The sequence below is a fragment of the Amia ocellicauda genome, chromosome 8, assembly GCF_036373705.1.
Source record: "Amia ocellicauda isolate fAmiCal2 chromosome 8, fAmiCal2.hap1, whole genome shotgun sequence".
NCBI classification, from domain to species: Eukaryota; Metazoa; Chordata; class Actinopteri; order Amiiformes; family Amiidae; genus Amia; species Amia ocellicauda.
The window spans coordinates 32,128,009-32,199,769 of NC_089857.1; the positions used below are offsets into that span (position 1 = coordinate 32,128,009).

The 71,761-nt window shown below is 37.4% G+C and overlaps 5 protein-coding genes across 5 annotated transcripts; 3 read left to right on the forward strand and 2 right to left on the reverse strand.

Moving 5' to 3' along the window:
- Positions 1–8,733: 8,733 nt before the first annotated feature.
- On the reverse strand, positions 8,734–13,652 carry mcidas (multiciliate differentiation and DNA synthesis associated cell cycle protein). Its single transcript, XM_066711725.1, has 7 exons — positions 13,453–13,652; positions 13,272–13,347; positions 13,061–13,140; positions 11,181–11,241; positions 10,666–10,922; positions 10,226–10,336; positions 8,734–9,895 (listed from the first exon to the last, which is right to left on the reverse strand). The coding sequence occupies exons 1-7, from the start codon at positions 13,555–13,557 to the stop codon at positions 9,446–9,448; spliced, it is 1,140 nt and encodes a 379-aa protein (XP_066567822.1). The 5' UTR covers positions 13,558–13,652; the 3' UTR covers positions 8,734–9,445.
- Positions 13,653–15,766: 2,114 nt separating this feature from the next.
- Positions 15,767–17,859, reverse strand: ccno (cyclin O). Its single transcript, XM_066711061.1, has 3 exons — positions 17,368–17,859; positions 17,036–17,221; positions 15,767–16,585 (listed from the first exon to the last, which is right to left on the reverse strand). The coding sequence occupies exons 1-3, from the start codon at positions 17,794–17,796 to the stop codon at positions 16,130–16,132; spliced, it is 1,071 nt and encodes a 356-aa protein (XP_066567158.1). The 5' UTR covers positions 17,797–17,859; the 3' UTR covers positions 15,767–16,129.
- A 1,924-nt stretch (positions 17,860–19,783) lies between these two features.
- tut7 (terminal uridylyl transferase 7) lies at positions 19,784–35,312 on the forward strand. Its single transcript, XM_066711060.1, has 29 exons — positions 19,784–19,893; positions 20,961–21,486; positions 21,925–22,088; positions 22,262–22,378; positions 22,977–23,154; positions 23,394–23,482; positions 23,784–23,835; positions 23,929–23,998; positions 24,314–24,440; positions 24,545–24,664; positions 25,271–25,402; positions 25,759–25,939; positions 26,495–27,588; positions 27,762–27,912; positions 28,298–28,384; positions 28,508–28,608; positions 28,981–29,038; positions 29,243–29,346; positions 29,452–29,541; positions 29,933–30,046; positions 30,658–30,735; positions 30,826–31,003; positions 31,459–31,506; positions 31,592–31,683; positions 32,274–32,389; positions 32,622–32,887; positions 33,146–33,225; positions 34,384–34,450; positions 34,579–35,312. Exons 2-29 carry the CDS (start codon positions 20,979–20,981, stop codon positions 34,626–34,628), a joined length of 4,512 nt encoding a protein of 1,503 aa, XP_066567157.1. The 5' UTR covers positions 19,784–19,893; positions 20,961–20,978; the 3' UTR covers positions 34,629–35,312.
- A 2,273-nt stretch (positions 35,313–37,585) lies between these two features.
- Positions 37,586–42,882, forward strand: isca1 (iron-sulfur cluster assembly 1). Its single transcript, XM_066711062.1, has 4 exons — positions 37,586–37,754; positions 39,890–39,943; positions 40,640–40,745; positions 40,887–42,882. Exons 1-4 carry the CDS (start codon positions 37,641–37,643, stop codon positions 41,033–41,035), a joined length of 423 nt encoding a protein of 140 aa, XP_066567159.1. The 5' UTR covers positions 37,586–37,640; the 3' UTR covers positions 41,036–42,882.
- Positions 42,883–61,606: 18,724 nt separating this feature from the next.
- Positions 61,607–69,441, forward strand: kiss1rb (KISS1 receptor b). Its single transcript, XM_066711063.1, has 5 exons — positions 61,607–62,588; positions 63,878–64,002; positions 65,151–65,286; positions 67,351–67,589; positions 67,897–69,441. Exons 1-5 carry the CDS (start codon positions 62,282–62,284, stop codon positions 68,245–68,247), a joined length of 1,158 nt encoding a protein of 385 aa, XP_066567160.1. The 5' UTR covers positions 61,607–62,281; the 3' UTR covers positions 68,248–69,441.
- Positions 69,442–71,761: the final 2,320 nt, after the last annotated feature.

A 71,761-nucleotide genomic window follows, 5' to 3' on the forward strand; every position in this document is an offset into this window, starting at 1 on the left:
AAGGCCATTGAAAGCTACTTCTTGCTAGGCACAGAGTCAGCTTATTGTGCAGCGTGGACCATCCTAGAAGAGAGATACGGCAATCCATTCCTTATCGCCAAGGCCTTCAGAGATAAGCTTGATACGTGGCCCAAAATAAACTCTAAGGGGAGTGTGGAACTTCAAGAACTCGCTGACTTCCTTCGCAGCTGTGAGGCGGCCATGTCTCAGATCAGAGGTCTTGAAGTACTCAACGACTGCAACGAAAATCAGAAAATACTCTCTAAACTTCCAGACTGGCTGACCTCAAGATGGAATAGGAAGGTGATAGAAGTGGAAGAACAAAGTCACACGTTCCCAAGCTTTAGCCAGTTCGTCAAGTTTCTCACACGTGAAGCCAAAATCGCCTGTAACCCAATAACGTCCCTCCACGCTCTAAAACCAAGTGAAAATGAGAAGATCAAGGTTTCAAAGACAAGAGGTCATGGAGCAAAGGTATTGGCAACCAACTCAGACGAGAAAGCTGTTACCACAAGCTGTGTCTTCTGTGAGAAGGCAGGTCACAGTCTACACAAGTGTCGCAAATTTATGGATGAGACTATTTCAGAGCGAGTCAAGTTTGTTCAAGAGAAGAAATTGTGTTTCGGCTGTCTGAAGTTTGGCCATCGCTCGAAGGACTGTGAAAACAGAGAGATCTGCGATATGTGTGAAAAAAGACATCCAGCTTGCCTCCATGATAATCGCACCAAAGAAGAAAGGATGTCAACACGGCTTAGTGGAGCAGGGAACAGTGGCAAGTCAAGGGAAAGGAAAATAGAGCGGCCACAAGATAGGGCAGCAAGATCATCACGTGAGTCAACATCCAACAGAGTTTTACAGAATGTTAAAGACACTCATACATCCACAGTCATTCCAGTGTGGTTGTCAGTCACAAGTGAGCCAGATCGTGAAGTTCTTGTGTATGCACTCCTCGATACACAGAGCGACACGACATTCATCCTGGAAGAAACGGCAAAGACTCTTCACACAAAGAAGGAACCAGTTCAGCTAAAGCTCTCCACAATGGCTTCAAGAAACACAGTTGTGTCCTGTCGGAAACTGACTGGACTACAAGTGAGAGGATTCTACTCAGACAAGATAATTCCTCTGCCAGTGACCTACTCAAGAGAATTCATCCCTGCAAACAGAGATCATATTCCCACACCAGAGACTGCAAAGGCATGGCCTCATCTGGAACACGTCGCAGACGAGATTGCTCCTCAACAAAGCTGCGACGTGGGCCTGCTAATCGGCTACAACTGTCCTCAAGCTCTTGTCCCAAGGCAAGTGGTGCCTGGTAAAGAAAATCAGCCCTTTGCTCAGAGAACAGACCTGGGCTGGAGCGTAGTTGGCTATGGCAACCCATGTCTTGACTATGGAGATGAAATTGGAATAAGTCACCAGGTCATCGTGAGGCAAGTGATGCCTGGTCTTCAGTCCTCTTCAAACCTCACAAGCGAAGTTCACTATGTCTGTAGAACTCAAGTCAAAGAGGTAGTCTCACCTGCAGATGTCATCAAGGTGCTGGAATCGGACTTTGTCGAAAGGTCTTTGGAGGACAGTCACATCTCTCAAGAGGATCTCCGATTCCTGTCAAAGATGGAAAGAGGCATCAGGCTCAAGGACAATGGTCATTATGAGATGCCACTGCCATTCAAGAATGAAATTCCCAACTTACCAGATAACATGGTGTGCGCCATCCACCGTCTCAGATGCCTAGAACGGAAGCTGAAAAGAAACAAACAGTACTACAAAGACTACAAGACCTTCATGGATGAGATCATAACACGTGGAGATGCAGAAAGGGTCCCAGAAGTAGACCTCAATAAAGCTCCAGCATGGTACATCCCACACCATGGGGTGTATCATCCCCAAAAGCCTGGGAAGATACGTGTTGTCTTCGATTGTTCGGCGAGATTTCAAGAGACATCCTTAAACGACCATCTCCTGACCGGTCCAGAGCTGACAAACACCTTGGTGGGAGTTCTGTGTCGTTTCCGGAAAGGTCCAGTGGCAATCATGTGTGACATTGAACGCATGTTCCACCAGTTCCACGTTAAAGCAGAAGACCAAGATTACCTAAGATTCCTGTGGTGGGAGAATGGAAATCTTGAAGCCAAACCATCCATCTACCGGATGAAGGTCCACTTGTTTGGCGCTGCTTCATCACCTGGCTGCGCTAACTATAGACTCAAGCACCTCGCAGCCGAAGGACACGGACACTTCAGTGAAGCCACCATCAAGTTCATTCAGAAGAACTTTTACGTTGATGACGGCTTGTCAAGCTTAGCGTCTGAAAGCCAAGCTATTCAGTTAGTGAAGGAGGCAAGAGAGCTCTGCAACAAAGGCAAACTCAGGCTGCACAAGTTCATTTCCAACAGCAAGAAAGTCCTAGCCTCAATCCCCAAAGAAGAATGTGCAAAAGCTGCCCAAGACCTGGACATGGCCCTGGGAGAGCTACACGTGGAAAGAGCACTTGGCATACAGTGGTGCGTGGCTTCTGACGAGTTCCAGTTCAGAGTGATTGTGAAAGAAAATCCACTTACCCGAAGAGGAGTTTTATCCACTGTCGCTTCAGTATACGATCCACTCGGATTTGTGGCACCGTTCATCCTGGTGGGAAAACAGATTCTGCAGCAGATGTGTCATAACAAGCTCAGTTGGGATGACATCTTACCTGATGATCTTCGACCCCTGTGGGAGTTTTGGCTCCAAGACCTGCAAAACCTGGCTGGTGTAAAGATTCAGAGATGCTACATTCCATTAAACTTTAAGGTTCAGAGCTACGAGCTCCATCATTTCTCTGATGCCAGCGTGTCAGGTTATGGCGAGTGTTCGTACCTCAGAGCAGTCAGTGCATCAGGTGAAGTCCACTGCTCTTTGGTAATGGGGAAGTCAAGAGTAGCCCCTGCTAAGGTTACCACCATACCAAGACTTGAGCTGTCAGCAGCAGTCGTAGCCGTCCGCACCAGTGACATGCTCAAAAGGGAACTGGAGATAGATTGCCTACAGGAATTCTTCTGGACCGATTCAAAGGTTGTCCTCGGATACATCAGTAACGAGGCCAGGAGATTTCATGTGTTCGTGGCAAACCGTGTGGAACGCATCAAGCAAAGTACGGAGTCTGCGCAATGGAGGTATGTGGCTTCCGAAGAGAATCCAGCAGATCATGCCTCAAGAGGTCTTGCAGCAAAACAACTTGTAGCTTCCAACTGGTTCACGGGTCCAAGCTTTCTTTGGCAGAAAGAGCTGACCAGCGAAGTAGTCAAGGTGGGAGAGATTGCAAGTAGTGATCCAGAGATCAAGAAGGCCCAGGCTCATGACACCCTGGCAAAGGAAATAAGGTCACTGTTAGATTGTCTACGAAAGTTCTCTGACTGGTCAAGAATGGTGAAAGCTATAGCCAGACTAAAGCGGCGTGCAAGGGAAGCGAAAGGCCTCAGGCCAAGGTCCTGGGAAAGCACCAGTTTAGAGGAAAGGAGAGATGCAGAGCTCAGCATAATCAAGATGGTCCAACAAGCAACCCTCTCTCAAGAAATACAGGGCATCCAGTGTCATAAGAACTCACAAATCAAAGACAAGGCCAACAAGTTACACAAGTTGGGTCCATTCCTGGATGACCAAGGTATCCTCAGAGTCGGAGGCCGCTTAACTCATGCTGCTCTTCATCCACATGTGAAGCATCCAGCTGTTCTCCCTAGAGACAGTCACGTGTCGGCATTACTCGTCAAGCACTATCACGAGAGAGTGCACCATCAGGGACGGGGAATGACCATAAATGAGATCCGATCCAATGGTATATGGATCCTGGGATGCAGCAGGGCAGTGTCATCCCATATTTACAAATGCACAACGTGCAGGAAGTTCAGAAGATGCACAGAACAACAAAGGATGGCAAATCTCCCGGAAGATCGAATGGAAACAACCCCTCCATTTACTTACTGCGGGATGGACTGCTTCGGGCCATTCCACATCAAGGAAGGAAGAAAAGAGTTAAAGCGTTATGGACTCTTACTTACCTGCATGTGTTCCAGAGCAGTGCATATTGAAATGCTCGACGACTTGACCACAGATGCCTTCATTAACGCTCTGCGTTCATGCATCGCTATTCGTGGAACAGTACGGCAAATAAGGTGTGATCAAGGGACAAACTTTGTTGGTGCCAGGCGTGAGTTCATTCAAGCATTAAAGGAGATGGATCAAGAGGAACTCAAAGAACTGAGATGTGAGTTCATCATGAACACCCCAGCTTCAAGTCATATGGGTGGCGTCTGGGAAAGACAAATTCGCACTATCAGAAGTGTCTTGACGTCCATTCTAGAACAGTCAGCCAGACAACTTGACTGCTCCTCACTACGAACGTTCCTATATGAAGTTATGGCGGTTGTAAATAGCAGACCTCTGACCACTGATCATCTGAACGATCCATCCTGTCCAGAGCCCTTGACACCAAATCACATCCTGACCATGAAATCCACGATCATCTCTCCACCTCCTGGAAAGTTCGTCAGGGAAGATCTGTACCTCCGTAAAAGATGGCGCAGAGTTCAACTCTTAGCCAACAACTTTTGGACACGGTGGAAAAAGGAATACCTCCTCAATCTCCAACAGAGACAGAAGTGGACCAAAGACCGCAGAAACGCTAAGGTCAATGATATTGTCATTTTGCAAGATGATGCTACACCACGAAACCAGTGGAAGTTAGCAAAGGTTATTGAAGTGTACCCAGGAAAGGACGGAAGAGTGAGAAGGCTCAAGTTGCTTATCGGCGATTCAACTCTGGATGGAAGAGGAAAGCGCATCTCTAAACCTGTTCATTTGGAGAGGCCCATCCATAAGACAGTTACATTGTTGGAAGCAGACTGAAGACTCCAGCATCCTCTAGTCACTCTTTCAACTAGTTCTTAAGTTAAGATAATAAGTAAATAGTTAGTACTTTGAAATTAATATTATGTGCAGTTTATATGCAGTATGTGTGTCTCCAAGCTGTTCTGAGAAATCACTTGTGATTTGGTGGGAGTGTAACTGCCTCTCAGCTTTAGTTAAGTTTGTGACTATTTTTTTGGTTCCTACCTAAAATTAATAGGATATCGTAGAGGCGGAACTAATTAGCGCCATCCTTGTGTTCCGCACGTAATTAAAGGGGGCACAACATCTAAAGTGTAGAGCTAAAACATAGCATCGCAAGAGCTCTCCGAGCTAAGTAAATATTAAGAATATAAAGATATCTAAATGTATATTATCCGAGTAAAGAAGACAAGGAAGAAGGCTTTTGAGATTTAGCCCCTCCTAAGTAGGAAGCAGCCTACGAGGTATGTTTCTTTTGTATCCAGTTGTCTGTGATATATTTCATGTGCATAGCTTGTGTTAACTAGTGTGTAACTATAACGGCACAAACTGTATTCAAGACATACATACATGCATTGTATTTATAATTTCCTTTTATTTTTTTTCTCTCTTTCAACCCAGTTCTCACGGGTTGACATGATATGTTGTTGAAATAAAACCCCGTTTTTTAACCAAGACCTCGTGCTTCGTGTTGACTACTGGAGGGAGCTACATCTACACACATTAAAACAGGGCTTTCTAATGTATAAATAGCTTTTACACATTGATGACCATTATGATATTGTAATTTTTGTTGTTATTATTATTATTGATATTATTATCAATAATAATCATCATTATCATAATAATGAAAGCAGGGGCTCTTAACTAGTTATTAGCTAGAAATTCTGTCTACAGAGAACTCACAGATGCAGAAAATATATAATTTCATAAAATGTAAACTAGAAGAAGACAATGTTAAACATTAAACTACTTTCATAGATATAGTGAAAGAAACTGCAGACGTGTTGTTTTTTAACTTTAAAAAAATGTCTGGCAAAGTAGTAGAAATCTATAAGACGGAATCCTCAGAGCTGCAGTTTTTCCATATTTCAATTTGAATTATTGAATGTAGAGCTAATAAACTCTAAAAGACCCTAGTACTTGTACTTTTCACATTCACCTTTCTTGCATCTGGTTACATTCTATCACTGTGTGTCACTGACAATTTGATATTACTACGAGAATTAAGATAAATATATTTGTTATGTAATGTTTAACAGAGAGCACATTTACCCAGATAATCCATAGCTGGCATGCACACTTCAGGTGTGGCCTTCTTTGTCTGTATTATTTTAGAAGTGAAGCATTCTGTCGATTTGAACACACAGGCCATACATATATACATAACATATATATTAACATATGTATGCAGATGGTTACATACCAGACTTGTTTCAAGAAATGTTAGGAAAATGTCATTCATGATTTTAGAAAACTCTGCTTGGAGGCCCAGTGAGGCATTGAGATTCAATGGCTTGCAGAAAAGTACTTTTATAGTTACCCTGGCTATAAAAATACATCAATATAGAACTGGCACTCTGATCCATAAACATGCTGAAATCAGTAGATGAAAGAAAAGAACATGGGAAATGTTATCATCTTGACTTTGGCTCAGGTTTTGTAGCTATTCTTTGTCTTGAAATGACATAATTGAATGCTTTTAAGTAAAAATAAAATTAATATTAGACACATCCAAACCCATTCCAGTCTCCTCAGTGAACTCATTATTCTAGGGGAAACAATCCCCTTTTAAAATTGTTGTAATGCACTCTATGTAGGAGGCATATGCAATGAGAACGGTCATCTGCCAAATGGCAGATCAAACCAAGATCAATGGATGTCACAAAAGTCACAGTCATGAAATGAAAAGGGTCCCAACAACTCCACAGAACAATCACAACAAACACAGAACACAATTAATAGGTTTTTGACCAAAGTCATAATGTGATTTTGCTTTTTCCAAATATCACTTTTAATTTAACTCTTTCCAACACAGCAGTAAAGTGTTTTTTGCTAGGGCGTCTATAACTGGGCACAGTAATCTAATGGAGTTATAAAACCGTGGTAGGTTTCACACTGTGTCAGACTTTGCTTTCTTCATTACATTTTTTAAATCAGAATTGATGAATTAACATGAAAACTGTCTTTTTGTTCACAGTGGCTTTCAAGTTCAAAATCACTGATTTAAAAATATGTTGCTACCTTTCAACTTTACATTTCACCACACCTTTTTTTTAATGTTAGCCCAGTATATTCTACAATTCCTAGAAGCATAACACAGCTGAGAATGAGGATAATGAAATGTGAAGTCCACTTACAGTACTGGTTTGATATCTGTGTTTACATCTTTAAACATATTTGGAATTCTGTCACGTTGACAAAGCAGGAAAATTGATGTTGGGTGCCACTGTGTCACTGATCTGTTTCTAGCTTCTTGTTTAGTACATTTTTTTCATGATTTGTCCTCCTTTTCGCCCTAGTCTGACATGTTAAATCCTTAGTCTTGCTATTTCCAGCACTAATGTGATTGAAAGGACATGATTGATCGTGGGTGCTTCAAGAGTGTGGTGTGACTCAGGCGTTCAGTAACATTCATGTGATATTAAACTGTATGCCATATCAAGAAGATTAACTTGTTTTTTATTATGACCTTATCTCTTCCCTATGCTAAAGCCTCAGCAAACAGCCCTTGTTAATTAAATGCTTCAAATTGAATGAATAAACGCTGACATTTATGAATTCTAATTTCACTGGTTACTTGTTTTCAACTGAAAAAGGCAAACAGTGAAAAATAAACAGGGCTTAGTATAGAGAGTTTGAACAGGTGTAGGGGAGAAGTCTATACTGTAGTTTCTGCATGCCTCTGGAACTGTTGACCTCAAACAAACTGTTGTCATTTTTCCTGCCCGCTCAAGCTATTGTTTTAGGGCAGTGGTGGGCAACCTGCGGCCCACGGGCTGCATGCGGCCCATAGTGCATCCACTTGCGGTCCACAACCACACCCCCAACCCCCCAAAATTAACAAACTTAAGAACAAAGTAGTATATTTATGACAAATGCTTATTTTGTATCAATGTGTTACTCCCTTAAGACATTGTTGACATGTATGTATTGCATTATATTGCTGTTTTTTAATTAAAATGTAGCATTTGTGGCTTGTTATTGTGTTGAACGGGGACGTGCGACCCAGGCAGTTTTTTGACACCTGGACTTGTGAACCACTGATCAATTTAGGCTGCCCACCACTGTTTTAGGGTGACATGAAATGTGCTACAGGTGATTTATTTACACTTTAAACCTGAGAGCCAGACCACTAAATCTAACATATCCACTTTGTACGTGTCTGCCAACATAACCGTTAACAACACTGGGTAAATGCTTAATTGCTCCATGTACAAGGATGTGTTCATTAAAAGAAATGCAAGACCTGTGCAAATTACAATTTAGGATTTTTATAGTAGTCTAATTTGTCTGATGAAACAAAGCAAATATCTGATCCAATGTGTATTATAACATGATGACATGTCACAAGGAGATTTAGGCATTCATTTTAAAAGGCATAGTGGTAGAAGGATTAGGTTTTGTGTTGACATGTTCAGTGTACTTCTGGTATGTAATAAATTGTGGATTCACATCAAACAAGAATTGTGACACTAAAAGGTACAATATTCACAAATAAGTGACCACTAACATTATTCATTCAGTATCTAATAGTGTTAAAGCAGTGAAGAAAATTAATAGAAGCCACTTGTTGATCATTCTTAAGATTAAATGTAATTTGTTCAAGTGTTTTATTGCAATGGTTGTTTTTTTCCAGAACGAACACAAACAATAATTTGGGAATCTGGAGAAAACATTGTAGCGTCTCCGATCAAATCAGTAATGTAGCCTCCATGTGTAATTATGGATTGTTGTCTTCCCTGCACTTATCATGAAAAAGTACTGCCCCACCAAGACATGGTCTCTCAGGTTGACACCATAGGCAAACCCCAAAACACAACTATAAAATTGCATATCTGTAAATACAATATAAAGATATTTTTTATTTTTTATTTATTTATTATAAAATCAAATTGATGTCTAATTATTCATTTCACAAAACATAATTCTTAAAAAAATAAAAATAAAATAAAATAAGTACAAATAATCAAATACATGATATAACATTATTTAACAGCATGTAAAAAACATTGAGGTCAATGCCTATCCAGCAGCATTCATTTCAATTCAATAAATATTCTACAAATAATTGTGGAGTGGGCCATGGTCATTAAAAATCACAGTAGGCAGAAATATTAATACATTGTGTAGATTTGAGGGAAATGTGTGTGTATGTGCAGCACTTAGTTTCCATGTATATTTACAGTAAAAAAAAAAAAAAAATCTTCTGGGTAGCATCTAAAGTAGTTGCATACATAAGGTACAAACTGTTGTTTAAAAACAGGCTTTAAGTGCGGCAGTGCAAAAGATATGCATAGAATACATTTTTAGGTCTGCAATGAAGACTGTGGCCAGTGTAGTTAGCTGAGAGGCTGGTCTAACTTGGAACCCATCGGAACTTATAGTCCCCGCTTGGACTCCTTGTGGTGAATGCGTTTCCTTGGGGAAAAGCCACAGTTCTGATTGTACAATGGTCTCTAATGGATGTTTTGAAGCACATCCCTTCATCCATGTCGCTGCTCTCTACAGCGATGGAGTTCCGTGTTGTACAGGTCTGTAATCCATTGAAGGCACCATACATGTTTATCTTTTCGGTTTCCTGACTGTAGTTGACATGTCCAGTCTCTTGCTGCAATTTAGGGTGCTTTGAGTCCCTGTGCAAAACGGCATTGCATTTGTCCGTGATGTCTTTCAGGATGTTATCCACCTCAGTACAGTCTGGAATAGGCTCGTATAAATCCTCTAGCCGTCGTCTTTTAATGCCACTCTTCAGCTGGAATGGTTCTGCAGTGGGTTGATCTGTGCGATTAGTCTGTGTCATCAGCTTCTACAGTAACAAGAAAGAGACCAGATTTAGCCACACAGTGTAACGTGCAGTTTCATTTTTGCAGATGCTCTATTGGAAGAACATTACCCCCTACTGTACACTGTTGAAAATGCACATACAATCAAATCTCCCAGGGGTCAGTACTTTCAGACAACAACGAAGTGAATCATCTGGGGATGTCAGAAAACTGATTTAGGTTGCAATAAAAGTTAAGCAAGGTTTTGAAAGGTTCTATTGATCTTATTGTTGGCAGGCTCTAACTCTGAATTAATTCAATGTTTGCCAGGATAAAGGTGCATGTAACCAAGAGCTCAAATTGAATGTACATACATCAAGTACTGAGGCCAAATGTTTTGCTTGGTTTGCAAGTTCCTTCAGTTGGACGTTTCTTTCTTGCAGGGTTGCTATCTCCTCTTGCTTTCTGTTCAATGTGACATGGAGCTATAGAACATGAACATAAAAATCAAAAATATTACTCATCACATACAATTGCACAGTCATATAGTTATGGGTGTATTATTAGAATAACAGATGAGCTAACTGTATAACAATAGTAATAATAATTTAAAAAGTGGCAAAAAGCAAACATAAACTGAACCCAGATGACATCAGCTAAATAAAATATTACAAACTAGAAACACACACTGGGCATCTTCTATAGCCAGTGAATTTAGTGCCTTTATTTATGACAACTTCAATTTATCTACAAAATATATTGGAATAATCAGTTTGAGTGGCAAGCATTACACAGTGGGATCTGTGCCTCTAACCTGATTGTTAGCTTCCAGGGCATCCCCTAGAGCCTTTTGATTGTGATCAGCCATGTCCTTCCAGTATTGCTCAGCCTGGGGAGACTGCTGTTCGTGGAGAGGGTGGAGAGGGGGGCTGTAAGACATACTCCTGAGCAGGCTGTGGTCCTGCAGTATGGGGATGGGTGACATGATACATGTCTCAAAGTCAGAAACCTCACAGTTGGACAGTTGCAGGCTAACTGCATCGAGGCAGGGCTGCATTAATGCTGGGTGATCTGTGGAGAAATAGAGCTGTCAGGAATGCATGCATAATCGTATCAATAATATAGTGCTTTTCTCCCCTGTAACTTAAAGAGTTGTGCAGTGGTGCAATTTGCAAGTATAAGGGATTTTTCCCAGGATGATTATTGTACATCATGGAAGTAAAAATAATCTCACGCAATAAAATCTGAAGATATAAGCAGCGATTATATATGATATATAGATATAAGCAAGAAGAAGAAAACAATACGTAATGTTTTTAATTTACTCACCGGCATTAAAATTTCCAACAGCATCCCCAAAATCTTGAAGGTCATAATCTCCATTTGATATCTGTATATTATTATTTTTTAAGAGAGAAGGAACACATTTAGATATGTATGTAGTATGGTAGGCTATAGTGTATGCAAACATGTATAACTTCATATCCTATTTTGAAGTTTTAGTTACTAATTCATACCTGGAATTCATATGCCCAAGATGGAAATTGTGCGTAATTGCAAGTCTGGATTGCCATGTTAATTGCTTCACCGTGCCTGGTTCACAAATAGTCGATATCCTATTTGAATGTGAGTGCGACTTGAAGCTGAAGTCTGTGATAGTCGACTGTTTAGATTTGCATTTAAATACAGACACCTGAGGTCCGGTGCGCAGTTGACACGCGTTGTTCAAACTGGCACTCGCCAGACTGCATTGCCTCTATACATCAGCACTCCTGTTATCCTATAGGCTCCCCACACACACCAACCACAGCGCCAGTCGTGCGCATTCCGATACAGGACAATGCAAACATGGACAGATTAACCTGAGCACCTCTACTGTTGATTCTTGGGCACCGGCGAGCACCACACCCTGCGTTACTGAATCAGGCAAACTGTTTTATTGTATTTCCTTTCCACATTGACAGTAACGTATGTTTTCGTGCAGGATCATTTATCTGACTATGCAACCATAACCAAAACTAGTGCTCAAACATTGCGCCCTGATATCTTACTTTAGGGGTAGGAATACAGTCTACGTGTGGGTTTAGGGTTTATGTGACCCACATCAGAAATCAGTGGAAGTGCATGAGGCTTTCAGATGTTATTCCTGTGGGGTGCATGCATTCATTCGTTAAGAATTGGTGTGCATTGTGGTAAAGCGTTACTGCATAAAAACAATATTCATTCATTCATTCATTCAATCGTCTGCATATGCTTTGTATATGCAAATGTCATATGAATATCTGTTTTCTGGTCCAAATCTGAAAATGTGCTAACACTTAAAATGGGTAATCTCGCGTAAAGAACTTTGTAAAACATGCATACCTCAAAACTGCTACAATGTATCTGTATTTACCTTGCACAGTGATAGTAATTATCGCAAGCACCTATAGCCTAAAAATACAAATAAATCTTTCATGTATTCTCCCTCAAACAAATGGTCTGAGAAGAAGATTCAATTCGTGGATGCGCAGACTGTCCACGCATGCTCTCGGTGTTGCGTTACGCACCGCTGAGCGCCGCTTGCAGTGCAGCTCCAGCTCTGGTTAGTAACAGGTTGTCCGTTTCCAAAACACGTGGAGATAAGGCGATTTAAAGGGCCTTTGCTGCAACTGTAGCCGCTATTGTTTGCTGAACCTCCTCCTTCTCCCTCCCATGCTATGTGTTCTTTAGTCAGCTGTATGTTGGTTGCTGTTTATTTAACTTAATTTCTGCTGCTAATTCGTTAACTTCACGCTTTGTTGTAAAATGTCAGATTTGTATGCATATGTGAAATAACTGTGTGTGTGTGTGTGTGTATATATATATATATATATCGTATTTGACAAAAGTGTTATATTCATTTAGGTTATAGGCTGCTTCCATGTGCAAATGACAGTTGTATTTTTATACAGGTGTATTTAAACTTCTTAAAACAGTGGTTCCCAAAGCGGTCCTGGAGCCCCCCGCCTGCTGGTTTTCGTTTAAACGGAGCTCTTAATTACTTAATTGAATTCCCAATTGCTCTGTTAGTCCAATTAATGGTTCAATTAAGGAATTCAAAATAAGATAAACGGGGTGTGAAATGGTTTTCCAAAATCGCTTAAACAAGCTTCTGATTTCTCTTTTTAAGTGTATGAGTTTCATACTAATTATCTGTAGTCTGATATTCGACGTGAGGTTATAAATACCTGCTGCTGGATAGAATTGCTCTCCCGCTGCAAAACAGATGCGCATTCTTCCAGGTCTTGCCATGCAATCGTTGCAAATGCTACAAGAACAAACAAGCCACACGATTAAAATAATGAATGATCAATCACACATATGTGTGTCAAACTTAACTTGTTTAAATTAAACGTGTAGAGGCGATTAAAATTAATGGACAGAAAGAATAACGGATACCTTCATCTACGATATTTGATGGCTCCTCAGTGTAAATGGAAAGTGCAGGATTGGTGGTCGAGTTTTTTGCATGTTCCTGTAAATGCAAGAAATTTGGATTAGGGTTATATATATATATATATATATATATATATATATATATATATATCGAAAGTATACCCGTAGAAATAGCCTACTGTACCTTTCTATGGTCATCTTTGGGTTGTTTTCGGTCTCGAAAACGAGAAGACAAATCCACCAACCTGTTTGGGCAAAGTCTCCCAAATGCTTTCCTCTCATTTTGCATTTTAGTATAAGAGGTATTTCAGCAGTCTTTGAAATACTCTTCAGAATTGAAATGCATCAACATACACATGGCACTTTGGCATATATATTGCCCTTATACTTCGTAGTAAAAATGCCGTTATGTGTTCATTTTCTTTATCCAATCCCTGTGCTTGGTGACAAGTCTCCAAGGTAGACAGGCGTCCCTGGAGATGCTGCAGGTTGTGGAAAGTAAAAGTTTTTTTTTTTTTTCCCTCTCTCAATACAATAGACTGAGCGCCAGAGGTGGCGCCTTCAGTGAAGCAGACTGTGCGCAGCAGAGGCGCTAAATGTCCAATAAGCCTCACTGTCCGCTGGGGACCACAGGACACAGCTCTGAGGTTTAGCCCCAGTGCAACCATATTTGCGCTCTTTTGATGAATGTGGCGCCAGTTAACGGCTTGATTCATTATAACTGAAATGTATATGTATAGTCTACTACCAATAACTATTATGGATTATTATGTTGTTATTGTTGTTAATGATGATGATGATGATTATTATTTCAATGAATATCGTATAATGCCTATATTAGCATATGTACTGTATGGACAAAGCATTGGGGTCATCTGGAAATCTGACTTAAGTGTTTTACTGCACACAGCGCAATCAACCGGTGTTACACATCTTGCAGAGTATTGTCTTTTCATCTGATATATGGTTCAAATTGTTCCCAGCACACTCATATCCTTACATGGTGTTTATCTCATATAGACTTGAGATCCGCAGCCATGTGAGTGCTGGCTATTTCTTAATTACATTTTTATTCATTTATTTGACCGATACCTTTATCCACAGAAATCACAAAAACTGAAGAATATTAGAAACGTACAAGGAACTGTAAAATGTTACACAGTGTTCAGAGGTTTAATAACAAACAACCAATAAAATAGTTGCATTGTGAAGCCAAATACAGGATACAGCTAAAATAACAATTGTGATGCAGTACTGAAATGTGCTTGTATAGTGTAGGTGTAGAGTTCAGAATGCATCAGGCGTTCTTCAGAAATTATCTTCCCACAGTGGGTAGTGTGAAGTCAGACATTACTGGTGATGAGAGATTATAGGTTCCAAAGCAGAGAGACAGACCATGGGATCTGCAGGAGGGGTTGGAAGGTGTCAGAGATAGTACAGTACAGATGGGTCTAAGCAACCAGTATGAAGAATTAAGTATGGGAATTAAATGGCAAGCAGAAAACAAGTGGGGAGGATGAGGAGGAGGAAAGGGCAGATTGATGAGACAGTGGTAGGCAATGCATTGAATGATACAAAGTTACTTTGGGTAGAACTACTTGTCTGAGGGGTTTTGAAGACTGTGCATGTCATAAGTCTATATGACCAGCAGGGGACTCTATTACAGCTTAATTGTGCAATTCAAGTTGTGTGTGTGTGTGCGTGTGTTTGTGTGCACTTTCTTTATAGAGTGTTTGAAGGGTAATGCTGGAGTTAGGTTCCTTATATGTTGTGTCCTTCCTCACTTGTCATTCATTCCTGCCCTACACTTCTTGATGTGTCACGTATACAAATAAGAACAAATAGAGTATATTGTTTTCCTTTCAATCATGTCTGTAGCGCACTGTCTTAGAGGGGAATACACAGTCCATTTAAAAATGTTATAGTTTCATAGTTTTGGGTTTACATTCTGTTTAGAAATGAATGGAAGTCAATGTGAATCAAGAGGAATCCAGAAACACTATGTCAATGTATAGATAACTTTAAATTAGAAATATAGAAACCTGTAAATAGCTGCTGACTTGATTAAGCATCAACTAAACATTAAGAGTCAACTAACATAATTCAGCAGTCAACTGGGAAGAAAACCAGATGACACATTGACTCTCCAGGACCAAGGTTGGCGATGCATTGTGCAGAGACGTATTCCTTAGGAAAAATATTTTCCTTTACTTTTAAAATAAGTGTGAATGTTTTGATGTGGGAATGTGATTCTAAATGTGTGTCAGTGTGACTCAACTCTGTCATCATCTCCTTTTGTCTACACAGTGTAAGTTTGTATACCAAGTACTGTCAACTAATAGATTTAATTATAAGTTTGGGCTAGGTAGCAAATTGAATGGAAGCAGATAAACACACACAGATGTCTTCATTCCAATGGCAAGACTGGTACCTATCTGCAAACATGAGCCATAATAATAATACAAAAGCAAGAATGAGGATATGCAATTGTCTGTTTATTGAAGAGCACTATAAATATATAAAGTGTAAATTCTTTACTATTAGTGTACAACAGTGCATAATTATGAATGAAATATTATAAATAAATACAAATGTTGACACATAAGCACACATATTGCAAATATCTGAAGTGTGTATATGCTCAACACTGATTGACAGTTGTTCTCCTTCATTCAAAAGATATCTGACCTACCAAAAAGACAACATCATAAATTACATTTATTTACATAAATAAAACAAAAACAACAACAATAATAAAAAAAATCGATTGAAATGAAAAGAGGGGACTTTAATGTTTCTGTAACATTTTTGAAAATGTGCATAATTCTATGATATGAATATAACTTTAAAGTGCAGCTGCTTTACAGTTCAGCCATGGACAGTAACACTTCTTCATTCAGGGAGACCAGAAGCCTCAGGTTTTCAATGCAGTCCATGGTGAGGCTGAGGGGATAACCATCTTGTTCCAAGTCTATTGTGCATTGCAGACCCAGCATGTGGTCGGCCAGAGTAATTGAGCAGATTGCCACAAGGGAAGGAGGGTACCTGTTGAATGCATAATCTGCCAGACTGAGTTCTGCAATTTTTCTGGCCAGATTTTTACATTTTCCAGTGCCTGATGTGCATTGGCTAAACACGTCTCCTCTTTCTAATCTCTGATTGGTGAAATGTTCGAGGAAGAAGGCAGTAGTGGGAGCTGCCAAGCTGAAGTTCAGTCTGATCAGGATAATGCACTCCAGATTGCACATCTGATCTTTTGTAAAGGCATCACAGCACAAGGCAAGAAGCTGCTTTATACGTGGTGGGCACACCTCCACCTGCAAAGCAATAAAAAAGTACAGTTAAAACAACTGGCTTCCCACTGGATATTATTATAATAACTAGCAGTAACAGTCACTGTGTATTATTGTGTATTACTATAAAATCTACAAATTCTCTAGAATCTCAAGAAGAAGTGTAGGAGATTATCTTATTAAATGCTTTGTTAATTTCATATGATTTTCTTAATAATGATTTGTAGTGCCTGTTTCACCATAGCTAACTATCAATATGTATTATTTGATTGATTGATTTGTCTATCCATCTTTATTCATTATATATTGGGTCATATGCCACAACTTCCCTTTTTTAATGTGTATATTGGTTAATGTAACATTAATATTATGAATACATCAACTTTTAAATATAAAATCCACAAATGAGCCTCTCAGGCTACATCCAACCCATTTTGTTTTGTTTTCAAGTTTCCCTCACTTATGGACACTTACATGTTTGCAAGCGAGCAGAAGGGAGGTGACTCCGACCAGCTGGAAGCAGTCTGAGGCCACAGGTGTGGTGGCGAGAAAGCGGTCCATGATGTTGACTGCAAGACAGCAGGACTCAAAAGACAGATTGAAATGTCTGTGGACAGGGATCAGCCAGCTGACCAGCTTGCATCGAGCTTCTGCAGTTACCTGGAAGGAACAATTAGGGAATCAGTTTGTTTGTTTGTTTATAATAATAATAATAATAATAATAATAATAATAATAATAATAATAATAATAATAATAATAATAAGTAGCACTCTGTGTGTTTTCTATTTGAAACAAATGCACTTACTTGGGATTGTAATGATAAGCAGTTGACTGGGTGGAACCTCTGCTCGTTGTTTTTTTGGATACAGTAACAGGTCTCTCCGTATTCCTTGAAAGTCTGCCAGTCCAATATCCACTGATGGGAAGTCTGTGCTTCTGCAAGCCCATGGCTGTGACAGGCCGAGTCTGAAGAGGGGCTCGGCCCAGGGGTTAACAGCCCCTCCTGAAACCCAGAGTCGTTAAGCACGGACTCGATCCTCTGCTTTCTGAGCCGCGCGTATCTGTGCCTCTTCACCGGCGCTCGGATGATGGCAGGACTGACCACCGCAGCTTCACTCCTGTCCTCGGGTGTGATGTCCTCTTTTCCAGGAGACACATCCCGTCTTCTGCTTCTTTTACACGGACTCAACTTCTTCGTTACCGCATCACCGTCCAAGAAACTGAACGCGACCATTGTGCTTTTGCGAGAGAGCCAGGACTAACAGTGATGCGCTCAGCTGTGATACCGAAAGCAAGCAGCACATGCGTTTATTTAGCACCGCAGGCGCACTTCTCATTGGTGGCTGGCGGTGGAGATTTCCCAGTGTGACGTAGGTGGGGGGGCTTTTCCCGGGTTAGCCAGCGCTCCTTGCCTCTCTTTTCAGATCACGCCTCTGGAGGTTGCCAGAGCTACACAAAAGGGGGTCCTTCTGCTGGTATACCCAATCCTCTGCGAAATACTGGTTGTAAATAGTAAAAGTCTCCACGCTTTTGTGTAAACCCATTTGAATTTGGAGTTTTGAACTGACATTCAAAAGATTACACACCCAATATCTTATTTTAGTTATTTAAATGAATATTTTATTTGTTTTGCGATGGTCAACAAAGTCTGAAATATATTTTATAAATAATTGTAGTTTAAGAAATGTGTATCAACCTAATCACATAATAACATGTTCTGGCACTACTGCAGGGTAGATATCGTCCTTACAACCATAGTTTACACAGATTATATGTTATAGCTCAATATTAATACTAGCCTTTATAAGCATACAAAGAGGTGAATAGTGCTGATGCTACTACAACCGAAAAAAGTGTTCCTTTATTATTATTATTTGGCGTAGTAGGTTTGGTAGTCTATTATTGATTGAACGCATTAAAGTAAAATAGTTCCGTGAGTTCAGAGAAACGTCAGTTTCATTGCAGGCCGCTTATCTAGCCTGTGTTTGAGTGCGGGACAGTGGCGCGCAGTGCAGAGGGAAGCAGGGCTCCCCCGGGGGGTGACGTCACACTCCGGCTGCAGATAGCCTTGCAAACGGCACCTTTCAAACAAGAGCATAATTACAATGGCCTTAGCAGTTGACAGTTAGCAAGCCTGGGGGGTTTTACCTCAATAACATTTACAAAAAGTGTAATTGGTGGCTATGTGAACAATACCTGGGTTACAGCTGTCAGGAGGAGGACAGAGTTAAAGATGAACTGCCATATACTTTAGCATCCTACTGGCTAAAGCTCCTTTTATGTTTCATGATTGGAAAATGTCTTGTGTTGCCTCTCTCTCTCTCTCTCTCTCTCTCTCTCAATTCACTGCTAATCTTCAAAGACTCCTATCTAAATGTATCAGTTTTAATAAAACGTGTTATATATTTTCTTTATTGGTCTCTGTCTGATGCAGTACATTAAATAATTATAAACGCAAACAGGTTGTGTGTGGTTTTATTATTATTGTGCACATTGGTAATTGCAGTAATAAAATAACAATTTAACTGAAACAACCGTTTAACTTTGTGTACTGGTTTTGAGTTAATAATGTTTGATCCGTATCATATAAATGAAATATAAATTACTTCATCAAAGAAACTTGTGCATCGCCTCAGAAATACTTTTGGGGGAAAGTATGATGATTCATTTTCATTACATTTTGAAACATACTTTATGAAAAGCATGAGATATGCACTGCAAGCGATACTCTGTCCAACGTGATAACACATGCACTGCACTACACTGATAGTGCTGACTCTCCAAGAACGGGCCCTCCACACAGGGCAGATATACCACAATGGCCGCTCCCAAGTAGCAATCAAGGGAAGTGACGTCTACTGCAAACCAACTATCCCTGGAAACAATCCGGAGGAATTGGTTCAACACAGTCTTGGTTATGTGGAGGAAATCGCATATCTGCTGCAAGTCCACACAATTAACAGTAGGCACAAGATGCAAACTATAATTACAGCCAATTATTCTAGCCAAAATATGCTTTTCCCAAGAATAGAACATTGATACCATGTGCACATTGTTGTACTTTGTCCTTCCTAAATGCGAAGCGTAGTTTTTGTAAATGAAGAAAGAAAAACGCCCATTCCCTTTGTGTGTTTTGGTATTCAGTCCTCATTTCTCCGCGCTCGACTAATGATGTCTAGGGTTAGCACGGCTCGTCTCGGAAACGCACATAGACGCCGAAGTCAGGGACGCCATTTTGGATTTTTATGCGTGTTTGGTCCGGAAACCCACACTATCCTCTGCCTCGGCGGAAACGAGAAACAACAGTATGCAGCGTTTACCGAGAGTGCGGGTTAGTTATTGTTTGTTTCTCTTAACATTTACGGATCTTGTGGTGATTATGCATTTTAGTGCAATTCATTTTGTTTACGTAATTATCGATAAAGCATTGATGTATCCAGCAGTATTAGAGATCACGTAAAAAGACAAAAACAAACCAGCAGTATAAATAGAATTCTGGCTGCGAGCGATTAACATGAGTTATTTGACGACGTACTTTAATTCCCAAACAATAGGTGCTTGATTCATATTAGCCGTTTATTTTAGAAATCCAGCACTACACAAGTGGCCAGGGAGTTACAGAGTTACTGTTATTATTTTTTTAACACTGAAGACTCGTTAGTATAGTCTTAGTAGTTGAGGTGCAGGGGATTTTAAATCATCACACCGTGATCACACTACATCCTGTACACCACAATGAAAAAGAATAGCTAGATTTTGTGTTGTTGTTGTAGTACATGTTTTGTTAGCCACAAAATATATAAATAAATAAACATACAAAAAACTACAAAAGAATGTTATGTTGCCTAAGGAAAAGCTAAACTGGGTCATGGACAAAAGTTTATACCCTTTTTGCATCAATGCTAAGCGACATTTGCAATAGTATACCCCTTCTGAAACATTAATATATGTAGCTATACATAATCTTTACGCTACTTATATATATTTGTGTGTTTGCATTAGGGAATCTTACCAGAAATATAAATTTAAAAATCACAGAAATGCTTGTAAAACATTGATTTGGACTTATTGCAGGCATACATTTAGCATGAAGACCTATGAAATTATAAAATCTTATAAAACCATTGAAAACTGCAGATGATGGGAGATTCATCATTCTTATGAATTACATGTAGCTTATATCATGTATATTTCTTAAGATACATTAATACCTGAAGGAGTTTCTTTAGAGTTTGGGGCTTATAAGTACTGTTTAATAGTTTTTTCTTATGTCTTTGAAAATTGAAAATCTAACACTTTTTGTGTAGCTAAGAGGCAAGCTAGTGTATTTTATATTTTGTGTTGGCAAACGTTTGCCTCGTGGGTATCTTAGTTGATTTTTAATGTTTCTTATCCTAGGCTTGATTTGAAATACAAATGGAAGAGACCGGTAGACCTCGCTATTCCAAGCAAGGCAAGGAGAAAGGCAATGTGGCAGACGAGGCTGATACCTGGAGAATCCCCATGTGTACGGAAGGCCTTGATTATGGAAGATTCAGCAATAAACCAGAAAAGGGGTCCCAGAAGAAGAGCTCAACTGGGAGCTTTGCCAGCAGCCCTCGGAGAATAGGCCAAGATGTCTTGAGTACCAGTCCTGCAGGGTTTAAAAAACTGTCTCACAGCCCCAAGCAGAAGCTGCAGGATGAGCTGAGAGATGGGTTCAGGAAGTTCCCCACACAAGACGATCACGCCAGGGATGACAACTGGAGGGAGAAGAATTTCGGCCGTGAATCAGGCCGGTGGAGGAAGGATTCCTTCCATGAGAGTGGTGAGGATGTGAGCAGGCAGCGAGATGATGGTGGAAGAGGACAAAGGCATGCTCGAAGGCAGCCGCCGAAGGAGATGAACAACGATGAGAGAGCTGAGTCTGTGACACAGTCTGCAGGTAAGGCTGTTGAGATTATGAGCGTGTGACATTCCCACGGCAAGATTCATGTCATGTGACAATTATCTGAAATTGCCACAAAGACTTTCTCCTCTTAAATGTTGTTCACCCACCCCCAGTTTTAATTAAGTGAATTAATCAATTCAGTGGCTTTCCAAAGTTTACATTATTAACAATACATAGTCGATAAATAAGTGGTTTAATTAACACAATGTAGTAAACTAAATTAATCAATAAATATCAGTTTCAGATGAAGGGCTTCAATATGTTTGACATCAACTGGTTAGGGCATGGGGAAGTGCTAGTTTGTTACCCTCACCTGCTTGCATTTAGTATTAAATAAGAACTTTCAAATGTCATTTTGTATTAAGATGTTTTTTCATTTCATTCATCATAAGATGTGGTCCATTTAAATATTTTATATATTGTTACTAACAGGTAGTAAAATAAAAAAGAGAGAGAGGAGAAGGAATCAAGTTGACAGAGATGACGACAGGGATGGCACTGTTATTGATGAATCTACCTTGTCAGAGAAGGAGCTTCTGGGATTGCAACAAGCTGAAGAAAGGTTAAACAGAGATGAGATTTTCAGACTGAAAAGGGTAAACCATTTATCTTTGAAACTATATTTATTTGTCTTGTTTCTCATCTAGGTTTTACATCCCATGTAACCTGTGCAGTTTCTCACAGTCTGAGTCGTAGTTTTGAGTTTTTCGTGTCAGAATGTGTTGGGAATGTTTTGCTAACAATTGACTTATTACTATATTCTTTACAGCGTCCTCGTGGTTCTCCCAACTCCACGTATTCTTGCATGCTCTGTGATGTTTTACTTGAGTCTATTTCGTCAGCCCATAAGCATATTAAAGAGAAGTGGCACAAGAAGCTAGTAAGGGTAAGTAGCTTTACAGATTTACACCAATACACTGCCTATCACCAGCTGAAGTGTATATGTTTGCTCTTTTTTTGTTTTTGGTTAATTGCATGAAATTGATTTGACTATTTTTATGTTAAAATTCCTTCCCTCACAGTCTAGTGTAGTGCTTATTCAAGTCCTAATACTTTCCAAACTTTAATTCTCAAATTGAATTAATTGTAACAGAGACTGCTATTAAGTGATTTGTGTACATAGTAACTTGTGTACAATTTTACTTTGGGTTCACAATTTCAAAATTATGTAGAAAGACTTGAGACAGAGGAAACTCAGATCTTCCAGAGGTATTTAAACATGCTTAATGTGTCAGATCTTTGGGGTATTTATTGGTTTACATTAAAAAGAAACATTAGTTGTCATTAGGAACAACTCAAATTCATGGTCTATGTTCATTCTCACAACAAAATAAATCGGCAGGAAAATCACTCAAGAAGCATTTGCTAGGTGCATTAGCTATTGTCTACAATGAGTGAAAGAGGAAATTCACTTAAAGATCTACATAGTACAGAGTGAAATAATTTCTATCCATTTTGTATAGTTTTATTATTACTTTTTCCAGGAAAAGCGTGAGGAGGAGATGCTCACAGCATTACTCCCACCAAATCCTTCGCAGGTGAAAGCCATTGACACAGCCATTGAAAATGTTCTAAAGAAGTATGGCTTAAGCGGTGAAGATTTAATAAGGAGGCAACAGATTGTGATGTCAATGGAGGAAATAATCAAATCGGTTTTACCTGGTAGGAACTGTATTTTCTATTTGCATTCTCTCGTGCACCTTTCCTAAACGTTTAGTGGCACTGATAAAAAAAATCTAGACATTCAATAATATAGTCCACTGTATTTTCTATGTAATTGACATTTTCTAGTATACATTTAATGACTCAAACTTAAGTCTTTGAAGACTTTCTAAATTGCTGTTACCCAATCATGGTAGTAATGTAATTTTAACCCCATCCATCTTTTCATTTTATTACAGAGTGTTCTCTTCGATTATATGGATCCTCTTGTACAAAATTTGGTTTCAAAGACTCTGATGTCAACATTGATATCCAGTTCCCGACTCACGTAAGTTGGGAGTTCGCCAGATTTGTTTTTGGGGGAGCATAGCAGAAGTCGCAGGCAAATAATGGAAATCCCAAGAATATATGAGTACACAGGAGCACATGCAGGCATAGTTAAATCAAGTGCATAATAGCAAGAGTGCTGAACAGCCCAGGAGAAAAGGCTGCTGTATTACAGGTGAAGTTGGAACAGATGTGTCTTGAGTGATCGCAGGGAGGTGGTCAGGGACTGTAGGTCCTGACCTCAGTGGGAATGTTGTTCCACCACATGTGAAAATGTATAACCTTTCTATATTTATTTATAGATGCATCAACCAGATGTGCTTCTGCTGGTTCAAGAGAGCCTTACAAATAGTAGTAAGTTAATTTTTGTTTCTCCCCTTGAGATTAAAGGAGTATGTATGATAGGATTTCAGGATTTATTTATTTTCTATTTTATTTTCTCTTTAGCGTCCTATATTGACCTTGAAGCAGACTTCCACGCCAGAGTGCCTGTCTTGGTTTGCAGAGAAAAGCAAAGGTCTGTTTGTTTAGGTTGTATTAATTGCTCATAATGATGATGATGATAATCTGTATTGCTTCTATAAATAAATAAGTTAATCTAGATAACTGTCATAATGTGTAGTACTTGATCTTGTATTGGAGCTCTGAAGTAGTCTTACAACCCATTAATCCTCTTATACATCAGATACAAGGACATAGTTTAAGAAAGCGGAATTTAAACATTGATAAATTTGATTTTTACAAATGCTTTAATACTTCTTTTTCGCTTAATGGTAAAATTCTGTATGCAGGTTAAATATTAAACTGATATCCTTTGTTGCATCTATCACAGTGGTCTACTTTGTAAAGTGAGTGCAGGCAATGACAACGCATACCTCACAACAGAGCACCTGGCAGCTCTGGCAAATCTGGAACCCTGTCTTACTCCTCTTGTGATTGCCTTCAGACACTGGGCCAAGGTAAAGAAGGGTTTCATTGTGGGTCAGCATTAGAAATGTATCTAAGCCCTTCCAGTAAATGTTTTCTTAGTTGTACTAAAGCAGTCAGTCTGTTTCCCTCACAGATCTGCCATATTGACCACCCGGAGGAAGGAGGGTTGCCCCCTTACGTGTTGGCCTTGATGGTCATTTACTTCCTTCAGCAGAGGAAAGAGCCCGTGCTCCCTGTGTATTTGGGGATGGATGTAAGTGTTCGTGCCTGTGCTCCTCAATAAGCCAGCTTGGAGGCTGTTCCTAACCTTAAAATTTCACAAGTTAAAGAAAATCTGTCTGGATTATATAGATAATGTTAAAAACTATCATCGTAAATCCGTGAAGTGGACCCCAAAGCTTTTATCATCGTATTGGAAATTCTGGACGATAACGCTAGACTTATTTTTGTATTTTCTATGGGATGCATTTCATTATTTACAGACAGTCAGTTTATGTTGCCGAACTGCAATAAACCTCTTCATACCTACCCGTTTCTATAGTAGCTGTACATAATTAAAAGTATGTAAAGCATACTATATACATTTCATTTGATTGTCTATTGTTTTTTTTTCATGTATTCTCCATTTAGTGCTTTCAAATTTATAATATGAATTAGAAAGCAGAGCATCTTTATAAAATATGAATTTCTAACTTCTGGTAGGCACATTGCTAGCTCCCCTCTTTGTGCTTGTAATTTGTTCATGATTTATGAATTAGTGTGCTGTTTTATGAGGTTTTATTAAAATAGTGCAATTTGTTTAAGCGGAAATGTCGCAGCTTTCTAAATTAACAACTCTGATTGGTTCTTGCATTTGCAGATTGAGGAGTTTTCTCTGAACAAACTTGTAGATTTCAGGCTTACTGGTGTGGAAGATGGTCATGTTTTGTGGGAGTATAACCCATCCCTGGATCAGGCAACCTCTGCTAAAGAGTTTGTCAGGAACGGCAAGGTGAGTGATGAAACTTCAGTAGCAAGTTTTGAGTGTGCATTAATATTTCAGAGGTACATGTAATATACAGGATACATTTTAAAAAAAATTAGATCCCTGGCTTTTACATTTACAAATTTATATGTAAATACAAATCATTGTACCCACTGTGGCTTTTGGCTGAGAGTGACTGGCATGAGACAGTGGATTAAACACAATTTTAATAAACAATAAATCGTCATCACAAAATGCACTAGACAGATTTTATCTATTAGCTTTTAGAACCAAGTCCATCTGTATTATTCAGGATTTGAAAAGCATGTACTTGTTGAGGTGGTATGAGGAACATTATTCATTTTCTTTGTTTCCTGTTAAAGGCCAAGCTGGCATTTGGACCAGAATGCCAACGTGAAGTGGCCATTGGGCAGCTGTGGGTAGAAATGCTTCGTTTCTATTTACTGGAGTTCAACATGGCCGATCATGTCATCAGCATTCGTATAAAGGAGCTCTTCACGAGGGAGTCCAAGGACTGGCCTAAAAAGAGAATTGCCATAGAAGGTAACATCTCTCTGCTAGCTTGTGTCTCTGCAGTATATACACCATTCACAAAAAGTACAATTACTCAATGTGCACACAGATTGAAATAGGATGTTATTGTGACTTAACATTACACAAACCCTTGTGGTTATTTTAGTATGTGTTTCTCATGTTATGTATCAAGTTTCTAGCCACTGAAATGTGTTCAGGGTAGTACTTGCATTTTCACATAATACTTTTGGCAGTGATGCAGTACATGCACTGATATAGTCAAGTTTGCTGTTGCAACCACAGCACCAGAAATTGAGGTGGAAATCACTGGATTGGTCAAAATTGGAGGGACCATATAGTTTACTGACACACAACTTTCATCAGTGACTTTGGCTATGTCCCTAATATTCTCCAAATACACTTGAAACTAGACATTAATTGTTCATATGTATAAGTAGAATTTGAGGTTTCGAAACATTGTCAAGTGTTTTTATTTCGTAAACCAAGGCTGTCACAAGTACCAAATAGTGTTGGCATTTTTTAAGCAGTTCTTGTGGATTGACATTTTCTGTCTTTGAATTTCAGATCCTTACTCTGTGAAGAGAAATGTGGCAAGGACTCTCAACAGTCAACTCATGTATGAGTACATTCTCCATTGCTTAAAAACAACCTATAAGTATTTTGCTTCTCCTTTTAAAAAGTACGGGAAGCTGAACAAGCAAAATCACAAACGGGAAGAGTTTCAAAGCCCTGTAGCTGCACACAGTGGAAGGGAAGAGAATATGCCACCAGATCTGGATGAGTTGCGTTTGATCCAGTCAGAATTAGACGGTCTCAGCATCGACAGTCACATCATGAATGGGACGATTGTGAAGCATGTCTGTGAAGAAAGCCCGGATGCAGTTTTTCCAGAAATGGCAGGCTGTAATGCCAGTTTAACAGAAGAACTTACCTCCCTGAAAAGCGATGGTGGGCTACTCCAAGATAACTTCGACTGCATCATAGAAGAGTTAGTAATTGAAGAACCTGATGGTTATGAGCCCCGTTCCGGTGAAACGGAAAGTGGCAATGAAGAGAACGAAGCAGGAGACATAAAGGGGGAGTTGTTCTCTTTACATGGTAACCAACTGTTGGGGGAGGAGAGTGAGGACACCGACCCCACAAACTTGCCTTACTTCCAGCAAGAACTGGAGAATGAGATCGAAAGCCTTTCTGATTCAGAAGGTGGTTTGCACACGGGAACTGTGGACAGCGACGACTTGGGCCTAGAGGAATCTGGGAAACTAGACCGGGAGGATGAGTTGGGAGACTCGTTGCACCAGCTGCCAGGAACACGGAAGAGGCTCGCCTTTGAGAGCAATAACTCGGATGATGAGGAGGAGGAGGAGGATGTGAACCACAGAACTCACCTGGACAGCCTTACTGTGGAAGATGAACTGGAAAATATGTACACCGCTTCGGGAGAAGAGGTCCTCTCTGACGATGACGGTGGGCACAGTGTTCACGTTGAGGCTCACAGTTCTGTGAAGGAAGGCCTTAATGGCAACAGGGATTCCAGTGAGATCAACACTCCTCTGAAAGAAGGTCCCCCAAAAACCTGCTCTGTGTCTGCAGATCAGGGCCAACATGAACCTGTTTTGAGCTACGAGTTCAGTAAACTTCAGTTTACTAGAGGAAAGGTAAGGATGTTCATTCAGAAAAGTGCCATTTTTACTGTCCTTGTAATTATCAGTCTTGTTACTGTTAAGCAGAGTGATTTGAGTTAACCTTTGATTTGAATGAAAAATCCCTATTTAAAATAGGATGTGTGAACAAATAAAACCAACAAGATTAACAGAAACATTCTCTGCAGTCGCCCACAGTGGTATGCAGTCTGTGCAAGCATGATGGACATCTGAAACGTGACTGCCCTGAAGACTTCAAGAGGGTTGAACTTGATCCTTTACCTCCAATGACACCAAAGTTCCTTACAATACTCAACAAAGTTTGCATTCAGTGCTTCAGTAAGTTCAATATATACTTCAGTATCAATACTTTTTGATGCTATTGATTGGGCCACTTGATGACTTTAAATACAAAAGCTATAAGCAACTTAAGTAAACTTATTATGTGCAGTGCATAAAATAGACATTAGTACACATCTTTCCCTTATAAATTAGGCTACCTTTACACAGTAGAAAAAGTCTCATAATACCCAAGGTATGTGTTTTTCTTTCTTCCTCCAATGTGTAAAGAATAGGATTTTTCCAATTTGTTGAAGTACTACATAGAGGGGAAAAAAGGATTTCAGAGATTTGTCTTTTTTCTTCTTTTTTTTCTTTCAGGTTCTATAGACTTGAAGTGTTTTCATAGAAAAGATGTTGACATGATTACCTTTCTCACCCACAGATGATTTTTCTCCAGACCTGATAGAAGAAAAAGCTCGTGAGAACATTCTGCAGAACCTGGAAGACTTAATCAGTTATGACCTGGAAGGTATGGACACTCTTCTTTCAAACGCATGGGCCAGCAACTCAACTTCCATATCAGAATGATCATTGTGAAAATAAGCATTGATCACACTCTAATTCACTTTCCACATTTATTCATTTTTTATAGGAGCCAAATTAAGTTTATTTGGATCTTCTAAAAATGGATTTGGCTTCAAAAAAAGTGATCTGGACATCTGCATGACATTTGAAGGAAGAGAAACCGCAGAGGTAAATGTGTTTTGTCAGTGTGTTACCTGTTAAACTTTGTTTTGAAAGGAAATATAGTTTCTATAGAGACACTTGCTGATTATTATTGCTTAGTACCCTTGTTTTGTCTTTCCCTCCCCCCGTCTCCTATTCACAATGCATGTCCCTGAAATATAAAATAGAACCTAATGTATATAATATATAGAAGGTTTAAAGTAATTCTCTGAGACTTTAAAAGTTTAGTTTTATACCGATATTCTATCTTTGGGTTCAAAGTATAATCTTGATCCTGATCATTTTGACAGTACTCAGATCATATACTATGTGTATTACCATTATAGTATGTCCTGTTTTGTTTATACAGTGAAATTAAGTGTTTTAATATTTTCTTAGGGTCTCCAGTGCATTGGAATAATTGACAACTTGGCTAAAGTGCTCAGGAAGCATCCAGGTATGGAGCTTATATAGTGTGATTTCTAGTCATGCGTTATTTTTCCAGTTTGGACTACTTGTATAAAAGGAATGTCTGATATTGTAATCTTTTTACTGATACTGTTGGCCAAGGTACCTGTTTTTAGAACTGAAGAATGATCTGCATTGAAGTCAAATGTTTCATAGTTTTTCTTTTGTTTGTTTTTCCTTTGTGGAATTACAGGTCTACGAAATATACTGCCGATTACAACTGCCAAAGTTCCAATTGTAAAGTTTCTGCATGTGAGAACTGGTCTGGAAGGAGACATTAGCCTGTATAACACACTGGTAAGGGATTACTATCATTTTTTTTATTTTTTTTTACCCTTTGCTTACCTGATAGAAGTAACTGAAAGATATATATATTTTGTCCCCCTTTCCCTCCTCCTCTAGGCTCTGCATAACACAAAACTACTTGCTGCTTATGCCAATATTGATCAAAGAGTGAAACATTTGTGCTACACCATGAAGGTGTTTGCAAAAGTAAGTATTTTCTTTGTTGATTCTGTCAATCATTCAACACATTTTAGAGATTTATCTTTTCTAGTAATGTTTTTAATAAGCATACATGTGAGGATATTAAATAGAATAAACTGTGAAATGTAAATTTTATCAACATGTAATTATAAACAAAGCAAAGCTCAGTGAACCCTCAGATATAGCAATTTAAGTGTTGGTTATTGTAAACAAGAATTAAATTTGCCATAGTCTGTAACTGCTACTGTTGGCCCAATTTGGCAGGTAGCAGGTTGAAGTGATTTATGTTCATTGTGTCTTGATTTCTCCTGCCCTCTGCAGAGTCATTTGTTGTTTTGACAAATGGGTTCAATGTTTCCCTTCCGTTATCATTGAAAGATTAACCTCTATTTTGCAGATATGTGACATTGGAGATGCATCAAGGGGTAGTTTGTCATCTTATGCCTACACTCTCATGGTGCTGTACTTCCTGCAACAGAGAAACCCACCCATCATTCCAGTTCTTCAGGAGGTAATGCATATTTTTATTAAGATTGAAGAGATTTTAGTGTTTTTTTGTCCAACATCCAGAGGTTACATTGTAAGCATATTAAAAGAACAAGCATATTACAAATACAACTTGTGTCCCTTTTCATGTGTTTTTAAAAGGCAAGACTGTAACTTCAAACTCATGTTTAAATGTCTTAAAGCACAGGCAGTTGTAGTGTTGGTAAAACAGGGTTCTGTTCCAGTACGTGTCTTTGGTCACAGACAAAAAAAGTGGTTTTGCTTTGGAGGGCATTTTAATGCTGAAACTATATCTTACATTCTTGTTACTGGATGATAGTGTGGCTTTTTATCAGGAAAAAGCTGATTTAAAAAAAAAAAAAAAAAAAGCTGCCTGTTTGGGAAAACCTCAAAAGCTGGCAAAGAAAGTCTGTCATAATGAACATGTCAATTCTGCTCAGCAGCACCACCAAAGCTATTTTACTTTAATGCTATATAGTGTTTAGCTTCTCTGCTGAATACGTGTTTCACGGTTTAATCATCTAATCTAATTTGGTTTGTATTATTGTAATGGGCTGCAATATGTGGACTAATGTCTTCGTGGTGTTTTTGTTTCCTTTAATATTACTCCTATAGATTTACGATGGCCCAAAGAAACCAGAGGTACTTGTGGATGGTTGGAACGTGTACTTCTTCAATGATCTAACCGATCTAGTAAGTTAATGTTTTTTTTGTTTTCCAACATATTATTCTTTATCTAAAATAGATAGGCATTTCTGATATATATCTTCGAACGTTTTACAGCCAAACCGGTGGCCAGAGTATAGAAAAAACACCGAAAGCGTAGGGGAGTTGTGGCTGGGATTGCTTCAGTTCTACACCGAAGAGTTTGACTTCAAGGAACATGTCATCTGTATCCGGAGAAAGAAACTGCTCACCACCTTCAAGAAGCAGTGGACATCGAAGTACATTGTTATTGAAGGTGAGAAGTGGATTCAAACTTGTAAGAGTAAGCACGTGGTGAGAAATTCTAAAGTTATGCAATGTATTTATAGTTATGGATTTCAAAAGGAAGTAATCTCAACCAGAGATGGTCACAATATTAAATTGACTGCTGTATGAGTGAATCTGGAGAGGAATTAGTTGCATTACAATTTAAATTATTGTTGTTGTTGGTTTACTGACATTTTACGATGGATGTTTAGAGATTCTCTGAGATAATCATGTTTATAACCATGACAGAAAAGGTAAAAGTGAGAGAATATTGTTAATCATATTACATTGGCTTTTCTGCTTCACTCAGTACAACTTTGACAGGAGCCAGCAGTTCATACAAGATTCTTGTGCCTGATTAATGCCAATCCACAGTTTACACATTTTTCATATCTTTATTATTTACATCTCCACCTTTACTTATTTTCTTTATAATTTTCCCAGATCCCTTTGACCTGAACCATAACCTTGGTGCTGGATTGTCAAGAAGGAGTAAGTCTTTCGGTTTTGGCATCTGAATGTATTTCTAGTTTCGTTTCTTTCAGTATGAGTATTTTTACTTGTCTATCTTTCATAGTGACCAATTTTATCATGAAGGCCTTCATCAATGGGAGGAGAGTCTTTGGTTCCCCAGTTAAAGTCTTCCCCAGTGAATACACTTCTGAAATGGTAGGTCTGATTTTCAAAGTACCCTTTTCTTTTTCATTTTTTTTACTGCCTTTAGACTTATGAATGAAGTTAAGATTATTCTTAACTTATTAAAGAAAAACTTTTTAAATCAGCGTTTTAAATAAATGATCCACGCATTAATTAACGGATCTCAAATGTAAAGGTTTTCTGAAAACGTTTTCTTAATGGCATGTGTGTCATTCACTGATACTGATCTGTTTTTAAATATATAAAGCCCAACACACGCCTACACTCTCTCATAAAAGACGTCAGCTTCCATTCAGTACAGCCCGTTCTGTGGCTGAATTGTTAATGGAACAAATAGTCAATTTACAAAGCTGTTATACTGTAGCAAATTCTAGTAAAGTAAAAGGAGCATGTTTTGGATTTGTGTTTGTACTGACAAACATATTTCTGCATTCCATATTGTGCTGCTTTGTCACTCAATTATAATATATATATATATATATTTTTTTTTAGAAAACTAAAACTATAAATGTGCCATTTCATTTGCTGTTAATTTAGTTTGCATTACAGTATGCAATGTCATGGCTTAAGTCACTGACAGCATATTCAATGCTTCTTTTCAGGAGTATTTCTTTGATCCAGAAGTGTTGACAGAGGGAGAACTGGCACCAAATGACAGGTGCTGTCGAATCTGTGGAAAGATTGGACACTTCATGAAAGACTGTCCATTGCGCAGAAGGTATCTATCACAGATTTCAGTGGCTGATTTGTAGAGTTGTGCACTTCAACTTCAATCCTGTCTTGCAAACTAAAGTATTCACCACCTGGTGGCAGAGCAGTGCTGTAGCAGATGCTGAGTATAAGCTCTGACTGAAAGGCAGGCTGTTAATGTGTGCTTGTGTTATTTTTAAAAGGTGCCGACCACATTACAATTAAAAAATAATAATGGTGGAATGTATTTATGTCAACAGATTAAGGCAGAGGCATGACCATCGAGGTCACGAGGATGCTTTTTATCAAAGGCGCCACTATGGAGACAGTGAGATTAGGAGGTCGGATGCTTCGGCCCCAAGATGGAGGGCAGAGAACCAGGTGGCGGGCAGAGAGCAGAACCCCCGACAGGCCTCCGACAAGTGGAGGAAGCAGGACGACCGAGAGTTCAGAGAGAAACGCTGCTTCATCTGTGGTTCCGAGGGACACATTAAGAAAGAGTGTCCTCAGTACAAGGGCTCTTCAGGTATGCAATAGTAGTAGTAGGGATTTGCTCTTTCATATCCAACTTTGCAGAGTTAATGTAGTTTTGTGGAAGGATTGCATCATTAAAGCTCTCCAGATGTGTTCGACTAGTCTTATTAATGAACACTGGTGCATTGTTTAAAGATGCATTTAGACTAAAATAAGTACATATACTGTAGTGTTCACAGGAATAGTCAGTCAATTTGTGATAGGATTCCACTCCTTAGTCTATTCAATATTTTGCTCTGTTCTGTTTCAGGGAGTTACAGAGCTGATGGCTCCTCCTTTTCTTCATCCCCATCTGCTCCCAGTAATTTAAAGATCTTCAAAGCAAAACAGGTAAGTGCTCTTATATATTGGATATGAAGAACCCAAACTCACCTGAGTGTTTTATATGGGATAAGTACCAGCATTAGAGATTGCAGGTTTGAACCTTATCCAGAGGCATCTTGAGTGGAAATGTGCATCTGTGAATCTGGCCTGGCCATCCTTGCTTTGTTATGCTTACTTGCCAGTTCAGCTGCTCCAGATTTGTTTGTGTTTTCAGTTTTAATGAAGTACGTATTTCCTGTGTGCGCTTGTTTATTTGTTATCTAGAGTGTATATAATTATACACATGAATCCCTCGAACGATTAAATACATTTTAGGAAGTGAAATGCTATATTTAAAAGTATGACTAATATCGTAATGCAATACAGAAACCGAGAGAAATGTAAGGCAGCAAGGAGTCACAAATGCAAGACCCAAACACAAAGTGCACCAGGAATTTAAATTTAAATAATTTTAATTAAAAATTTAACTATTTCTCTGTCAGAATTGTCAGAAATGTATAACTCCAAAAATTAAGTTTTAAAGCATCCTGGAGCAATCCAGAAAGTTCTGAATCATCACCATATGTTCATGCTCTGCCCAAGCTGCGCAGACCACAAATGCAGTCGTGTAGCCTGGGTTTCTTGGGAGGCAGAGGGGGCGCTTGTCCAACTCTGAATTTTTCCTTTGTGAAGCAGCATCTTCACCTCTGAGCTGTTTTTGAATTTCACATTATAGACCCTTGATGGAGAATACCAGGTGGCCCTGTAGCAGCAATTATTTTTAATGATTAAGATTGTCCTTGTTCCCAATGAAGTGACTTTTTGTTAGTGCTTTATATCTGTTAATTGAATAAATATTCACTGAATATTATGTAACTGTATTGGCTGAAAAATCTTTCATTTTGTTCCCTTAAGTGTAATAGAGGTGTATAAAATGTTGTCTGAATAACGCATATCATTACATTTCCATTGTTTGATTTGTGATGATGGGAGGGAGATTGTACATTCTACACTTTTACTTGCATATACAAATCAGTATTCTATTGTGTTACCCGATTATTGAAGTATATGTAGCAAATATTTGAATTGCTGTTGATTTCGTACAGAAGTTAAATGCTGCATTGGCCCTCAGTGGTTTGTGTAATCTGTTTTGATTAGTATAAATGATTGTTTTTGTGTCTACAGAGTACAACTCCACAAGAGGATAAGAGAAAGCAGAAGCAGCAGAAAGTATTTCTAAGTCCTCAAGCAGGTGATATTTTAATCTAGATATTTGATATTGCTTTGGAATTCTATTTTAAAACATATTGAATAAGTCACCGAATAAGATTTACTGAATGGTATGTTTATTAATTTTGTAATTATTATATCATGTTTCAGGAAGCCTTGCAAGCAAGCATATGACTCAGGGAAGATCAGCTGAGAAATGAAATCGACAGGACTGAAGAAAAGTGTGTTACATTCAACCCACTTTGATTTGTCTAATTTATAGATGTACTCGTTTTTGGATTCATTTAAATGTATAAGTTAATTGGTAAGCAGTACTTTAAAAATACTTTGTTTAATTACCTGAGCCAAAGGATGGTATTTTATGTTTTGAAGTTTTTATTCACTCTCCTTCTGAGGATAACATTTTAAAATTTTAAACAAAAGCCATGATGCATGTTTGTGTACTTTCTAATTTGCTTATTGCAACTTTTTTTTATTATTGTTATTCATAAAGATTTTTTTCATGTGCACTATAATGGACTTCCATGTCTACAGAAAAGACAGGAATATAGTTTAATTTATCCTTTAAAATGTTTAGACTGTGGTCATAAATGTGCTTAGTGTTTTAAAAAAAACAAAAACAAAAAAAAAGACAAAAACCTGTGCAGATTTAAGTAAGGCGCCTCAAGAAATCAGTGAATTTTTATGAATAAATTTTTGTCTGATTTTCTTTTGAGTGTTTTTGGTATAAAATATTAATTTGTTGAGCTTGATTTCCAATGACGCTGTGCTTTTGTTGGATGAGACAAAGAATGTGAGGGTTGCCTCTTGGATGAAATTGCTGCTATAATTAGATTTACTACTGTCTGTGAAACCTGTGACAGAAATAAAATTTCTTAAGAAAAGTTTTTATTTTATTTTTCAACATCAAAACTTTACAAAAGTTTATTTCACCCTCTGCTAACTCTAACGAAGTGGCATTACTGCCGTATATGCAAATTTGGATAATCAGATGTGACAAACTTAAATTATTGGAGTATGCAGACCTGTTTTGCCGAATTCAAGAAAAAAACTGTGAGTGACTAGGATTGAACTTGATGTCACATTTTTAATATATGTTTTTCCCTAATTTTTTACATAGGTATTTTCTTATAGGTGTTTGGAGAAAATGAACAGGTTCCAAACTCCAATGAATCACATCTTCATAGTGACCCATGCTAGGCCATTATGGTATTGTTTGTGAAATCATAAGTGTGCCATATACCATCTGGCCACAGAGATCTAAAAATGTAGTTATTGCTTTGTTACTCTCTACTGAAATATACAGTGATCAGATGCACATGCTTAGTTATTTAATATATATTAGCATATTAGTTATTTGCAGGTAATGCATATTGGTAAATCACAATTACCCATGGTCCTTCTCCCTTTATAGTAATATGATTACATTGTACATGTATGTATGTATGTATGTATGTATGTATGTAAAGCAGTGTGAATAATATGGAACATATCTGTTCTGTGCACCAAGCAGGATCGTTGAATGTACAGCAATCACATTTAATTGGGAGAAAATGTAAAGCAGTTTCCCATTCTTCAGAAATCCTGGGCAGAGAATAACAAAGCTGCTTCATGACCACTTCCAATTACTGACTTGCTGGTACACACTTTAAAGTAATCAGAAAATGAAAGTGTGTGCATGATCGCTGATGGCCACGTTACCCAATTTAGTAATTGAATGTGCAGATCTGAGTTCATGCTGTTTTAGTCGCACTAATGAGCACTCATGAAGGGATAACGTATTGTGTTGTATTTATATACTAGCACATAACTGTATTTTGAGGAGTGCAGCACTTCATATTGCAGGTTGTTCAAGTACCTCATTTCTCCTGCACAAGCTCGTTGTTCAACTTTTCGTCCTTATTGATTCCAATAAGTGAAAGTTGTAGCAATTCATGAATGCACATCTGTCCCCTTTTTTGTCCCCTGTCTCCGCTTATTGATACTAAATCTAGTACCTGCCTACTTAAGTACTGAGGTGTAAATTGTATCAATAACATATATGAAAACCATGAATAAATGTCAAGGATATAAAAAAACATCCTGCAATGGTAACACAAACCTCATCTTCTTTCCATGTCCACATGTACCTGATATATAAAACAAACCAGTTGTTAGTTAAAGGCAAGAGGCAATTAATGTGTCCTTGAATTTGATTTGTTTGTTTTAAGATTATTTGCTTACGTTGATTGTTGTGCTGAACATTTGAAAAGAGCACAAAAAGTACAGCAACTTTAAAGCAGTTAATACATTGTAGCATAAAGCATGTAGACTATTTTAGCAACACTGATGCATCTCCCTTGAGGCTGGGCAATGTCAACTTAGTAAAACATTAACGAGGATAATATACCAATTACAAAATTAACTATAATCCTGAGCATTCCAGTTGCCAAAGCAGTGCACTTCGTTAACCATTAATGTGAGTGACATGATTATTCCTAATAATAGACATCTGCCTTTTAGTAGACAGATTTGTAAATTGGCTTCAATATTGGTTAATTCCATTCATTTTCTGCACATTAACTGCAGTAATGGAAAAATAACACTTAGCCCCCCAAAAAAAGGGAAAAGTTAAACTCAGCTCAAATGACAATGTAGCATTGAGAAACCTAAATACTAACTAGTGTGTATTATGTGAGAGTTTGTATTAAGAAAACCGACAGTCCAAATGTTGTCTTGTGCCTACAGTACACCAGAGATGGTACTCAGTAAGTTTGGGATTGTTTTACAAGTGAACAATATCAATTTGAAAGTGTCTGTAAAGAAGAATGACATGTTTCATTTTATACCATCAACTTGTTGGTAATTGTAATTTTGTAATGGTACACTACACGTTGCTTTGTTAATACAATTTTCCCCCAAGATTTCCCCCCATACAAATGTTACCCCCAAATATGCCCCAATGGCACTTAAAAGAATCACAAATTTGGTGATAAGTACCCCAATCTGGCAACATTGAGCAATTCACCCTCTGTAACTGTCACAGCGCATCATCAACATTTATGTAACAGGCCTGCTTTACGTTTCATAACCGACTGTCACTGTATCAGTAAGTCGCATGCCCATTGGACGCAGCTTGTGTCCGTCGCGACGTTAACCAATCGCGGAGGCGTTTGTTCAATCGGTGGCTGCGTCAGTTGAGACGTGCGTGACCGTGGATTAGTGTGCTGTTCATGTTTATACGGTGCCCTGAAGTTGGGGGAAAGATGTCTGCCTCCTTGGTTAGAGCTACAGTCAAAGCCGTGAGCAAGAGGAAACTACTTCCTACGAGAGCTGCTTTAACTCTGGTGAGTGTGCATGGATGTTAACATTAAACCAACAAGTTGTAACACCATAGGAATACTGGCACGGCTTTAGCAGGTCTCAAAGGATGTCCCCCCCTCCAAACAGTGACATTGCCGTGTTGTTTTTGTCTTTCTTGTTATTGTTGTTTTAGCAGGACGAGTGTCGAAAGAGTGCAAGATCAACGGTGACCGATTTAACAAACAGCTAGATAAAACCATAATGTCAAGCGTTTGACAGATTAACGCATAAGTCTCGGTAACTTTCAAGATGTGGGATTTAAACTCCCAACTCCTCTTCTGACTGTACTGGTTATTTGCAATAGAGACACAGATATTCAGTTTTGCGTTAAAAGGATTCTGTTACAAATGTACTGCTTAGTTGAATGTTTCATCCTAGCGAGTCAGGATATAATCCATAGTTAATTACATAAGATATTAGGTTAGCTACACAAGGATTATCAAAGGGCTACGACGAGACCAGGTTACCGCCAGGCCTCAAAATTCAAATTTAAAATGTCTTTAATATGTTTAAACTAATGCAATCGTACATTTGGTAATGCTGTTCTATACTAATGTTATTTTTTGTTTGCATTGAGCTTTGCATGAGCTTGCATTTTGCATATGAATTTTGCTATTCGTCTTACGTTAAAGAATAGGCTGTATTATTAGTACCACATTAATTTGCAGATTCCCCCTTCATACACAATCATCATTCCTGGTAGCAGTGACATTTAGCATTTATCTGTATACTTTATGTTAGTGTTTTAAAGTTCTTTTATGTGTCATGGGTATTAGGACTTTATAATCATCATGTCCTCTTGCTTAAATGATGAGTATGTATGCACATTAGATACCAAGTTTAAACCGCGTGTAACTGTGGGAAACAAAATAATTAATGCTTGCAAATAAGTATTCAAATTACACTGATTTTTATGTTGTCAATATTGTAAAATAATATTGTATGTTCATGATACCTTATCCATATCAGTAATACACGTTTAGCAAAGGTGTAGCATTCTGTTTTCACATTCATACTTTAATTTTAAGTTTACTGTAATTGTGAATCTAGGTGGCAACTCTACTAATTTGTATGCAGTTGTATGTATATACTTTATGTAGTGTCCTTTTGTGGGATGATATTAATAATATACTTTATTTTGCCAATGTTTTTATCCAAGTCAACCTACTCATGCTATGCCATTGCCAATTTATATTAAGCTGAAACTTGGTACATTATATTGTTTAACCCAAAGTTAGTTTCAAGCTTGTTCAAAAACATGCATTTTCTTAAAATGGGTGTTTTGAGATTTAATTGATAGTGTGAACCAAATTATACAACTGCAATAAAAGCAAGGAAATATCCAACACATCTTGGCAGAAGATGTCTTAGGGAACATAATTTGATGTTTGGAGTAATTAGCCAGAAAAACATCCTGTGTCGCAGCTATTAAGAATGTTTTATTTTCCCTGCTCGGAGACTTCGCAGGACTTCACTTAAAGAAGCAACTGCCAAATCACCCCACTTTCCCTTTTCATTGCTATTCATTGTCTAGTAGTTGCACTATGTTCACACTAATTCGACAAGTGATTGGTAACATTTCTAGCTGTCCATCACAGCCAAAACTGAAAGCTGGCCTCTGCCTTCAACTAACTTGAAACTGTCTGTGACCAGTTGATAGAAACACTTTAACATTTTCTTCCACTGATCAAAACTACTAGAGCTGCAGCATTGCACAGCAACTTCCTATAGATGCCTTATTACTGTTTCTTCATTAGTCGCCTTCTGCTTGCGGGACAATTTACCTGCTGTTGCTTATCAGTCGTTGCCTGCTGCGTAGGACATTAATGCTTAATTACAATCCTCACAGATTCTCTTTGCCAGTCAGGTTTTGCATAGAGTGGGCATTATTAACATGTAATTGCCTGCACAACCACATAGTATTCTGAATAAGCTCTCTAATGTAAGAGGACTATAGGTCTTGATGGTAGAATCTCCCCTGGGGAAAATACACACTTGTCATATTATTTTTGTTCCTGCCTGTCTTCACAGTGAAGGACTTTGGTTGCAGCCTTCTATTCAACTTTCTTACTTTAAATCTTACTACATCTTAATATTCATCCTTTTTCTTTCCCTTTAGACCCCTGCAGCTGTTAACAAAATAAAGCACCTTCTTCAGAATAAACCGGAGTATGTAAGTACTGTAGTGGATGTTTTTGCACAGACCTTTGATTAAAAATGTATAGGTGTGTGCTCACTTAGTGTTATGTAAATTCCATGTATTTTAATATTGGCTTTTGGTTCATATCTGACAAGTAGGCTTGAATGTGGCATACAATTAATTTATATATTTTCCATGTATCAATGTTTACTTCAAAACACACCTGTGTTTGACTGTAATATAATATAATCTTCTGCAAGTGAATTTTGGTTAATGTTGCTAAATTAGTTCCACACAGTACCACTGCAAATAAATTTGCACAGCTGGCAAATAAATTAATACAGAAAAACTATTTGAAGTAAGCCCACGACCCTCACCAGGATAAGCGGTTTCGAAAATGTATGTATGGATATTTTAAGTAGGCCTGATTCCAATTGCTTTTGGTGTTTTTTCTTTGTCTCTAAAAAGGACATTGCCACAGACAAATACATTTTATTTTATTAGCCCTTTAATGCATAATTTATGTTTTATCTTTTAATGATAAGTTTGTAGCCAGTTTTGTTTAGTGAAGATTACACACCTGTGTAATCATGACCAGATGCCAGGTGATATATGGCTTTGTCTGTTTCTAAATGGCAAGGAGCTTTTATATTTTTAAATACAGCATTTTGCAAGAAGCATGCATTTGTATGAGGTCTCTTTATAAATCTTGTCTTTGTCATTGCATAGGTGGGGTTAAGAGTAGGTGTGCGAACACGAGGCTGTAATGGTCTTTCATATACGTTAGATTACACAAAGGAAAGGGGGAAAGCTGATGAAGAAGTAATTCAAGATGGTAAGTTTTTCTTATTGATAGAACTAATTTGAGATTTCTTATTTTTTATGCTGTATAGAGTACTTGAATTGAACATTTCTCCTATTTAAAGAGCCTTATGTTACATTAATTTTAAATATTTTATTTCGCTCCTCCCCACAGGTGTTAGAGTTTTTATTGAGAAAAAGGCTCAGCTCACTCTATTGGGAACAGAAATGGACTACGTGGAAAACAAATTGTCCAGCGAGTTTGTTTTTAATAACCCAAATATCAAAGGGACCTGTGGTTGTGGAGAAAGCTTCAATATTTGAAGAGGAAATCATGCTGTTCTAAAATATACTGCATAACAGGAACCCCTTTTTATCTTATTTTTACAACTTCTTAATGTCAAATCGCACAGTTTCCTCACTGTCTTAGTGTTATCACATTTTGTCCTGTGAAAAGGTTTGAAAGAGATCAAAATCTCCAGTTGGAACAAAATGAAAAACATAATATCAGTGAAGAAGCAGCCACCAACTGAGAGTGTGCATGAGTGTTTCCTTTGCATTTTAACTCCTGGCTAGCAGTTTAGGATTTCTTGGTTGATGAAAACGATTGCAAATATTTGTCCTTGGGTGCTTTCTGATGGAAGGTGATGGCATTTAAATATAAGCTTGGGGCTGTTCTTCATTAAAGATGTCCGTGTTGACATGCCATACCTTTCAGAAGCTACTTATCTCATACTGTGCAATTGTTGCTGTGATCATGGTTCAAATGAAATCAAAGTTAAAGGAAACTGCTTATGATCTTCAAGCTGCAGGGAGACCTGCTTTCAAATTTTGATCAGCACCTGTTCAATGCAAACTTACTGATTTCTCACAGTAATGAGGGTAAACTAGTGACAAAAAAGTGAACCGAAACCACTCATGAGTATAACTTCAATTTTGAAATGGACAAACATTTGAATCAGAACTTGATTGCATATATATATACGTTTTCCATTGCTTATATTCTCAAGAAGTATTTGTGGAGATTTAATAAGCATTTTACAGGCACTTGATAGCCTGATGAATTTCCCCTAATTTTAAATTGGACATTGGTTAGAATTGGTTAATTCTATATTTATTAAGTATATACTTGTATACTTAATTCACCACACACTTTATATAAAACCAGACTCATGCCCAAATTCTATTAATAAGATTGGGCTGAGATGTTCTGAACATAATATACAATTAAACCGGAGACCATTTTTTTTGCTTATGATCAATGTTGAGTAGTGGAAAAGTCCAATACAACAACAAAAAGAAAATCTGAATCTTAAGCTATTTTTCATGTCTATTTATAGCATAATACGTAAGGTATTAGACCACAAGCCATTTCTTCATTTTTTTTTTAACCATGTGGTTACCATATATTTGCATATTTGTCTAAAATGCTCTGTGCACATATGGAATTGAATTACTTTTATTTAGAGTTTTAACTCATTCAGACCAGGCACGTGATACATAATTTCCCAAGCACTACAATCTGTATGCTTCACAAAAGGGGGTCTGAATCGATTTAATATTTTCATTAGTATGTGGAGATACAATAACTACCAAGGAGACCACAAGATAAAATAAGTTATCTAGAACCTATATTGTATTTAGGATGTTGTGAGGGAAAGAATGCAACAATAATTTGGGGATGTTATTGAACTTGGGTGTGTATGTAAAACATGTCTTCACAGAGTGTAAATAAAGAATATTAAAACTTGAGATTGGCTACAACGCACAAATAACAGTATGTATTATATATAAATATACATTTAAAAATACTTTTTTATTAAGTGCCAGTACTGTAGGATTGTTTGTAAAATGTGTGATGTTATAACTAGAATTGTAACCTTTTCAAGGTTAGATGTGAATTTATCATAACTAAATAAAGACAGTTTGTACAATAGTCTTATTTATTTTCATTTATGTTAAATTCCAAAATTATAATACTCAATCTACTGTGATGTTAATAGCTCCTAAATATATATGTGTGTGTGTGTATAGATCATTAATTATATTTCCCTATTCAGACCTACTACCATTATGATAATTGCACCTGTTTGCTATGAATTTAGAGCTCCCATCAGATGACATATAGTGTACAGATCTCACTTGTAAAATAAAAATTGAACAAACTATTATGAATACTTTTGTTGAAACGTACCTTTGATGTGTGGTGAGTTGTGTGTCAAAATGCATTTTTTTATGTTTGGGTTCTGATGCCTTTGTTCTTATGTGATTACAAAATATCTTAATTGATCTAGATTTACACTTGTGGAATGCAACTTGCATCTTCTCTGACATCACAGAGCATGGCCAGGAATAAAATCACACCCCCTTGTACTATGTGTTCTACTTGATGTGTGTTTACTATGGTTCCCATCCAGGACTATTCCAGATTCTCCCCCAAAGTAGGCCAGTCCGTTTTCACAGTACCCTTCAACACAGACCTTACATTTCCTGCTGACATGATCTCTAATCCGGTGGCATACGTGACCCATAATGTAATTTTATGGCTGGGATCAGTAAAGGGTTAAGGTGAATTTGTGTGGTAACCTACTTTTAGTTAGCTAGTTAAGCTAAACTCTGTGTTAAATTTAGGCTTATACAGTGAGGGGAAAAAAGTATTTGATCCCCTGCTGATTTTGTAGGTTTGCCCACTAACAAAGAAATGATCAGACTATAATTTTAATGGTAAGTGTATTTTAACAGTGAGAGACAGAATAACAACAAAAAAGTCCAGATATACGCATTTCAAAAAAGTTATAAATTGATTTGCATGTTAATGAGTGAAATAAGTATTTGACCCCTTCGACTTAGTACTTGGTGGCAAAACCCTTGTTGGCAATCACAGAGGTCAGATGTTTCTTGTAGTTGGCCACCAGGTTTGCACACATCTCAGGAGGGATTCTGTCCCACTCCTCTTTGCAGATCCCCTCCAAGTCATTAAGGTTTCGAGGCTGACGTTTGGCAACTCGAACCTTCAGCTCCCTCCACAGATTTTCTATGGGATTAAGGTCTGGAGACTGGCTAGGCCACTCCAGGACCTTAATGTGCTTCTTCTTGAGCCACTCCTTTGTTGCCTTGGCTGTGTGTTTTGGGTCATTGTCATGCTGGAATACCCATCCACGACCCATTTTCAATGCCCTGGCTGAGGGAAGGAGGTTCTCACCCAAGATTTGACGGAACATGGCCCCGTCCATCGTCCCTTTGATGCGGTGCAGTTGTCCTGTCCCCTTAGCAGAAAAACACCCCCAAAGCATAATGTTTCCACCTCCATGTTTGACGGTGGGGATGGTGTTCTTGGGGTCATTCCTCCTCCTCCAAACACTGCGAGTTGAGTTGATGCCAAAGAGCTTGATTTTGGTCTCATCTGACCACAACACTTTCACCCAGTTCTCCTCTGAATCATTCAGATGTTCATTGGCAAACTTCAGACGGGCCTGTACATGTGCTTTCTTGAGCAGGGGGACCTTGCGGGCGCTGCAGGATTTCAGTCCTTCACGGCGTAGTGTGTTACCAATTGTTTTCTTGGTGACTATGGTCCCAGCTGCCTTGAGATCATTAACAAGATCCTCCCGTGTAGTTCTGGGCTGATTCCTCACCGTTCTCATGATCATTGAAACTCCACGAGGTGAGATCTTGCATGGAGCCCCAGACCGAGGGAGACTGACAGTTATTTTGTGTTTCTTCCATTTGCGAATAATCGCACTAACTGTTGTCACCTTCTCACCAAGCTGCTTGCCAATGGTCTTGTAGCCCATTCCAGCCTTGTGTAGGTCTACAATCTTGTCCCTGACATCCTTGGACAGCTCTTTGGTCTTGGCCATGGTGGAGAGTTTGGAATCTGATTGATTGATTGCTTCTGTGGACAGGTGTCTTTTATACAGGTAACGAGCTGAGATTAGGAGCACTCCCTTTAAGAGAGAGCTCCTAATCTCAGCTCGTTACCTATATAAAAGACACCTGGGAGCCAGAAATCTTGCTGATTGATAGGGGATCAAATACTTATTTCCCTCATTAACATGCAAATCAATTTATAACTTTTTTGAAATGCGTATATCTGGACTTTTTTGTTGTTATTCTGTCTCTCACTGTTAAAATACACCTACCATTAAAATTATAGACTGATCATTTCTTTGTCAGTGGGCAAACGTACAAAATCAGCAGGGGATCAAATACTTTTTCCCCTCACTGTATATATATATATATATATATATATATATATATATATATATATATACATACACCTATCAGCCATAACATTTTGACCACCTGCCTAATATTGTGTAGGTCCCCCTTTTGCCACCGAAACAGCCCTGACCCGTCGAGGCATGGACTCCACTAGACCTCTGAAGGTGTGCTGTGGTATCTGGCACCAAGACGTTAGCAGCAGATCTTTTAAGTCCTGTAAGTTGCGAGGTGGGGCCTCCATGGATCGGACTTGTTTGTCCAGCACATCCCACAGATGCTCGATTGGATTGAGATCTGTGGAATTTGGAGGCCAAGTCAACACCTTGAACTCGTGATTCATCAGACCAAGCCACCTTCTTCCATTGCTCCGTGGTCCAGTTCTGATGTTCACATGCCCATTGTAGGCGCTTTTGGCAGTGGACAGGGGTCAGCATGGGCACCCTGACTGGTCTGCGGCTACGCAGCCCCATACGCAACAAACTGCGATGCACTATGTGTTCTGACACCTTTCTATCAGAACCAGCATTAACTTTTTCAGCAATTTGAGTTACAGTAGCTCGTCTGTTGGATCGGACCACACGGGCCAGCCTTCGCTCCCCGCGTGCCTCAGTGAGCCTTGGCCACCCATGACTCTGTCGCTGGTTCATTGCTTTTCCTTCCTTGGACCACTTTTGATAGGTACTGACCACTGCAGACCGGGAACACCCCACAAGAGCTGCAGTTTTGGAGATGCTCTGACCCAGTCGTCTAGCCATCACAATTTGGCCCTTGTCAAAGTCACTCAGATCCTTACGCTTGCCCATTTTTCCTGCTTCTAGCACATCAACTTTGAGGACAAAATGTTCACTTGCTGCCTAATATATCCCACCCACTGACAGGTGCCATGATAACGAGATTATCAGTGTTATTCACTTCACCTGTCAGTGGTCATAATGTTATGGCTGATCGGTGTGTATATATATATATATATATACACACCGATCAGTCATAACATTATGACCACTGACAGGTGAAGTGTCTCACATGATTTACCCGCCTCAGTGCTCAGATGTGTTGAGAGGAATAAGGTGACCAATTTTCTCTTCTAATAGCTTCTGAGTAATAGCTTTAAACAAGTGCTTGCTCTCCACAAGTTTAAAATCAATCAAGTACACAGGGCAAAAAGATAATGGCAGATGAACAGAACAGAACAGAACAGAATACCAACTACATTTGGATAATTACCATTAAATATGATATAGAATGTATAGAAAATATGGTTTTCAGAAAGTAACCATGAAGCAAAAACAATATCAAAATAAGTTTAGAAATCCAATTGGATTTGACATTCATTCTTGAAACATTATTCAGTCTTTCTGTACATACTACCCTATCTTATATGTTTAACTTGAATAATTAGACACAAAGTAATGTACATGTACTTATTATTATATATAGCAGGGATGTACGATCATCAGATGTCATCAGACTATATTGCTTTAATGTCAGTAAATACACATTTTTAAAAAATACATTAAAAATGTCAAAGAAATTGACCTTGTTTGAAAATCTATTAAAAGTGTGTTGAGTGCCTAAAAAGCCAAATTACATTTCCTTTCATAATCTGAAGTTGGTAAACATGCAGTTGAAGAGCATATTTGTCTGTTTTAATTAACTTTCCTTTATAAAACACAAATAGAAAGCTTTCTTTAGATTGATATTTAAATGTCTATGACATGCTATGAAAGCTTCTAGACATGACTAAATGGACACAGAATCGTGCGCCTTCCTGCAGGTGAGATTGCTCATGGACAAACACACACATCAATAGATCAAGTGTGCTTCAAATATATGTCTAGGGTGTGTAGCTACTTTATGTTGTCAGGCAGATGTATTTTAAAATCTACAGTTAAACTGAATTATATTTGTATATTTCTTGTTTTGGGATTTTCCCCCACCATTTTATGTTCCCAAATAACGGCACATATTGTAAAAATCAACCAACAAAAGTATACATTGATATATTATGATACAAGGTTTAGAGACATCATAAAATTAGGATATAACCAAGCACATAAAGGAACCAATTATTAACTAATACTATGAGTGCAATTATATTTGTTGCCAGGAGTTTTGGAATGCCATTGAATTCTATACTTTGATCCCCTACCTTGTTTCAATGAATTGTATGTTTCAGTCCAGCTGTCCAGCTGTCCTGTCCAGCTCACTGAAACAGACACATTATTAACAACAGTCATTTAGTTATTCTTCAAGGACATTTATAATAACATAACAAGGTTGTGTGGGGTGTATTATGCATTTCATGACAAGATTGTTCACAATACAGCTTAATTTATTTGTGGATGCTTTTTACTCCTTTATCCTGTCAAACTGTCAGATTATTTATCTCTCAGTTTTCACTTGGACTGGTATGAATACAAATTAACAGAGCTTCCATTTGCAGATTGTTTTCAAATGTAATAAATTGCCAAGCCAAGAAAATACTGACATGCCTCAAGCGTCACTTAATATGAGTCAAAAATGCTTACATTGTGCAATGTTAAAATGTTATTGTATTTTATGCTGAAAATGTATTTCTTTTTTATTTTCCAGTAGAACCTGTAATACATATATCAGTGCAGAAAAAACTAACAATTTACCTGTTGCTACTCCAGCTTAAACCAGACATTTTACATTTGATACGATGATATTTTGATACGATATGATGCAAACAAATGTTGTGCTTAAATGTTTTGTGCTTAAAATGTTGGTTATTTCCAGTGTCTTGCACTACTATTGTCTGATGCAATTCATTGTGCTGATGAAATCTATCCATATGTATTTCTAAATGCTTGACATAGACACTGCTGAAAAATACTTATGTGTGTAAAATAAGTTAGCACTGCTATTAATCAAACATATTCTTAGAAAAGCTTTGGGTGTCAGCGCTAAATGTGCAGCTGTGTAAGGCAAAAGATAAGCAGAAACTGCCTGGTACTGTGAGAGAGTATGTATGAGATAGAACAGCAGCAGTGGGTTTCAACAATAGTGAGGAAAATGTATTACTGTTTATACCTCAGCAGACTAGAGCTTATCTTCTGTATTACTTTCCTTTTCTTCTTTATTGTAGAGGCACACAATGGTTCCATTAATATAGTATACAGGGAGTTTTCCTTTCATATTGGCCAACTTTCAAGGATAAATAAAACAATGCTATGAAAAGAAAGATACTGCTAAAAGAGAAATAGGAATCAGCTGAGGGCATGAGGATGTCAAAACTACTACTGTCACTAACTGCACAAGAACTATCTTTTTTCTGAACCAAGCATCTTTCAGTATTGCCTGACTATTGAACTGGGGTGATACTCTCTTTGTACACATGGAATAACAAGGATTTCCTTGCTTGAGTCTCCTGGACTGATTGACTGAAACCCTACAACTACTATAAGGTTCTATACATTTTTATATTTATTGACATGTTTGTTTGTGTTAAACAATACACAACATTGTTTTATCATTTAACACACATTCTAAAAGTCACCTTCTGTTATTCGTAATACTATAGAAATATATTTGTGGACCAATAAGTCAAAAAAGATACCCATTTCCCCATGCATTTCACATAATCATAAACATATTGTGTTTCAACATCCAAATAACATTGTTTTTGTTTTGTTTTGTTTTTAAAGAAACATCGAATATTCCTTATGTATTATGCTGTATTTTTAGCACTGACTACACTTTAGTGTTAATTAGCTCTGTTGATGGACTGGAGACGAGGATTAAGTTAGGACTCTTGCTGAGCTCTGGGAACACTGACTCACTACAGCTGTTTGCTTCATCATTAACCTTTGACTACAGTCAAAAATAATATACTGGCATTGACAGGTTTATTAAGGTATTCACAAAGAAGGTGGGTTGAAGTAAAAGCTAAGACGAAATGTGTTTTTTGGGAGAAATATACACTTGTGTAAAAGCAAGAATAAGAAGAAAAGAACCTGGGCTTTCATACATTATCTGTATACATTAAGCCAGTGTCGATAATTATTCTAATAAAGACCTTTTGTATAGCATGGATTACAATTGTTAGTGCTTTTATTGTCTGTAAGTCTTCCTTATACATTAAATGGTGTAAGAAAGTACCCCTGCTTCGTACATTGCCCTCCTAAGTGAAAAACACTCAAGAAGGTTCCTGTAATAACATCGTCAGAGCAATTTACTGACCACTTTAATTCTATTACACAGGCGGCTGGATGTTTCAGAACTGAATAGAAGTAAATTAGCTGGTAATTTGTAAAGGCCATTCTAACGTGAACATTTCTAGAGACTTGAGGGATTGTGTTTAAAAATATCTAATTTAGGTGATTTAGAGACTATTAATGATTGGTGATAAAATGCAGGAGGTCTTGCCAAAAGACAACGTATGGCAGATATAGCATGAAGGGGAGGATTAGTTCTAGAAGTAACAAAATGCACCCATTTCATACTTATGTCACTTCATTCCAACATCTTCCAATGAGACTGTAATGCTGGGGTAGTCCTAGGTGCTAGTGAACCCAGGTGTAGAGCACAGGGGATGGGTCAGAACAGGACAGATGATTAAAGCCAGTCAACAAGTAAAACCAGGGCAAGACAATACTAGCAGGTGGTCAAGGGATCAGGCAAACAAGATAAACTGGGGAATTCAAGAATCAGGGTCTACAGAGAATGCAAAGGTCTGGAATACTGGTAAGCTAAACTCATGAAATAAGGCTCAGAGCAAACAATGCTTCACATGGGAGACAGGGCACAAAGGGGTATAAATACTCTGTAATGTGTGTGCAATAATGGGGAAATGCAGATTAATTAACTAATTAAGCAGTAATTAGCTGAGGAAAAGAAACCCAGGAGAAAACAAGACTAGAATTCAGGAGACAGGGACCTCTGGAGGCGGACTGGGGATGAATGAGTGGGAAACCTAACAGAGACACATGATGATGGACGATTGTGATTGAGTTCAGCACAACCAAACATCCATCTCAGGTGTATCCAGAACACTATCTGCATGGCACAGAAAACACCAAACCCATAGTTTGTTATACACAGAGTTACATATGAAAAGATACAAGTTCACATGAGGTTAAAGTATAACTGAAAAGGCTGAGTCAGAACCCAAGACTTCAGCTTGTTATTCTAACACTAAAATGGTTGATAGTAGTTTTGACACATCAAGGTATTGAACATCCCTGGTCTGTATGACATGTTCTCCTTCAAATGCTGTAATCCAGGTGAATGAGTCAATGATGCCACTTTATGATGCTCTGACCAATATTTCCTTAAATACCTCATCACAATGCAATTACATAATTATGGGGAAATGACAAGCTACTTACTCCTTGACATATTGTGGCACATTACTGTTTGCCATTATTTGAGTATTCAAGATGTTCACTATAATGGGTTTAAGTTAGTGTTAAGTGTTATGTTTACCCCACCCCCTACTATCAAGGATTTAAATCAGAAGATTATGTCATTGGCATGTTTATATATATGCAATTCCTAAATTGTATACTCTCTGCACTTTGAGCCTAACATTGGCATGGAGTCTGGACAATGGGACAGTTTTGCAGTTTTAGATCAAGGATACCTTAGTAAATGGAGTGCTTGTCCACTCACTGATTAGGCAATGGCAGAATACTGAGGCCCATTACAAATAAGGCTTTTAGGGCTAATGATGATGAAAATTAATTATTTGTTTACTTTTTTACTTTGCCATTACCATGGGAATTAGTGAGTTGTTATTGAATTAGTCATGGGCAGCTATTAAGAAAGAAGAGGAGAAAACAACAATACAGGCACCAACTCACGTATAGTTCAATGTTGTTTTTATGCAGTCATATTTTTAATCAATCAAGAAAGAGTTCTTTAGTAAGGTCATCTGTTTGTAGTTCTTCTCTTAAAATGTACATTTGTCTGCTGTTAGTCTCAAAGCATCAATTACATTAAACATTTCCATATGTGTACATGGCTTAATAACCATACATTGTACTCATGTAAACCTTTTTGAATGTTCTTGTTTTCTGAAAACTATTAGATATCTGATCATTATAATACTGAACAAACCATGAAATACTTTACAATCCTTGAGTTTTTCACTAGTTTTTCTCAATGTTTATTTCTTTAGTGAAGAATGTCAAGAAAAAATCTGTCTTTTGCAGATTTCAGACTTGCTAAAGAACATACACTAGAATCACAAACTTTGTTGCGATGAGAGCTAGACAAGAGAATTCACAAAAGCAGTGGAAAATGCCACCAAATGTAAAATATACGTTACCTGAGATCATTACATTACCTGAGATCAGGATTTTTAGAAATTGAATGCGGATGAAGTTATTCCCAATTACAGTTTCACAAAACAAACTGTTTTCCAACAATCCAGTGAAGAAAAAAGGCAGCACAAGACATTTGGTCCAGGAGTGCCAACAAACACATTTTTTCTTCCTCATATTACTGAAGAAAAAACTTCAGTCAGAATCTTTGTCTTCAATTCAAGAGATGTTTCACAGGAAAGAGGTATCAAGTCAAATGCTCTTTCTCAGGTCAAGGAGTTCAAAGCAGAGATCAGAAATGCAATAACCTCAAACTCTTTGATTGTTGTGTAACCTGCAGGTACTATTTTACTTTTATTTAAGAGTGCTAAAGCAAGATGACAAGTCATTATTTGAAACTCAGCAATTAAATTAAATGCCCTGAATATTACCAGCCATTATCGGGTTGGAATTTTTAGGATTTTTTCTCTTAAAGCTATATATATATATATATATATATAATTTAAATGTATTACGTCTCATATCTGTTCTGTATATTTATTTGTGTTTCTCTTGTCACTGTCACTGCCTTGTTGTTTCTGCATGGTATATTATATGTTATGTTATGTACTTTTGTATTTATTTGCCTCTCAAAAATAATAATTGTATTAATAACTAAACACTTTTCTATTGAGAAAACCAAATCCCATTATTACATGATTTGTAGGTACACAAATCCAGTTCAATTTCAGTTTTCATTATTGGTCTTCTTTTTAAATTCAGCATGTAGCAAACAGTTGACTAAATAATGCCTCTAATTTGGGTAATTAAGTCTTTATCCAGGCTTACTCTAAGTGCTTATACTTAACACAAAGCTTTACTGTGGAGATGTAATTTAAATATGTTATTTAAGTTGCCTAGCAATGATGTAAAAAAAGCAAAATATAATGATTCATTAATAAGCTAGTACGCTGAGGGGACACCCTACATGTCTACATGTTGTTAAAAGGGCTTTTTATTTTATTGTTGAACAAAGTTGCATGACCGCAAGAAAATATGCATAACAATGGCAGAAACAAAGTGAATGGAGTTACTAGCACTATTATTGTGTAACCATAACCATTCTAACCATACAGTCTCTATAAAATATAGACTGGTGTCACCTCATCTTTAGGTTTAAATGCAAAATTAAATTACATTTTCTCCCCAGTGGCATTTAAAAATAAGATCATTATTTTCTGTGCCTGAATATTGTATTTGTATGCAATGGTACAGTTGTTTTGTTTTTTTAACTGAATTACTTTTTCAAGCATTATTGAATGAATTCACTGTACATTTAAAAAAAAATCTCCAATGAGCTATATAACGTTAATAAAAATGAAGATAAGCAATATAAATGACAGTAATGCCAAAGGGGTTATAACTGAGGTCATAGTTAACTCCTATTTGTATATCTGTCTATCTGGTGAAATATTTCTAAAGATTTAAAAGATTTCCAAAGAAAACTCTATAAAGGAGTAATGAATAATGTCAAAGGAACGACATTCATTTCTAAAGAAGAGAGAAGGACATACATGAAACCATCCTTCAAAAGCAGTGAAAATAAGAACATTAAACATTAAAATAAGAATGTGTAGAGAATGTATAGCTCGATTAGTCAGCAAAAATGATACCAGTTTAATGTCTGATTACATTTCAAAACACATTGATTACATTTGATCAAAATAACAGAAACTGTCACAGGTTAAATAATATTAATAAAAGCCTTCTATACAAAAATAAATACAATTTTCTTAGTTAGATAACACTGGTAAGCAATTAGCAAGAGTTACCATTTGAAAAAGCAGCAATAGTTCTATTTATTTATTTATTTTTATATGCTTTATGATTTCTGCACTGATATCGCTGTAAATTTATATCAGAATTGCAGTAATTTCTCAGTGTGGGCAAACATTATACGATTGAGTGCCCTGCTAGTATAACACTAAAACATTCACATTAGATATAGTATTCAGATTAATTAGCATATTTCAAAATGTCAAAAACGTAATCTTTATTTTGAAATGGAATCAATACATGTTTGACATACTGCAAATGATTCCCTGAGGGTAGATACATCTGTAGATTGTAGATGTATTATAGGAGTAATTACTGACTGAGGTTTTCATTGGTTTTGTGCATTCTTGTCAAGGCACTGAGGCACCTATTGAAGCTCAAAACCTTTTTTGTTTTTCAGTAGGTGTGTTGTCAATGGCAACACTTAAATGGAAAATGCGTAATATTGTAATGTTTTGGATATTGGCTATAGGAAACGGGTTGCTATGTAGTTCTGGTTTAGGATGAGAATCCAGACATACTAATGTGAATTAACAGCAATATAAGTGAAGGCATATTTAATTGTCTGATCTTCTTACTAATTTAAGAAATAACTACCATGTACAGTGAGATGAGAGCATCATGTGTTGAATGGAGATTTACAAATGTGCAGGGTTTCTCTTTTTGTAGGTTTTAGTTGCTAGGGTGTAACAGATAATGCCAAGTAAGTGGGATCTTGACTGCTGTAATCCTACAAGCCCCAGGTTTGCTCTGGTTTACATATATGTTTTAAACATGTTTCTAAAGTTTACAGAGGGACATTTATTTTAGAGAATGTGCAGGATACACTAGTGTTACATGATGAAGTCATAACTGTGTATGTGGTATTCAAGAGCATGTAAACCCAGCGAATTTAGTTTCATCAAAAAGAAACCAACACTGATCTGGATACAGGACCACACTTCACTTACACCATACTTACATATTCCTTCAATGAATACATGTATTTGCTGAGTTAAGGGCAAATAATTGACCATCTATGGGTGTTTAATACAGAATAACAAAAAAGCCCCAGTTAAAACTATTTCTGTAAGGAAACTAAGGCTGGGATTAAATAAAAAATTTGACCCACCCGCTAATAGCAAATATAAACCTGTACATCATAGTGGTTACATTTATGATTAGAAGAAAGTGTCATCTTACTAAAAATGAAGCCACAACTGAGTACAGTTCTGTAGTTTTCTAGTAGCGGGTGGGTCAAAGTTTAGATTTAATCCGGCCCTTAGTCTTACCACATGACCAACTACAGCTAATTAAAACAATCAAAATGTAAACACACCCAGCCTACTCCAATGTCATGTAGTTTAATTTCTGATTCCTTCTCAGTTGTCTTCACCTCATAGTGGGCAAATGGCAGCAATGTTTAGATTATTTGAGAGACAAGAGCATTGGGATGTATTATGTACAATGTGGCAGCAGTGCGGAGTAGTTTTAGCTTCTCTGGACTTCCAGGAAAAAACATAAATATACAGCAAATATTGTTTAAATATGTACCCATGTAAATCACTTTTCTTAAAAGTGTGAGCCAAAATAAATTATTAGTAATAACAGGTTGTCTTTCAGATTACCTTTCAGATAAAACTGCAGCAAAGAACTCATTATCAGCCACTCAATAATATCTGCAGACAGGATATGTGGACAGTTATTGTTTTCTTGCACCTAACAAGATATTGTTAGACAGAACCCGTTATTAGTTTTTCTCTCCTCCATGCCTAAATGGTTTATTTACTTAAATGTTCACTCACTTTATTCTAGATCATGTAAAATCTTTACAGGTCTATATTTGATTTTATTGTATTTGTTTTTTATTTTGCTGTACATTTGCTACCCTGCAAAGGGCGCTATACAAATAAAAATTGATTGATGATTGATTGATATGGATTGATCTATACCAATGCATTGTGAGAAGTTATTTAACGATAGTAAAAAAGATCAAGGTCTGCCGAGACTTGTACTTGGTGATTCATCCATAATAATTAACACTATAGCATATTAGACATGTTGATAATGAAAAGGAATAATAATATGTATTTGACCTTTCAGACAAATGTCCAATTCCTTTATGATGCTGCCATATTATAGTAATTATAAATGTCATAATGAAAATAATTTTCATTCATTATAGTTCTACACTGACACTTTTAAATCTTTATTCTGTGGTTTATCATTATGTCACAGTGGCTTAATATAGGTTTTGTCATGTCTTCACTGCGATTTACAACACTGGACCTTGTGAATACCATGACAGATGTTTGCAAAATACAAGGCACATTTTCTGTGGCTCACTATGGTTTAGTGATGGTGTGGTATAGGCATGTTGAACCTATGGAGAAACTATGGTAAAATCACTATAAAACAACACAGTATAAAATGCATAACATTAACAATACATAATATATTCCCATCTGCATTTCTCTCCTAGAAATCTAGGTTTCATTACAGATTCACTACTATGTTAAATTGCTCAGATGTATAATTTGCTTCCGAGTGTTACTGAAGATCAACTCTATAATTTACTCTTCGTAAACAGAACTAAGATCACAAGTCGCTGTGTTGTTTACTCACGCTAATCAGCATAAAGTTTCTGTGGAAAGAACCCACACGCTGCAGAAATAGCAATAGAAAGGGCAATGCAAAGATTAAAAATCATTCCATGCTCTGGTGTTTGATATTCCCCATGTGAATCAGTATCCTCTTCAAGCCATTGGGATGTGCTTTCAGTGGTGATACAGTAGACATTTTTTGAATTACAACCTTCATATCCTAAACTCTGCAAACAACATGTATTTTTTTTTCCCATTTTCCCAGAAGAAAGTACCAGTGAAGCATTACCTTTATTACCTTCAGATTAATGTATGAAATTCTGTTTAAACTACATACATTTATAGTTACACTAGAATGATTCACCCAGTGGCATAAAATCTAATGTAACGTGCTGTATTTCATGATATATTGTAATGTATACGTAGATATGACAGATATGTGTTATCAGTCAGTGCCTGCTGCTGCTGACAGTCTGACAAAGAGCTTCACTAATGTCTCTTTTCTCCCAGTAGGGGTGGTAGAGTGACAGAGGACCGGACAGGGTCTGACAGTACTCTCACTGGGCAGGAAGGAAAACTGGAAAAAATAAAAGAACCATCACCTTAAGTTCCTTTGAGTAACCCCATTTATGTTTTTGGTTTTTTTACTTAATTTTGTTATTCTCACTTTCATAGAGCCTTATAGTTCTGGCACTGATGGTAAGAGATACATTTGATTATTTTTTCTGTTTCTTTCTTTCTTTCTCCCCCCACCCCTTGATGAAACAACTGAAACTCATTTGAACTGGACATGGGTGCAGACTCCAGTAGGTGGTAGCCCATGTGTCATATCTACATTGGAAGAATCTGGGGTATTTAATCTGCAACTGGAAATAACCAACTAATCAGAATCTACTAAATCAACCAATTTGGTTGTGGCTATATTCTTCATTTTATCCTCAGGAATTTAATCTATTGATCAGCATAAAACAGCAAAGAAACACTGACATTTTTCTAAGAGAAACTTTATATTTTGACTGCAACAACTACTGCAACATGCCAAAGGGATTCAAGTGTCAAGCAGCTTTACCAGATCTGTAGTTGTTCCATGCAGCTGTGTTACTTGGGCCCTCTGCCCACACACTTTAAGGTAAAACTCAAATCATTATTCTCTTTACAATTATAATAAAATCATATTGTCTATGATCACACTAGCTGAGTCATGAGAGGGTAGACAGAATAGAGAAAACTGTGAATAAGACAAAGGTTGAAAAGAACTGGCTTAGAGTGTACTTGGCAATGCCTTCAAAGCACCTCTTATATTGTATTATTATTATTATTATTATTATTATTATTATTATTTATTTATTGGCAGATGCCCTTATCCAGAGTGACTTATAAAATAAGTGCAATACAAAGTGCAAAAATACAGTGCAGTTCAAGGCATAAAATATTACAAATTCCAATTTACATAATACAGTGCTATTCAAAGCATAATACATTTTACAAATTCCAATTTACACAAGTGTATACAATATATGAGGTCTTACATTGTAAAAGTGAAGTCTAAGCATGTCATAGCAACCTGGTAGCAAACTGTGACAGTGTAACACACACAAGAAATGCACCTCCCTTTTCAAATGCACACCACTATTTCACATGGGATTTAAGCAAGGATTTGTTGAAAATTCCATTTAATTATATGGAAATGAAAGCTGGCACACATTGCTTGCCATTGCAGCATTCTTACAGTGGATCATTTGGGGGTGAGCCACACATGAAGATAATAGACTTCACTAAATAAAATACTTGCCACTTAGGAAATCAGTTAGCAGGTCCAATGTTCATCAGAAGCTGATCCAAGGCATTCGCAAAGAGCTTTTCTCTGTAATTGTGAATGAAGGAACCCATTCAATCACACAACTATATGAAAAGAATTTGAATACATTGTGATATTAAGACATTAAATATACCAGAAATGATCAGAGATAGACTACTGTTCAAAATCCAGCACCTTGACTTTATTGCAGTCTCTACGGTTATACTTAGTTTCAAAAATGCACAGACAGTGAACAGTGTGATATTTTGTAAGTTGCTCTGGATAAGGGTGTCTGCTAAGAAATGAATAAATAAAATATAAATAAATAAATAAATAAATAAATAATAATAATAATAATAATAATAATAACAACAGTGACCCTCCCAGTGTTTGATCTATGGAGAACAGATTCTCATAGGGCAATAGCATTATACCTGTAGAAATCCACCCTCAGAAAATACCAAAGTAGCTTGTTGACATTTAAATGCACACAAACACACTAAAGGGAGGATATTCATACAGGATCATTTATATCCTAAGATCACACAATGCTTACCATGGTTAACAACAACAGACCGTTGTCATTAGCAGTTCAGCCCAGTAGCCCTTTGGTCCAGCAATGACCCATTCTTCTGGATACGAGTCCAGCCTATTGCCACCCATGCACTGACATTAGACACTCTTGTTTGAGCTCAAACTAATCAATTTCCTTCTACTGTCTCTTTTTGTATCCCACACCCACACCTTTCATTTACATCATTATTCTTCAGGGATTTGTTTGCTTGAAAAATTGTTGTTCATTACACAACAGCATCATTATTTACACTTCATTTTCAATCATTTTCAAAATTTGCCAAGACAAATCTTCCAATTGATTCCAGCTGATTGAACGGAGTTAAAGCAGGGGGTGTGTAAACAATCGTCTGACTCTCCACTAATTTCTATAAAGCAGCAGTACACAATTTTCACACCCTGTTCATTAAGAATCAAATGATTGACGCATCAGTTATATTATAATTATACAGCTGTAAAATGATTCCCTCGATTCAGAAATGTTTTTTGTAAAACTGTATTTTACAAAAAATATATTAAATAAATCTATACAGACGTGCTCAAATTTGTTGGTACCCCTCCACAAAAAACGAAGAATGCACAATTTCCTCCGAAATAACTTGAAACTGACATAAGTAATCGGCATCCACCATGGTTTATTCCATATTTAATAGAAATCAGACTTTGTTTTTCCAACATATTGTAAATAATAAAACAAATGAAAATGGCATGGACAAAAATGATGGGAGGCAATCACTGAAATCAAATGTTTTCTGTAGCTCTCAATGAGACTTCTGCACCTGTTAACAGGTAGTTTGGCCCACTCTTCCTGAGCAAACTGCTCCAGCTGTCTCAAGTTTGATGGGTGCCTTCTCCAGACTGCAAATTTCATCTTTCCATAGATGTTCGATAGGATTCAGATCAGGACTCATAGAAGGCCAATTCAGAACAGTCCGATGTTTTGTTCTTGTCCATTCTTGGGTGCTTTTAGCTGAGTGTTTTGGGTCATTATCCTGTTGGAGAACCCATGACCTGCGACTGAGAGAGAGCTTTCTGACATTGGGCAGTGCGTTTTGCTCCAGAATGCCTTGATAGTCTTGAGATTTCATTGTGCCCTGCACAGATTCAAGGCACCCTCTGGCAGGCTCAGCAAAGCAGCCCCAAAACATAACCGAGCCTCCTCCATGTTTCACTGTAGGTATGGTGTTCTTTTCTTTGAAAGCTTCATTTTTTCATCTGCGAACATAGAGCTGATGTGTTGCCAAAAAGCTCCAGTTTTGACTATTCCATTCTCCCAGAAGGATTGTGGCTTGTCAATATGCATTTTAGCAAATTTCATTCTGCCTTTTTTGTGTTTTTCTTTCAAAAGTGGAATCCTCCTGGGTCTTCTTCCATGGAGGCCACATTGGCTCAAAAAGCGACGGATGGTGCGATCAGAAACTGACGTACCTTCACCTTGGAGTTCAGCTTGTATCTCTTTGGCAGTTATCCTTGGTTCTTTTTCTGCCATTCGCACTATCCTTCTGTTCAATCTGGGGTTGATTTTCCTCCTGTGGCCACCCCCAGGGAGGGGGCCACAGTTCCATGGACCTTGAACTTCTTAATATTTGCAACTATTGTCACAGGAACATCAAGCTGCTTGGAGATGGTCTTGTAGCTTTTACCTTTACCATGCTTGTCTTTTATTTTCTTTCTGATCTCCTCAGACAACTCTCTCCTTTGCTTTCTCTGGTCCATGTTCAGTGTGGTGCACACAATGATACCAAACAGCACAGTGACTACTTTCCTCCATTTAAATAGGCTGAATGACTGATTACAAGATTGGAAACACATGTTATACTAATTAAGGAATTATACTAATTATACTAATTTGGAATATCACTATAATCCAATTAATTATTATCTTTTCTAAGCGGTACTAACAAATGTGTCCAGGCCATTTTAGAATATCTTTGAAGAATTAGCAATAATTCATCTCTTTTCACAGCTTCTTTGCTTTATTCTATGACATACCAAAGGCATGCAAGTATACATGATGCAATAGCTTTTAATTCCATAACTTTTCAGGAGGAATGAAGCATTATTTCAATTTGCTGTAAGGGTACCAACAAATTTGAGCACGTCTGTATCTCATGTTGACTTGTTGGCAATCATTATCCTGTTTGCTGGCATGTAAATTAATGTCACTGTTTATTCAATTATGGCAATACCAGTGATCATTGCAGTATATTATTCCGCAATTAAAAATGTTCTCTTTGTTCACCTGGCAACACTATGACAGAAAGAGCCTTTAGACCTCTTATGCCTGTGTGTATAATACAGTGTGGATAGAAAAGGCAGTACAATCCCATTAGGTTACAACTTCCATTAGGTTAAGGTGACATTGTTACCCCATATATATTATGAAGTTTGCATACTGAGAATAAGTAAAAGTCAGCTACACACCAGTATGACTCAGGAATACAAATGAATTATTGGCAAGTGAAAGCATTTTTTCTCATGTGCATTAAAACTGAGAAGCCAAACAAAATAATGAATGCCTTTTTCATTTACTAATTTCTGGCATTATCGTTACCCCTTAATACTTGCCAATTTGTAAGCTGATCATTTTTGACCAGTGACTAACCACAGCACTGCACCAGCCTAGCAGAGAACAGCCTGCATGGTTTGTCAGGCCATTTGATTACTTTCAAACCGTAAGTGTATAATGGTGAATTTTCATGGTTGGGGGAGGACAGATACATCTCTCAGTGACAATACTAAACACTCTCACAGGCACTCTGGCATCCTCCAGCAATTATATTCAACAAATCACACTGGCACGCAACCAGTTATGATTTATGCATCTTTCCTTCCTGAAGTGCTGCCAACACATTTTATCATATATTATATCAACCCTTGAATCATTGATGAGAGCTGGTCAAAAATGTTTACCTTTTTAAAATATATTTTTTAATATTCGTAGCCTGCAGTCTTAAGATAGAGCGTTTCATGGCGGCAGCATGCATCAGCTGTAATTAATGTCTCTTGAATAATTTCTGCAATCAAGGCTGTGTTAAGGCAATAATTATACTACTGTGTTAGATAAGCTGAAATAATACCACTATTTCAATTTAAACAAATTAAGCGGATAATTGGTTTCCGAAGATACTGAATTCCATGCTTCCAGATCCATAGAGCATCAAAGGTTGATTATGAAATGCACATCAATATAGATAAGTTCAAGATTAGATATGTCCAAGGTATTAATATGCTAGTCACACACTATAAGCCTTTTATACTTTAAAATGAAAGGCAATTAAGGACTCCAAAGTTATGTCATCTTATTATTATTATTATTATTATTATTATTATTATTATTATTATTATTATTATTATTAATAATATTATTAATATTCCTATTATTTATACTCACCCTTATCCAGGGTGACTTACAGTTTACAGAAGAAGCATTTAAAAGCTTTGTGAGAGTGACAAACATCTTCAAACCAAGTTTTAGTATTAAAGTTGGCAAATGACAGATATTCCAGATCTGTCCCTTTAAGAGAGAGAGAGAGAGAGAGAGAGAGAGAGAGAGAGAGAGAGAGAGAGAGAGAGAGAGAGAGAGAAGAACGTAGCCCTATGCTTGTAATGCCTCTTATAGGCTGACAACCACAGTCACTCCCCGCATTTTCTACAGAGCATAGTCAATGCCTGGACTTGTATTCATCTTCACACATTCTCAGCATAAGAGCCAAGGAGAGAAATCCATGTGAAGAGGATGCAAAATTGCCTCTTAAGCGTGAGATGACAGTCATGAATAAGAAACTGTTGCATGCAGTGCATTTTTTATTTTAGATTCAGCTGATGTTTCTGACCTTCCAAAGTCTGGAAATAAATCTCACATCAAAAAGAAAACTTAAACACCTTTTTGGAGAGTCATGCCTAAGAAATATCAGCGCCGAGGTGTCAGGAAGTCAGAAACCTGCTGGAGTTTGGAAGATGCTAAATTTTGAAAAGCTACAGTGTCTTTTTCAATGAAGTCATTTAAAGTCATACAATTTAACAAAACTGAATTGAAGCTTGAAATTGTTTGATACCTGAAACCAGGCAAAGCATTCAAGCTACATTTGAATTTCAGAAACAAACTGTAATAGTTTCTCTAGGATACAAAGCTGGTTTTACTATTTAGTAAAGATTTTGGTGCATCAAGATAAGGTCACACTTAAATGTTAAAAATACAGCTTTATACTTTTTGCTGCTGACTATGCTGTATAAAATGGATGGCTTTATTCTAAAATCTGACTGAGGAGACTCCAAGGAGCAAAACTGAATGGATACCACGGTGGACACGACTTGGGAAATAATGAACTCGTCGGATGACAGTGGAATAGCCTTCTGCTCCAGTGGCACCGACCCGAGCTTGCCTTTGGAAGGAAAAGGAGCCACCCCTGAACAGGGCTCAGGGTGCAATGGGTCAGCTTTCAGTGGGTATCAGAGCCCTCCGCTCCTGGTAGATGCCTGGCTGGTTCCTCTCTTCTTTGCCCTCATCATGTTGGTGGGGCTGGTGGGAAACTCTTTGGTCATCTACGTGGTTACCAAACACCGACAGATGAGGACGGTCACCAACTTTTACATAGGTAAGGTGGAATGCAGCACATCCCATTACTGGATCCAGGGGCGGACTGGGACCAAAAAACAGCCCTGGACTCGTGTGGTGGCTGCTGGCCCAGGGGTGGGGGGGTGTACTGTGGAAGTGCGGTCCAGGATGGATGGTGCTGGCAAAGTACGGACTGGGGGAAGGGGAGGGGGTAGCCGGTGAATTGCAGTCCAGAAATCCACCCGGGACGACTGGCCCACACAGGAGTCGAGCAGCCCACCAAAGTTAAAAATGGTCCAGCCTATGACTGTATCTCTCAAATATCCAGGACAAGTTTTGTTAGTGGTAGTAGCAGTAGTAATAATAAGTAATAGAAAGTAGTAGCAGAAGTAGTGATAGTATTTTTTTAAATTCATTTGTCTATTGTCTGATATACCACAATAACAGGAACATTTGCTAAAATATATATTTTTAAACAAGGCATTAAGCCTGGGGAAGCACTCGAGCCGTGAGATTCATTGTGATGACGCACAACTGGTAGACACTCATGCAGTTCCCAAAGAAAATCCTTTCATTATTATCATCCATAGCTAGAATATGCCATAATAATGCCACAGTCTGATTATTATTATTAATTAATTATTATTATTAATGTTTGACAGTTTTGTTCAGGGTAACTCACAGTCACCAAGGAACTGTAAAGAAGTTGCATAGTGCTAAGATTAAAGTGATAGAGTAAAGAGAAACATTATATAGTAACAGACACAGCAATCTATCAAATTAGGTCCAGGTGTTATACCTAGTGTTATATATCTGATACTAAAAAAATACAATGAAGAATATTAGTTTCTGTGTTTTTTACTAATAAAATAATAGTAGTAAAATAATGATAATAATAAATAGAAAGTAATTGATGAATGAACAAATTAATATACAATACAATACAGCATTGCCTATGTGTACAGCAGGCTTCAGACTGCTTTTCAATACCCATAGTGTAGGCTGGGGATTCATTAATTCCCAACTGTCTACCTGTGTGCATATTTAAAGACCTTTATTTCTATATATATTTGTATATGTTTTTATTATAAATAATAAAGAGGGTGAGGGTTATTATTCTGTCATGAGGGGAGAGGAATACAAATTAATTAAAGTTACAAATATTACATACATTTGATATACCTAACCATATATTTAATGGTGAGATGTTTTTTCATTAGAAAAACTAAACAATATGCAATTAAATAAATATATAAGCTGGAGTAGTATTTAATATTAATGTGTATTTTCCTGTCATAAATGTTTTTCTTTTTTTATATACTTTAACAGCAAATTTAGCAACAACGGATATCATATTTTTGGTTTGCTGTGTGCCTTTTACTGCTACCCTGTATCCATTGCCAAGCTGGGTGTTTGGAGATTTCATGTGCAGACTTGTAAACTACCTGCAACAGGTTAGTAACATGCTAAAGTTTTACTTGGTACCTGGACCTGAAAAAATGTAATTAATTTCTAGCACATTATAGGACTATTGCATACACTTACAATAGTGTTAGAAAGGTGTTGTTTAGCTTAATGTATTGTTTTATTATTATTTATAAAGTTTATATGGTTACATCATAGATGGTAACATCACTTTGACAAGACATACTATAATAGATAGTGTTACATCATTTGTTATACACTTAGAGTCATAGGCATATGACATTTCTAGACTGACCTTCAGATGTTATTTGAAATCTTACAGCAGTTATTGAAACTAAAACATATGTATCTCAAGGACCAGTAAAATATGTTCATGTATTTTTTGTGTGGGTAAATACATTGTAACTGAAATGTTATGATGCATTATATTTTTGTTGAAAACCTTTTGATTGTTTGATTGATCTTTAATTGATAATTGTATTTAATAGATATCTTTCCTTTGTGTGGACATTTATGAAGAGCAGTTACGTATATAAATGCTAGCCTTATCAATTGCTTCAAAGTTTCAAAAGTAGAATATTTGAAATACATATGTGAAATATGTTAATATATTGGAAATACACAGACTGTATGGGTTTTCATAACCCATGGGCATCATAAATGTTGCAAAACATGGTTTAGTGGAAAGTATAGAATTAAACTAAAACATTAATAATCCATAATTTAAAAAGAACAAGGCAATTTGCATTTTTGTGAGCATGATTATTGACAATTTAAGTGATTATCTTACTAGGGGATGCTCTCATATTAATGTGGGTTAATTAAGTGACACACGTGCTGTTTTTGCAAGTAAAACTAGCATCACATTTAATCTTGTTTCATACATGTAAAACTCTCCCAGAAACCACTGACATTACATGTAGCTTATGCCCGTAAACAAATTATGTTCCTCACCATAGCAAAGGATTTAATCTTTATTATATATTATATATATTTCAGTATTAAAATGAAATGCTAAACACCTGTATTGGGCTCATTTGGTGATAAGACAGTCAATGTTGAATCATGCAAGAGACATTTTGAGTACCATAGTGGACAAGGAAATACATGGGGTATCGAAATATTTTCATTGTTGATCTCACTTTGATGCCCAAATTTGTTTCTTTACCTTACCCAGGTGACAGCCCAGGCCACGTGTATTACCCTGACTGCCATGAGCGTAGATCGCTGCTATGCCACAGTCTACCCCCTGCAGTCGCTGCGCCATCGCACTCCCAGGATGGCAATGGCTGTCAGTGTGGGCATCTGGATAGGTACTGCTCTTGATATCCTGCTCAATTTGTATTCAACTGATGTTTAAAATGAAAGGCAATCAAAATCAAAAAGCTTAATGTGTGAAATGACCTTCTGTTATGACATTTAAGCATTACTTGATTACAAACTATTCTTTAACAAACTGTTCTTCTTGTGAATGTGTCCAGTCCATTGGCATTTAAACATTTTCACTGCTTCAATTATGTCTATATAAATCACACTACAGCAGTGCATTGCCACCCTAAACCTTAAATATAATAAGTACTTTGCGGATCGCAATTTCCCCACTTCTTCATAATGTTATTTATTTTAAGTCCAATAATTTGATTTTGTACTTCATGGATGTACCTTGGCATAATTCATTGTTTAGAAAGAACACTTTTGTGGGTTCAGAATAGTGCTGTGTGGTCTTTATTGTGATACAAAACTATTTCTATGTCAATGAAAACACTAGATCCCATTGAGATTGTTGTTCTCTTGGAGAAATATAGTTTTGATGCCTTCAATGATGAGCACATACTATAGTACAATACATGTAACTATAAGGAGCTTTCCTGAACTCTAGTCTCCAAATATGGAATATGCAGCAAAATTCCAGTATTACTGATGAATAACAATCTAGCAAATCTACTTCATCAATAAAGATGACAAATAAAAACTTCTCCTACAAGTGTGCTTAGGAGTTTTATGCCAACTCTTCCCTTAGAAAATTAACCTAATTTCTTCTATTTTATGAAAATAAATTGTCCTTATGCTTTGAAGTTCAATTTTGTATCATTTATAAGCATGCTAATGCTTTTCTAAAATTGGAACACATTTTAAAAGTATAGAACATGGTTTATTATCTTTCAATCCACCACATTGTCCAGATTTAAAGACTGACATGTACTCCAATTCAAAGAGATGTTCAAAGGATGGTTGTTAATCATGCAAAATTGTGCAGGAAGTGCACATCATAACGGGAAATGGGAACAAATGAGGAACTCAGAGTAGTGATGTTACAGTCTGGCAGGGCACCATTAAGACCATGAAGTGTTTTGAAATAGCCATTTTGTCTTTCCAATTAAAATTGTATATAATTAGTAATTATGTCTTTATTCTATAGTGACCATTCAGCTATTTAATGTTTGTTTTTTCACTGATATATTTTAAATTTATTAGGAATAAGAAAGGAAACATAATTAAACACTTAAAAACTAAAACGATTACCGTTTAAATTACTTATCTTAATTGCACATTACTCCTAACAAGTTTTTTCCCCTCAATTACCTTGCATAAACATACATTTATTTCCATTCAAATGATCTGATATTGCACTCTGATCAAAAATTGCTAACTATTTTTATAGCATCAGTGAGGACTGCTCCTCTCACTCCTTTGTGAACAAGAACATTTATTTTTGCTGGATTAACTAATTCATATAACTGTACAGCTATCAGTGGTGCAGTAAATGAGTTCTACTAACAGAAAACAGCTAATAATTGTATTTTATTGCTCAGTACTGTATATATTTATTCTCAAGCAGTTTTGTACTATAGTATGTGCTCATCAGTGAAGATATCAAAACTTCACTGCTCCAAGAGAACAACAATTTGCACCAAAAATCATGAAAACAATACAAAACACAACAGCACACTTTCATAAAGCAAGCTCTGCAATCACTGAACATTCAATCCACATATAAGTGCAGGGTGAATGTAGTTGTAACTTTCAAGCACTGATGCTTCTGAAAAGACACCATGCTTTTTTTCCCAAAAGCTCAATTTTGAGGCTCTTGAAATATTGTTATGGCTCTCCTACCTAAAATCAATTAACTTGTTTTTATTTTGTCTCTGCACTTGTATCTGGATCTGTAACAACTTCATAACAATTATGAAATTCTAGCAGAGGATTAATTGATATAAATGCTATAGTGGTGATGGCTGTATTAAAAATTAATGAATTTGCCTTTACTTTGTTTAATATTAAAGCTCTTTCTTAATCCATAGGGTACTAATGCTACGTATATTTTACATTGTAAACACATTGTAGTGTTATTCTTCGATCTTCCTTTCTTCCTCTAGGGTCCTTTGCCCTGTCTGTGCCTGTAGCTATGTACCAGAAGTTGGATTCAGGCTATTGGTATGGCCCCCAGACTTACTGCACCGAATCTTTCCCTTCAGTGTATCACCAGAAGGCCTTCATTCTCTATACCTTCTTGGCTGTCTATCTTCTGCCCCTCATTACTATCTGTGTGTGCTATGCATTTATGCTGAAAAGAATGAGCAGACCAGTAGTTGAACCTTCAGATAACAACTATCAGGTAAGATTTGCTCGTTGTTCATTGTTGCATTTAATGTGAAAAGGGCTCTAAAGATGTTTCTCACCATTTGATCTATAAATCTATCTGTCTATCTATCTATCTGTCTGTCTGTCTTTAAGTACACAGTTTATTGTTTTGTGTTCTTCTGTACAAAACCTACAACAGTACACAAAACACAGCAAGAAAAATGACAGGTATTTATCATGAGGATCAGGAAGAAACGTCACTGTTACAGCATGTTTATCGCATCAGTTTTGAGATGTGCTCAGACTGAGAATACTAATACAGCGTGCTTCATATTTTGAAGGTGCAGCTTTTGGCAGAGCGCTCCGAGGCCATGCGCACAAAGATTTCAAAGATGGTGGTGGTGATCGTCTTGCTGTTTACCATCTGCTGGGGCCCCATTCAACTCTTCATACTCTTTCAGGCATTTGACTCTAGTTTCAAAAAGAGTTACGAGACCTACAAGATAAAAATTTGGGCTCACTGCATGTCCTACTCGAACTCATCTATCAACCCCATCGTGTATGCTTTTATGGGGGCCAACTTCAGAAAGTCCTTTAAAAAGGCCTTTCCTTTCATCTTCAAACAGAGAGTTGGCAGCACAGGGGCAGCCGCTGTGAACACTGAGATGCACTTTGTTTCATCTGGAACATGAGCACAAAATGGCAGCCTGAGCTTTTTATAAATTTAGCACAACAAGCTAAATCGAAGGCTTAAACTTCACCACTCCCTTATTTGTGTGTTTGACTGGCTAAAGATCATTTGTATCATGTGAATGTGGAACAATTTTATCTATTCTGAATTGAGACCTTGTAAATGTATTTTTATTTTCCCTATGTCTTTGCAATTTAAACTCCTGTTTCAGATCCTGGTTTCCTGAAATGCAGGAGGACATTAGATAACATTTAAAATCCATTTTACTATTATGATTAGTTTCTCCAAGACTGTGGTCAACTGGTTTCATCCAGCCATGCAACTTCATCAAAACAGATAAATACAAGAAAAGTGATGTCTTGACAGCTGGGATATATTGTCTGATATATTCAGAAGCTTCTGAATGAAGCTTAATGAATTAAAGACTGATACGTTTTCCTTGTAAATGGACATCAACAACAGCAATCTTTGCATTCACTATTGTTCCACATAGCTAAGTGTTTATTGCAACAGCAAGTCCATGGGGGCATCTTTAAAGGTGAAGCAGGAGACAGTATTCAAAAATAAAATCTATGTAGACGGAATGAAGATAAAGTAGATTTTTAAAACCTCAGTGGACAGTACCAAGTCACAGCCCTGACCTGGGAAAGTGTCATTAGATTATTACTGTCAACAATTTATAATGGATCTCTCTTTAGTATCTTATTCAATAGATGGCCTGTAATACACTTGGAGTGGCAATGCTTGTTTAAACAGCAGATGTTTATTTATATCCTTTGTGTGTTTGTCTAGAAGTGTATTTTTGGTATGCTTATTTGTTTGTATTTTGAAGTTTTTATTTTGACATTGATATATATATATACTTTAGAAATCTGTTTTTAAAAAATTCTAAGATATGTAATTTTAACATTCCTGTTAGCTAGTATAATTTATGACTATTACCATGTCAGTGTCATTAAAATCATTCTGCCACTATTTGAAAAAGACAAAGCTTGAATAAAACATACATTAAGCCATGCATAATTAATAGGACACTATCTCTCTGGAAAGAGGAGCAATTTACTTTCTTTGGTTACCTAAATGTAATGTATTACATTCTACAAGCAGCTATTTGGAGCTCTTTGCAGTTTTATAAGTGAATTACAATGTATTTTAGCAAGTGAAATATGTGATAGATGGGGCTACTTTTGATTTATAAATGTATGTATAAATCTGAATTAGTCATTTTTTTCAAATTGAGAAGTAATTGAATGATTAATTGTTTATAAATTAATAGAAAATAAACTCAAAAATATATACGGTATATATATTTAAAATAAATTGAATGCAGCATCCATGTGTATGGTGGTGGAAACATTCCTTAGGGATTTTGGTTCATGCTGCCACACATTCATGCTGTGAACCTCCCATTCCAGCTCATCCCAAAGGTGCTCTATTGGACTGAGATCTGGGACTGTGCAGGTCATTGGAGTAAACTGAAGTCACTGTCATGTTCGTGGAACCCATTCTGAGATGATGCACGCTTTATGACATGGTGCATTATCCTCCTGGACGTATCCATTTGAAAACAGGTAGAATGTGGCCATAAAGGGAGGCACATGGTCAGCAACAATGCTTAGGCATGCTGTGGTGTTCAAATGATGCTAAATTGGCATTCAGGGGCCTAATGTGTGCCAAGAAAATATTATCTGCACCATTACACCACCACCAGCAGCCTGTAACCTTGACAAGGCAGGATGGATCCATGGATTTATGCGGGTTACACCAAATTCTGACCCTACCATCTGCATGTTGCAGCACAAATCGAGATTCGTCAGACCAGGCGATGTTTTTCCAATCTTCAATCGTCCAGTTTTAGCTAACAGGATACCGGCGTGGTCTTCTGCTGCTGTAGCCCATCTGCTTCAAGGTTTGACATGTTGTGTGTTCAGAGATGCCCTTCTGCACACCACTGTTGTAAAGAGTGGTTATTTGAGTATTTGTGGCCTTTCTGTCAGCTTGACTGAATCTGGCCATTCTCCTCTGACCTCTCTCATTAACAGGGTGTTTTTGCCCACAGAACTGCCGCTCACTGGACTGCACCATTCTCTGTAAATTCTAGAGACTGTAGTGTGTGAAAATCCCAGGAGGTCAGCTGTTTCTGAGATGCTGGCATCAACAAACGTACCACGGTCAAAGTCGCTTAGATCACGCGTCTTTCCCATTCTAATGTTTAGTCGAACAACAACTAAACCACTTGACCATGTCTACATCTTTATGTATTAAGTTGCAGCCATATATATATATATATATCTATACATCTATATACACTCACCTAAAGGATTATTAGGAACACCTGTTCAATTTCTCATTAATGCAATTATCTAACCAACCAATCACATGGCAGTTGCTTCAATGCATTTAGGGGTGTGGTCCTGGTCAAGACAATCTCCTGAACTCCAAACTGAATGTCTGAATGGGAAAGAAAGGTGATTTAAGCAATTTTGAGCGTGGCATGGTTGTTGGTGCCAGACGGGCCGGTCTGAGTATTTCACAATCTGCTCAGTTACTGGGATTTTCATGCACAACCATTTCTAGGGTTTACAAAGAATGGTGTGAAAAGGGAAAAACATCCAGTATGCGGCAGTCCTGTGGGCGAAAATGCCTTGTTGATGCTAGAGGTCAGAGGAGAATGGGCCGACTGATTCAAGCTGATAGAAGAGCAACTTAGGAAAAAGAGGCTACAATTTGCACAAGCTCACCAAAATTGGACAGTTGAAGACTGGAAAAATGTTGCCTGGTCTGATGAGTCTCGATTTCTGTTGAGACATTCAGATGGTAGAGTCAGAATTTGGCGTAAACAGAATGAGAACATGGATCCATCATGCCTTGTTACCACTGTGCAGGCTGGTGGTGGTGTAATGGTGTGGGGGATGTTTTCTTGGCACACTTTAGGCCCCTTAGTGCCAATTGGGCATCGTTTAAATGCCACGGCCTACCTGAGCATTGTTTCTGACCATGTCCATCCCTTTATTGACCACCATGTACCCATCCTCTGATGGATACTTCCAGCAGGATAATGCACCATGTCACAAAGGTCGAATCATTTCAAATTGGTTTCTTGAACATGACAATGAGTTCACTGTACTAAAGTGGCCCCCACAGTCACCAGATCTCAACCCAATAGAACATCTTTGGGATGTGGTGGAACGGGAGCTTCGTGCCCTGGATGTGCATCCCACAAATCTCCATCAACTGCAAGATGCTATCCTATCAATATGGGCCAACATTTCTAAAGAATGCTTTCAGCACCTTGTTGAATCAATGCCACGTAGATTTAAGGCAGTTCTGAAGGCGAAAGGGGGTCAAACACAGTATTAGTATGGTGTTCCTAATAATCCTTTAGGTGAGTGTATATATATATATATATATATATATATATATATATATATATATATATACACACACACACACTCCCTCTGTTTGTTCTGCTTCTATAGTCAGAATTAAAGTTGCCTACTGCAGTCTTTTGGGAA

Bases quoted from the DNA above. Each gene is read 5' to 3' on its own strand.
- mcidas (XM_066711725.1), bottom strand. From the start codon at position 13,557: ATGCAAAATGAGAGGAAAGCATTTGGGAGACTTTGCCCAAACAGGTTG. The intron at 11,242-13,060 runs GTATTTATAACC...AATAATATACAG, and splicing joins GCAATTCTATCCAGCAGCAG to ATATCAAATGGAGATTATGA. The intron at 10,337-10,665 runs GTTAGAGGCACA...CATGTTCTATAG, and splicing joins CCCTGGAAGCTAACAATCAG to CTCCATGTCACATTGAACAG.
- ccno (XM_066711061.1), bottom strand. From the start codon at position 17,796: ATGGTCGCGTTCAGTTTCTTGGACGGTGATGCGGTAACGAAGAAGTTG. The intron at 17,222-17,367 runs GTAAGTGCATTT...TGTTCCTTCCAG, and splicing joins GCTTATCATTACAATCCCAA to GTAACTGCAGAAGCTCGATG. The intron at 16,586-17,035 runs GTAAGTGTCCAT...ATTGCTTTGCAG, and splicing joins TTCTGCTCGCTTGCAAACAT to GTGGAGGTGTGCCCACCACG.
- kiss1rb (XM_066711063.1), top strand. From the start codon at position 62,282: ATGGATACCACGGTGGACACGACTTGGGAAATAATGAACTCGTCGGAT. The intron at 65,287-67,350 runs GTACTGCTCTTG...TTCTTCCTCTAG, and splicing joins CAGTGTGGGCATCTGGATAG to GGTCCTTTGCCCTGTCTGTG. The intron at 67,590-67,896 runs GTAAGATTTGCT...CATATTTTGAAG, and splicing joins CTTCAGATAACAACTATCAG to GTGCAGCTTTTGGCAGAGCG.
- isca1 (XM_066711062.1), top strand. From the start codon at position 37,641: ATGTTTATACGGTGCCCTGAAGTTGGGGGAAAGATGTCTGCCTCCTTG. The intron at 39,944-40,639 runs GTAAGTACTGTA...GTCATTGCATAG, and splicing joins TTCAGAATAAACCGGAGTAT to GTGGGGTTAAGAGTAGGTGT. The intron at 40,746-40,886 runs GTAAGTTTTTCT...TCCTCCCCACAG, and splicing joins TGAAGAAGTAATTCAAGATG to GTGTTAGAGTTTTTATTGAG.
- tut7 (XM_066711060.1), top strand. From the start codon at position 20,979: ATGGAAGAGACCGGTAGACCTCGCTATTCCAAGCAAGGCAAGGAGAAA. The intron at 23,155-23,393 runs GTAGGAACTGTA...ATTTTATTACAG, and splicing joins AATCAAATCGGTTTTACCTG to AGTGTTCTCTTCGATTATAT. The intron at 30,047-30,657 runs GTAATGCATATT...TTACTCCTATAG, and splicing joins TCATTCCAGTTCTTCAGGAG to ATTTACGATGGCCCAAAGAA.